The 72,089-nt window shown below is 45.8% G+C and overlaps 2 pseudogenes; both read left to right on the forward strand.

The window, feature by feature from the left end:
- The first annotated feature begins 4,399 nt into the window (after nt 1-4,399).
- LOC127924033 (trace amine-associated receptor 13c-like) lies at nt 4,400-6,063 on the forward strand (annotated as a pseudogene).
- Nucleotides 6,064-38,282: 32,219 nt separating this feature from the next.
- Nucleotides 38,283-60,028, forward strand: LOC127906117 (trace amine-associated receptor 13c-like; annotated as a pseudogene).
- The last annotated feature ends 12,061 nt before the right edge of the window (nt 60,029-72,089 follow it).

Genomic DNA, 72,089 nt, shown 5'->3' on the forward strand with positions numbered 1-72,089 from the left:
AAAACAATAGTGGTCCTAAAACGGAACCTTGAGGAACACCGAAATGTACAGATACTTGTTAGATATTACTGCATTGTTGGAACTATAAGCACAAGCATTTCACTCCACTCGCATTAACATCTGCTAACCATGTGTATGTGACCAATACAATTTCATTTGAAATTTGATTTGATTTGATTTCAGTAGTAATGAAGGAATACAAATCCACCAGTGAAAAACTGTCCAGCTGTTGTTGTTATTATTTAGCCCATATTCCTAGAACGCAATGACTACATCAAGATTGTGACTCTACAAACTTGCTGGATGCATTTGCAGATTGTTTTGGGGCTGCTGTCACCACCCACCTCAGCCCACACTGCCACAAGAAGCCATCATGCACCTGAGTAAGATGAGTTGACTACACACCTATCTCATCTATGAGACCACCAGCCCTGCTCCAGGCCTCCTCAGTGGTCAGGGTGACCACACCCTACCAGTTGGGAGCTGATGAGGGAATATGAGAACCTATGTCATGAGCAGCAAGAGATCAGAGGGCGTACTCAAGCTACATCTCACTGTTTTATTATTAGTTTGTGTTTGTGTGGTTGACAACATTAGCTAAATATTTGCAATTCAACACTTCCTCACGTCTTTGCAAATAGTGTTTGTGAATTAAATGTTAGATATATTTCCTTAAACATCCTGTATTGTGTGCATATTCTTTTACCCTTGTCATGCCTTCTCCTGCTCACTCCGTGATCGGCATCGCTGGTCTACTACTCACCTGGCCTGGCAACCCACATTACGCACACCTGGCATCCATCATTCCACACACCTGCTACCCATCTTTACGCACACCTGGACTTAATCACCACCCTGACTACTTTATATAGCAATCAGTGGCCTCAGTTATCAGGCAGTATTGGTTTTGTTCATGTTCAGTACGCTTCTCCTGTTTTGTTTATCTGCTTTTTAAAATAACGTACCTTCTCGACCTGCTTCCTGACTCCAAGCAAATACGTTAAAGAATACTGCATCAGAAAATATGTAAGCTGCAGAAGATAACAGCATCTTCCACATGTTCAAGGAACAGGGTGATCTATCTCCACCAACACCACCAGCTGGCAGTACTGGGTCACGACCTTGAAGGAGGTCCTGCGTTCTCCAGTGCCTCGACACCACCATCTGGCTCTCTTTAACCGTGATGGAGGGCCTCACGTTCTCAGCCGCCTTGACACCACCAGCTGGCTCTACTGGGTACGACCTTGAAGGAGGTCCTCCGTGTTCTCCAGTGCCTCGACACCACCATCTGGCTCTCTGGATACGACCGTGATGGAGGGCCTATGCTTCTCAGCCGCCTTGACACCACCAGCTGGCTCTACTGGGTACGGCCATGAAGGAGGTCCTCCTAGAACAAGCATCTCTGTTTTGTCCGAGTTTTTAAAGCCATCCACTTCCTTAGAAAAATGTCCAGCGAGGCAATTTTGGGGCGGTCTCCACCGCCTCGACACCACCAGCAATGTTCTCCAATCCTCTGTAGGGCCTCCTACCATGGGTCGTTGCAGTGAGCCAGTCCCCCAGCCGTCCATGCAGGTCATCGAAGCCCGACTGTCCCTTCCGGAGAAGTATGACGGCACTACATCATAATGCCGTGGATTCCGGGGCTCCTCTATTTCACCTATCATACAGGGAGCCCCTACCACCAAGTGTTCCAAGGTTGCTATGTTTTCCTGCTGACCGGAGTTCATTGGAATGGGCTAAAATGGAACCATCTGGGAGAAAGGAAAGGAGGAGCTGGGTTCGTTTGAGAGGTTCATGGCTCTGTTCAGGGTGGTCCTCCAGAGGGCAGAGATGGAGGTGAGAGAGTTTTCCAACTCCAGCATGGTGCCCAGATCACTGCGGATTAGGCCCTCATCTTTGAAAGTGATTGGCAGCCTCCAGAGGATGGGATGAGCCGGCACTCCGCACTCTATTCCCAGTGGACTGCACGAAGAGGTCCAGACGGTGTTGGCCCCCACAGCCCGGTCCATCTGGTGCCTCCTCCAAGCACCAGGCCTCCTGTAGGTCTCCCCAGCCTGGTGGGTCTTGTGGCAGCCCCACACACCAGGCTGTCTCTCTTTCTCCTCCCTCCAAGTTCTCACGCCTGTCCGGAGCCCTCCTGTCCAGAGCTGCCAGAGCTGCCCTTTCTGTCCGGAGCTGCCAGAGCCCCCTCCTGTCCGGAGCTGTCCGGAGCCACCCTCCTGTCCGGAGCTGCCAGAGACGCCCGTCTGTCCGGAGCTGCCAGAACCGCCTGTCTGTAGCTGCCAGAGCCGCCCTTTCTGTCCGGAGCTGCCAGAGCCCCCCTCTGTCCGGAGCAGCCAGAGCCGCCTGTCTGTCCGGAGCTTATAATGTTATCTGTATGTCCTTAAGCTCCAGAGCCGCCCGTCTGTCCGGAGCTGCCAGAGCCGCCCGTCATTCCGGAGCTGCCAGAACCCCCGCCTGTCCGGAGCTGCCAGAGCCCCCGCCTGTCCGGAGCTGCCAGAGCCTCCCGCCTGTCCGGAGCTGCCAGAGCCCCCGCCTGTCCCGCGCTGCCAGAGCCCCCGCCTGTCCGGCGCTGCCAGAGCCGCCCGTCTGTCCGGAGCTGCCAGAGCCGTTTTTTCTGTCCGGAGCTGCCAGAGCCCCCTCTGTCCGGAAAAGCCAGAGCCGCCTGTCTGTCCGGAGCTGCCATAGCCGTCTGTATGTCAGGGAGCTGCCAGAGCCGCCCGTCTGTCCGGAGCTGCCAGAGCCGCCCGTCATTCCGGAGCTGCCAGAACCCCCGCCTGTCCGGAGCTGCCAGAGCCCCCGCCTGTCCGGAGCTGCCAGAGCCTCCCGCCTGTCCGGAGCTGCCAGAGCCCCCGCCTGTCCCTACAGTGCCAGAGCCCCCCGCCTGTCCGGCGCTGCCAGAGCCGCCCGTCTGTCCGGAGCTGCCAGAGCGCCCGTCTGTCCGGAGCTGCCAGAGCCGCCCGTCTGTCCGGAGCTGCCAAAGCCGCCCGTCAGTCCGGAGCTGCCAGAGCCGCCCGTCAGTCCGGAGCTGCCAGAGCCGCCCGTCAGTCCGGAGCTGCCAGAGCCCTCCTGTCCGGAGCTGCCAGAGCCCCCTCCTGTCCGGAGCTGCCAGAGCCCCCCTCCCTGTCCGGCCCTGCCAGAGCATTTCCGCCTGTCTGGCCCTGCCAGATGGGCCCCTGTCCGGCCCTGCCAGAGCCGCCTGTCTGTCCGGAGCTGCCAGAGCTGCCCATCAGTCCTGAGCTGCCAGAGCCCCCTCCTGTGGTGCTGCCAGAGCCTCCCGGCTGTCCGGCGCTGCCAGAGTCTCCCTCCTATTCAGTGCCCGCTGTAAGGGTCCACAGTCCGGGGTCGGCGGCGAGGGTCGCACCTCCAGAAGCGCCTCGTAAGTGGGCCATGAGTAAGGTGGAGTGGGGTCTATGTCCCGCACCAGAGCCGCCACCGCGGTGAAATGCCCACCCAGACCCTCCCCTATAGGTTCTGGTTTTGCGGCCGGAGTCCGCACCTTTGGGGTGGTGGGGGGTACTGTCACTTCCTGACCTTAGTTCCTTTTTTATCTCTATTTTGGTTTGGTCAGGGCGTGAGTTTGTGTGGGCATTCTATGTTTTGTTCTATGTTTTGTAGTTGTGTGTTTGGCCTGGTATGGTTCCCAATCAGAGGCAGCTGTCTATCGTTGTCTCTGATTGAGAACCATACTTAGGTTTCCTGTTCCCACCTGTGTTTGTGGGTAGTTGTTTTATGTTGTTTCACCTGAGGACTGTTTCGATTTTCGTTGTTTCACTTTTGTTATTCTTTTATTCAGTGTTCAGTTGTAATACATTTAACTTGGACATGTACCACGCTGCAGTTTGGTCTGAACTTTCCTACTCCTCATCAGATGAAGAAGATCGTAAGAACTGCTGCTCAAATTATTTGTTACTCTTATTTTTTACTTATATATTTTTCACTTAACATTTATTTTTTATTAAAACAGCATTGTTGGTTAAAGGCTTGTAAGTAAGCATTTCACTCTAAGGTACTCACCTGATCGGCGCTTGTGAGAAATACATTTGAATTGATTTGGAGAAAATGTACCTTTTCTCTCATCTCCAACTATCAGTAAGGCTGAAGGACAGGCTAGCTGGGCACAGCAACATCCAATCCTGTCATACATTACATCATGCTTTCATTAATTATTTGTTTATCCAACCGTTTGTTCATTTGTGTGTGTGTGTGTGTGTGTGTGTGTGTGTGTGTGTGTGTGTGTGTGTGTGTGTGTGTGTGTGTGTGTGTGTGTGTGTGTGTTTGTGTGTGTGTGTGTGTGTGTGTGTGTGTGCAGAGAGATCCTGGGGAGGGGAGTGGCTGTCAGTAACTTAGGGATAAATATAGAGGCAGAGCTCAAAGTTTGTCAGAAGGGGGACCTGACAGGGTCACACACAGGACCAAGCAGGAGCAGGACCTCAGCATTTTCACCTTTTATTACAAATGGAGAAACATGAAGATATTCAATACTGTTTTCAAGACGGAAACTCTTCTTGCAGAAAGGCTTTGCTATCGACATCTATCTACATAACACTGTACATCTTCTTCTCATTGATTTCAGCAGTTACAGTATTTTTGAACGTACTGGTGATCATCTCCATCTCTCACTTCAAGCAGCTCCACACTCCAACAAACCTGCTCATTCTCTCTCTGGCTGTGTCAGATCTCCTGGTGGGACTGATTGTGATACCAGTACTGACTGTAGCAATAATGGAATCATGCTGGGGTTTTGGGGAATATTTCTGTGAGTTTAATATCTACATAGATTTTTGTGTACTTCTTTATCTCTGGGCAATTTGGTCTTGATATCTATTGACCGCTATGTTGCTGTGTGTGATCCCTTATTGTACCACTCTAAAATAACAACAACAAGAATGATGTGTTGTATATCCTTTACCTGGTGGTGTTGTATCATATACGATGCTGCTATTATAAAAACTTTGTAAATGTACAGGTACCCAGTAGGTGTTTGAAAGAATGTTTTATTTATGAAGGAATAACCTGGGTTAATATCATTGACCTTGTACTTACAATGGTTGTCCCGTGTTCTATTATTATATCACTTTATATGAAAATCTTTGTGGTGGCCAGATCACAGGCCAGAAAGGTATTTTCAAAAGAGGCTGTCAGTGTGTCTGGTGTTAAAACTGTACAGGCAAATAAGTCTGAGAGAAAAGCAGCAAAAACTCTAGCTATTGTTGTTGTCAACTATTTCATTTGTTGGATTCCATCTCTATTTGTTTTCTCTTTTTTTCTATTTTATTTCAAAATGTCTTATCATATTTCATCAGTTTTCTGCCACTTGTTAATTCCTTAATTAATCCAATAATTTATGCTTTCTTTTATCCATGGTTCAAAGTGACAGCTAAACGTATTTTAAATCTGAAATGAAGGTGTTCATAGTTCCTATAATTGTATTCCCTCGGTAGGCCAACATAGGTTTGATATAGTTTTGTAATACAATTGTTGTAATTATTTATTTATTGATACAATACACTGACATTACTTTTCTCAGTGTTGTCATCATAGATACATGTGGTGTAGATACAGAATGATTTGTCTGAATTGGAATGGAATGACTTGGAGGAGGGATAAAGACATAAGCTTGTTTTATAAAATACATTGTAGTCATTGTGGATTGTATACTACAAATACCTAAGGCTGTGGTTGTTCCTTGTTATTTAATGATACATAGTATGTAAGTATTCTAAAAGTACATTCCCAAGACAACATGAGTCATTCTATATGTTGTTTAACATCTCCCTCTAGTGGCTCGATTGTGACACAACATCTTCATCCTGTGTTGTTAAGTTGAAATGTACTATACTGCTTATCAGATAACGTCCAAGTCTATCTCAGTGGTGTATTGTATAAGTAGTTGATTTTAAAATATACAAAAATGCAATTAAGTGTAACACTTTATAGTAACATTCAGTAATGAACCATTTGTAAGGCATTTAGAGTTTGCTCACCATTTAATATTAAGGCCACATTTGTAAAATGTTACTTATCTTGGTATTCTCACATTTATAAATAACTTCTACAGTATATATATGAATTATTCAACACAACAGCCCAGGAAACTGTAGCAGACACTTCAACCTCAACATACTGGGTATTAACACTTCCAAAACTCTCACTACTTCACTGCTGAAAGGTCAGGGTCACACCAGAGCAGCTCTCTCAGAAGCTGTTGAGTGTGAATGAATATGGAGATTGGGTAACACACTAAATCATTTATAATGTATAATAATATATATTCATAAGATGTTTAATAAATGTCTATGAACCATTTAATAATCATTAGTAAGTCGTGAGAGTTTTGGTCTCTCTGCAAGTCGTGTTGCAGTCCCTAATCTAAAGTGAGGACTATTCATACTTTCTAATCATTTATAAATGTTTTGAACAGTGACCAGTTTAATTTATCACATAAAGATGGACATGCTACTGGTAGACATTCCAGCAGTCCTGGATGCTCCTTAAGTTCTCAAAAGGACCTAGAACATATCAATGGTTAAACAATAAGCACACAACACAAAGGATGTTAAAGGAAATGTATTGAACATTTTATTCCAAAACAGTCACACTGTTGTAGTGTGCTGAAGGATGGTAACATTATTGTCTGTTGGCAGTGACTACCAAAACCAAAGTGTGGAAATACCCTAAAATAAAAAGTGACATTATATCATGTCGCATCAATTGAAACATTTCATCTCAAATCCAAAATGAGGGACTGAAGAGCAAAGTTTAAAAAAAAGTTTTATTTCAGAGTTTTACACCCATTGGGCACACATTGTAAGGAATTTACATTCTGCTCACTTTTTAATATTACGCCCCATTTTGTGTAATGTTATTCATCTAGGTATTCTCACATTTATAAATAACTACTACAGTTACACATGAATTATTCAGCACAATAGTGCAGGAGACCACAGCAGACACTTCAATGTCAACATACTGGTGTATGAACAGTACCACTACTCTCACTACATCACTGCTGCCAGGTCAAGGGTCACACCAGAGCAGCTCTCTCAGATGCTGTTTACTCTGAAGGAATATAAAGAGTGGGTATCACACTAAATAATTCATATTTGATTCGTAAATTGTTTATTCATTTGTCATTAATCCAATATTTATTTTAGTTAACTGGTAATTCACATAATTATAAACAACTTTTATAGTATATGATTCATAAGATCATTTCAAAGATGTTTAATTAATGTATTTTTACCATTTAATACTCATTAGTAAAGTTGTTTTTCCCCTAATCTAAAGTGAAGACTATTCTTTATAAATGTTTTGAACAGTGACCAGTGTTATTTATCATATAAAGACGGACCTGCTATTGGTAGATATTCCAGCAGTACCTGATGCTCCTTAAGTTCTCAAAATGACCTGGAACATATCAATGGTTAAACAATAAGAACACAACACAGAGGATGTTAAAGGAAAAATATTGAACATTTTATTAGTAGTAGTGTGCTGAAGGAAGTAATCTGTTTGTCTGAAAATGATAGCATCCTTGTTTCAGTCACTCAGTAGAAATCAAATAAAATGTGTGGGACATGGACGCCGACATATGGCAGATCCTGCGTATGGAAACAGCACCTGCACATTGCCCGGAGGACTGCGACAACGTGTCCACGGGTGTGCGGGACCGGCTCCTTACCTGGGCGCACACAGTGCCTGTGTTGTTGTGTCATCCTGGGATAGGCCATACCATCGCCTGCGTAACTGAGAAGTACTGGTGGCCCACCTTGGCTAGAGACGTCTCTTCCTGCTCCATCTGTCCCCAGTGTAAGACGCCCAGAAACCTCCCTTATGGAAGGTGCCTTCCCTGCCGGTTCCACATTGAAACTGGTCTCACCGCTTGGTGGACTTTGTCACTGACCTTCGCCCTCCCAGGGGAACACCACTGTTCTCATCATTATGGACCGGTTTTCCAAAGCTTGTCGCCTCCTTCCACTGCCTTGGTTTCCGTCGGCCATGCAAACCGCGGAGGATCTTTTTACTCAAGGTCTTCTGGCAGTACTGGATCCCATAGTGCATTGTGTCAGACCATGGCCCTCAGTTCACCTCACACGTATGGAAGGCGTTCATGGAACACCTGGGGGTCACAGTCAGTCTCACCTCCGGGTACCGTCCTCAAGCAAATGGGCAGGTGGAGAGGGTCAAGGAAGTGGGCATGTTGCTGAGATCTTACTGTCAGGACTGGCTGGGGGAGTGGGCATATTTTCTACCTTGAGCTGAGTACATTGGGGTATCAGCCGGCCCTGGCACCTTGGTATCCGAGGCAGACCGAGGCCCCTGCAGTGGACGAGTGGTTTTGACATGCTGAGGAAATCTGGAACGCTGCACACACTCATCTCCAGCGGGCCGTATGTTGGCACAAGGAACAGACCGACTGCCATCGCAGTGAGGCGCCTGTCTCGCCTGGCGACCGGGTCTGGCTCTCTACCGGTACTGCTGCTCATTCTGTTCACCAGCTCTGGAGGTCTACATCACCAGCTTTCTAGGCTTCACTGAAATGGATCATTACCACCAACCCTGGACTGTCTTGTCTCATTACACACACCTGGTTCCCCTTGATAAGTAGGTGTAAATATGTGCCCTCTGTTCCACATTGTCCTTGTCAATTATTATTCCATTTCTGTTGCTCTGTTGTATTGGCTTGTGTCAGTGTCAGTGTGCACTTGTTATTACGGGTCTAGTCTTGTGTATTGCTATTACTGGTCTTGTCCCGTGTATTTATTAGAGATTTACACCTCACTCTTTGTTTGGGTTACAGCACTGTGTTTTATATACAGTTTATGTCAGAAGTTAACATACTCATAGGTTGGAGTCATTAAAACTCGGTTTTCAACCACTCCACAAATGTCTTCTTAAAACAAACTATAGTTTTGGCAAGTTGGTTTGGACATCTACTTTTTGCATGATACAAGAAGTTATTCCAACTATTGTTTACAGACAGTTTATTTCACTTATAATTCACTGTATCACAATTCCAGTGGGTCAGAAGTTTACATACACTAAGTTGACTGTGCCTTTAAACAGCTTGGGAAATTCCAGAAAATGATGTCATGGCTTTAGAAGCTTCAAAATGATGTCAATTAGCCTGAAGCAATTGGAGGTGTACCTGTGGATGTATTCCAAGGCCTACCTTCAAACTCAGTGCCTCTTTGCTTGACATCATGGGAAAATCTAAAGTAATCGGCCAATACCTCAGATTTTTTTTTTTTTACCTCCACAAGTCTGGTTCATCCAGACTTGGAGCAATTTCCAAACGCCTGAAGGTACCATGTTCATCTGTACAAACAATAGTATGCAAGTATAAACACCATGGGACCACGCAGCCATCATACCGCTCAGGAAGGAGATTCGTTCTGTCTCCTAGAGATTAACGTTCTTTTTTGTGCAAAAAGTGCAAACCAATCCCAGAACAACAGCAATTGACAATTTCTTACTTTTCATCTATTTTCTGCCACTTGTTAATTCCTCAATAAATGACTAATCCTATTTTAACTCTGAACTTCCTATAATTTTATTCCCTAGTTTCACAAACATAGGAGTGACATAGTTATGTTATACAATTGTTGTAACTGCTTCTTTCATGTAACAATACGAGACATTACTTATCTCAGTGTTGTCATCATAGATACATGTTGTGTTGATACAGAATGATTTGGATGGATTGGATTTGAGTGACTTTGAGAAGGCATACATTTGTGGTTGTTCCGTGTTATTCAATGATAAATAGCAAGTATTCTAAAAGTACATTCCGAGGACATCATGAGTCGTACTATATGTTGTTTAACATCTCCCTCCAGTGGCTCAATTGTGACACAACGTCTTCATCAAGTGTTTTTATTTATTTTTTATTTCACCTTTATTTAACCAGGTAGGCTAGTTGAGAACAGGTTCTCATTTGCAACTGCGACCTGGCCAAGATAAAGCATAGCAGTGTGAACAGACAACACAGAGTTACACATGGAGTAAACAATTAACAAGTCAATAACACAGAGAAAAAGGGGAGTCTATATACAATGTGTGCAAAAGGCATGAGGAGGTAGGCAAATAATTACAATATTGCAGATTAACACTGGAGTGATAAATGATCAGATGATCATGTACAGGTAGAGATATTGGTGTGCAAAAGTGCAGAAAAGTAAATAAATAAAAACTGTGGGAATGAGGTAGGTGAAAATGGGTGTGCTATTTACCAATAGATTATGTACAGCTGCAGCGATCGGTTAGCTGCTCAGCTAGCTGATGTTTGAAGTTGGTGAGGGAGATAAAAGTCTCCAACTTCAGCGATTTTTGCAATTCGTTCCAGTCACAGGCAGCAGAGTACTGGAACGAAAGGCGGCCGAATGAGGTGTTGGCTTTAGGGATGATCAGTGAGATACACCTGCTGGAGCGCGTGCTACGGATGGGTGTTGCCATCGTGACCAGTGAGCTGAGATAAGGAGGAGCTTTGCCTAGCATGGCCTTGTAGATGACCTGAAGCCAGTGGGTCTGGCGACGAATATGTAGCGAGGGCCAGCCGACTAGAGCATACAAGTCGCAGTGGTGGGTAGTATAAGGTGCTTTAGTGACAAAACGGATGGCACTGTGATAAACTGCATCCAGTTTGCTGAGTAGAGTGTTGGAGGCAATTTTGTAGATGACGTCGCCGAAGTCGAGGATCGCTAGGATAGTCAGTTTTACTAGGGTAAGCTTGGCAGCGTGAGTGAAGGAGGCTTTGTTGCGGAATAGAAAGCCGATTCTTGATTTGATTTTCGATTGGAGATGTTTGATATGGGTCTGGAAGGAGAGTTTGCAGTCTAGCCAGACACCTAGGTACTTATAGGTGTCCACATATTCAAGGTCGGAACCATCCAGTGTGGTGATGCTAGTCGGGCATGCGGGTGCAGGCAGCGATCGGTTGAAAAGCATGCATTTGGTTTTACTAGCGTTTAAGAGCAGTTGGAGGCCACGGAAGGAGTGTTGTATGGCATTGAAGCTCGATTGGAGGTTAGATAGCACAGTGTCCAATGACGGGCTGAAAGTGTATACAATGGTGTCGTCTGCGTAGAGGTGGATCAGGGAATCACCCGCAGCAAGAGCAACATCATTGATATATACAGAGAAAAGAGTCGGCCCGAGAATTGAACCCTGTGGCACCCCCATAGAGACTGCCAGAGGACCGGACAACATGCCCTCCGATTTGACACACTGAACTCTGTCTGCAAAGTAATTGGTGAACCAGGCAAGGCAGTCATCCGAAAAACCGAGGCTACTGAGTCTGCCGATAAGAATATGGTGATTGACAGAGTCGAAAGCCTTGGCAAGGTCGATGAAGACGGCTGCACAGTACTGTCTTTTATCGATGGCGGTTATGATGTCGTTTTAGTACCTTGAGTGTGGCTGAGGTGCACCCGTGACCGGCTCGGAAACCAGATTGCATAGCGGAGAAGGTACGGTGGGATTCGAGATGGTCAGTGACCTGTTTGTTGACTTGGCTTTCGAAGACCTTAGATAGGCAGGGCAGGATGGATATAGGTCTGTAACAGTTTGGGTCCAGGGTGTCTCCCCCTTTGAAGAGGGGGATGACTGCGGCAGCTTTCCAGTCCTTGGGGATCTCAGACGATATGAAAGAGAGGTTGAACAGGCTGGTAATAGGGGTTGCGACAATGGCGGCGGATAGTTTCAGAAATAGAGGGTCCAGATTGTCAAGCCCAGCTGATTTATACGGGTCCAGGTTTTGCAGCTCTTTCAGAACATCTGCTATCTGGATTTGGGTAAAGGAGAACCTGGAGAGGCTTGGGCGAGGAGCTCCGGGGGGCCGGAGCTGTTGGCCGAGGTAGGAGTAGCCAGGAGGAAGGCATGGCCAGCCGTTGAGAAATGCTTGTTGAAGTTTTCGATAATCATGGATTTGTCGGTGGTGACCGTGTTCCCTAGCCTCAGTGCAGTGGGCAGCTGGGAGGAGGTGCTCTTGTTCTCCATGGACTTCACAGTGTCCCAGAACTTTTTGGAGTTGGAGCTACAGGATGCAAACTTCTGCCTGAAGAAGCTGGCCTTAGCTTTCCTGACTGACTGCGTGTATTGGTTCCTGACTTCCCTGAACAGTTGCATATCGTGGGGACTGTTCGATGCTATTGCAGTCCGCCACATGACTGTACAGGAGTGTACAGTCATGGCCAAAAGTTTTGAGAATGACACAAATATTAATTTTCACAAAGTTTGCTGCCTCAGTTTGTACGATGGCAATGTGCCAATACTCCAGAATGTTATGAAGAGGGATCAGATGAATTGCAATTAATTGCAAAGTCCCTCTTTGCCATGAGAATGAACTGAATCCCCCCAAAAAAATTCCACTGCATTTCAGCCCTGCCACAAAAGGACCAGCTGACATCATGTCAGTTATTCTCTCGTTAACACAGGTGTGAGTGTTGATGAGGACACGGCTGGAGATCACTCTGCCATGCTGATTGAGTTCGAATAACAGACTGGAAGCTTCAAAAGGAGGGTGGCTCACTCGAGACACGCTATCGGAGTCGGTACAGCCAGCTGGTTTCTTCACACATTGCGCCGACAGAAACAAGCATCTTTCTGGTAAGAAGAGGGGCGGGGGGGTATGCCTTATGATTAACGAGACGTGGTCTGATCATAACAACATAAAGGAATGCATAAAGGAACTCAAGTCCTTCTGTTCACCTGACTTAGAATTCCTCACAATCAAATGTCTACCGCATTATCTACCAAGAGACATCTCTTCGATTATAATCACAGCCGCATATATTCCTCCCCAAGCAGACACATCGATGGCCCTGAACAAACTTTATTTGACTCAATGTAAACTGGAAACCACATATCCTGAGGCTGCATTCATTGTAGCTAGGGGTTTTTAACAAGGCTAATCTGAAAACAAGACTCCCTAAATTCTATCAGCATATTGATTGTGCAACCAGGGCTGGTAAAACCCTGGATCATTGTTATTCTAACTTCCGCGACGATTATAAGGCCCTCCCTCGCCCTCCTTTCGGAATAGCTGACCACGACTCCATTTTGTTGCTCTCTGCCTATAGATAGAGACTAAAACAGGAAGCTCCCGCGCTCAGGTCTGTTCAATGCTGGTCCGACCAATCTGATTCCACGCTTCAAGATTGCTTCATTCACGTGGATTGGGATATATTCCGCGTTGCGTCAAACAACAACATTGACGAATACGCTGATTCGGTGAGTGAGTTTATTAGCAAGTGCATCGGCGATGTCGTACACACAGCAACCGTTGAAACATTCCCAAACCAGAAAGCGTGGATTGATGGCAGCATGTGCGCATAACTGAAAGTGAAAACCACTGCTTTTAACCAGGGTAAGGTGACCGGAAACATGACCGAATACAAACAGTGTAGCTCTTCCCTCCGCAAGACAATCAAACAAGCTAAGCCTCAGTATAGAGACAATGTAGAGTTGCAATTCAACGGCTCAGACACAATTTTATTTATTTATTTTACCTTTATTTAACCAGGCAAGTCAGTTAAGAACAGATTCTTATTTTCAATGACGGCCTGGGAACAGTGGGTTAACTGCCTGTTCAGGGGCAGAACGACAGATTTGTACCTTGTCAGCTCGGGGTTTGAACTCACAACCTTCAGGTTACTAGTCCAATGTTCTAACCACTAGGCTACGCTGCCGCCAAGAGGTATGTGGCAGGGTCTACAGTCAATCACGGATAACAAAAAGAAAACGAGCCCCGTCGCGGACCAGGATGTCTTGCTCCCAGACAGACTAAACAACTTCTTTGCTCGCGTTGAGGACAATACAGTGCCACTGACACGGCCAGCTAACAAAACCTGTGGCCTCTCCTTCACTGCATCTGACGTGAGTAAAACTTTTAAACGTGTTATCTCTCGCAAGGCTGCAGGCCAAGATGGCATCCCCAGCCGCATCCTCAGAGCATGCGCAGACCAGCTGGCTGGTGTGTTTACGAACATATTCAATCAATCCTTATCCCAGTCTGCTGTTCCCACATGCTTCAAGAGGGCCACAATTGTTCCTGTTCCCAAGAAAGCTAAGGTAACTGAGCTAAATGACTACCGCCCCGTAGCACTCACTTCCGTCATCATGAAGCGCTTTGAGAGACTAGTCAAGAACCATATCACCTCAACCCTACCTGACACCCTGCTTGCCACACTGCACACTGCCCTAAACCATCTTGACAAGAATAATACATATGTAAGAATGCTGTTCATCGACTACAGCTCAGCATTTAACACCATAGTACCCTCCAAACTCGAGACCCTTGGTCTCAACCCCGCCCGGTGCAACTGGGTCCTGGACTTCCTGACGGGCCGCTCCCAGGTGGTGAGGGTAGGTAACAACATCTCCACCCCACTGATCGTCAACATTAGGTAGCGTTTTGATCCCTCTCCTGTATTCCCTGTTCACCCACGACTGCGTAGCCATGCACGCGTCAAACTCAATCATCAAGTCTGCAGACGACACCACATTGGTAGGCTGGATTACCGACAACGACGAGACAGCCTACAGGGAGGAGGTGAGGGCCCTCGGAGTGTGGTGTCAGGAAAATAACCTCACACTCAACGTCAACAAAACAAAGGAGATGATCGTGGACTTCAGGAAACAGCAGAGGGAGCACCCCTATCCATATTGACGGGACAGTAGTGGAGAGGGTAGTAAGTTTTAAGTTACTCGGCGTACACATCACAGACAAACTGAATTGGTCCACCCACACAGACAGCGTGGTGAAGAAGGCGCAGCAGCGCCTTTTCAACCTCAGGAGGCTGAAGAAATTCAGCTTGTCACCAAGAGCACTCACAAACTTTTACAGATGCACAATCGAGAGCATCCTGTTGGGCTGTATCACCGCCTGGTACGGCAACTGTAAGGCTCTCCAGAGGGTAGTGAGGTCTGCACAACGCATCCCCGGGGCAAAATACCTGCCCTTGAGGACACCTACACCACCCAATGTAACAGGAATGCCATAAAGATCATCAAGGACAACAACCACCCGAGCCACTGCCTGTTCACTCCGCTATCATCCAGAAGGCGAGGTCAGTACAGGTGCATCAAAGCTGGGACCGAGAGACTGAAAAACAGCTTCTATCTCAAGGCCAACAGAATGTTAAACAGCCACCACTAACATTGAGTGGCTGCTGCAAACATACTGACTCAACTCCAGCCACTTTAAAAATGCATGTTAAAAATGTATCACTAGCCACTTTAAACAATGCCACTTAATATAATGTTTACATACCATACATTACTCATCTCATATGTACTCTATATACTGTACTCTATACCACCGCATCCACACTTCGGTCCGCAGGTAGTATAACTTTTCATTACATTTCATTATATTTCATTATAGTACAACGGTTTGATTTGTCTAATCTTAGCAATTTCTTCTTAGCTAGCTACATAGCCGTCTTTGTATCAAAGATAATTGCGTAATTATCGTATTTCGTCATCCTAACGTAGTCTACACTGCTATCTGCCCAGCAGCTAGCCAGCTAGCAAACGTCCACCGTCTACCGAATAGCAGCACTGTAGAAACTATTACACTCAACTGAACGACTTGATTAGTGTAGTGTTAGCTAGCTACATAGTTGTCTTTGCTGTCTTCGTATCCAAGATAATTGTGTAGCTTAGAGTGTGTAGTCTTAGAGTGATTATCTTAATTTACCGAGGTTAGCTAGCCAGCTAATTGTCGTCCTTAACGTAGGAGACACTGCTAGCTAGCCAACAGCTAGCCAACGTCTACCGAATAGAACTCAACAACCCGGTCGCATTCCGCTTCGCTCCACAGGTAGTATCACATTTTCATTTCATTTCATTACAGCACAACGGTTTGATTTGTTTGATCGTAGCTAGCTACATAGCTAGCTACATAGCCGTCTTTGTATCAAAGATAATTGTGTAGTCTAGAGCGATTTTCTAGGTTAGCTAGCCAGCTATTGTCGTTCTTTTAACGCAACGTAACGTAATCAACACTGCTAGCTAGCCAGCTAGCCCCCGAATAGCAGCACTGTAGAAACTATTACACTCAACGGAACGACTTGATTAGTGTAGTGTCAACAACGCAGCCACTGCCAGCTAGCCTACAAAGTCAACAACGCAGCCACTGCCAGCTAGCCTACTTCAGCAGTACTGTATCATTTTAATCATTTTAGTCAATAAGATTCTTGCTACGTAAGCTTAACTTTCTGAACATTCGAGACGTGTAGTCCACTTGTCATTCCAATCTCCTTGCATTAGCGTAGCCTCTTCTGTAGCCTGTCAACTATGTGTCTGTCTATCCCTGTTCTCTCCTCTCTGCACAGACCATACAAACGCTCCACACCGCGTGGCCGCGGCCACCCTAATCTGGTGGTCCCAGCGCGCACGACCCACGTGGAGTTCCAGGTCTCCGGTAGCCTCTGGAACTGCCGATCTGCAGCCAACGAGGCAGAGTTCATCTCAGCCTATGCCTCCCTCCAGTCCCTCGACTTCTTGGCACTGACGGAAACATGGATCACCACAGATAACACTGCTACTCCTACTGCTCTCTCCTCGTCCGCCCACGTGTTCTCGCACACCCTGAGAGCTTCTGGTCAGCGGGGTGGTGGCACCGGGATCCTCATCTCTCCCAAGTGGTCATTCTCTCTTTCTCCCCTTACCCATCTGTCTATCGCCTCCTTTGAATTCCATGCTGTCACAGTTACCAGCCCCAAAAGCTTAACATCCTTATCATTTATCGCCCTCCAGGTTCCCTCGGAGAGTTCATCAATGAGCTTTATGCCTTGATAAGCTCTTTTCCTGAGGACGGCTCACCTCTCACAGTTCTGGGCGACTTTAACCTCCCCACGTCTACCTTTGACTCATTCCTCTCTGCCTCCTTCTTTCCACTCCTCTCCTCTTTTGACCTCACCCTCTCACCTTCCCCCCCCCTACTCACAAGGCAGGCAATACGCTCGACCTCATCTTTACTAGATGCAGTTCTTCCACTAACCTCATTGCAACTCCCCTCCAAGTCTCCGACCACTACCTTGTATCCTTTTCCCTCTCGCTCTCATCCAACACTTCCCACACTGCCCCTACTCGGATGGTATCGCGCCGTCCCAACCTTCGCTCTCTCTCCCCGCTACTCTCTCCTCTTCCATCCTATCATCTCTTCCCTCTGCTCAAACCTTCTCCAACCTATCTCCTGATTCTGCCTCCTCAACCCTCCCTCCTCCCTTTCTGCATCCTTTGACTCTCTATGTCCCCTATCCTCCAGGCCGGCTCGGTCCTCCCCTCCCGCTCCGTGGCTCGACGACTCATTGCGAGCTCACAGAACAGGGCTCCGGGCAGCCGAGCGGAAATGGAGGAAAACTCGCCTCCCTGCGGACCTGGCATCCTTTCACACCCTCCTCTCTACATTTTCCTCCTCTGTCTCTGCTGCTAAAGCCACTTTCTACCACTCTAAATTCCAAGCATCTGCCTCTAACCCTAGGAATCTCTTTGCCACCTTCTCCTCCCTCCTGAATACCCCCCTCCTCCCTCTCTGCAGATGACTTCGTCAACCATTTTGAAAAGAAGGTCGACGACATCCGATCCTCGTTTGCTAAGTCAAACGACACCGCTGGTTCTGCTCACACTGCCCTACCCTGTGCTCTGACCTCTTTCTCCCCTCTCTCTCCAGATGAAATCTTGCGTCTTGTGACGGCCGGCCGCCCAACAACCTGCCCGCTTGACCCTATCCCCTCCTCTCTTCTCCAGACCATTTCCGGAGACCTTCTCCCTTACCTCAACTCGCTCATCAACTCATCTCTGACCGCTGGCTACGTCCCTTCCGTCTTCAAGAGAGCGAGAGTTGCACCCCTTCTGAAAAAACCTACACTCGATCCCTCCGATGTCAACAACTACAGACCAGTATCCCTTCTTTCTTTTCTCTCCAAAACTCTTGAACGTGCCATCCTTGGCCAGCTCTCCCGCTATCTCTCTCAGAATGACCTTCTTGATCCAAATCAGTCAGGTTTCAAGACTAGTCATTCAACTGAGACTGCTCTTCTCTGTATCACGGAGGCGCTCCGCACTGCTAAAGCTAACTCTCTCTCCTCTGCTCTCATCCTTCTAGACCTATCGGCTGCCTTCGATACTGTGAACCATCAGATCCTCCTCTCCACCCTCTCCGAGTTGGGCATCTCCGGCGCGGCCCACGCTTGGATTGCGTCCTACCTGATAGGTCACTCCTACCAGGTGGCGTGGCGAGAATCTGTCTCCTCACCACGCGCTCTCACCACTGGTGTCCCCCAGGGCTCTGTTCTAGGCCCTCTCCTATTCTCGCTATACACCAAGTCACTTGGCTCTGTCATAACCTCACATGGTCTCTCCTATCATTGCTATGCAGACGACACACAATTAATCTTCTCCTTTCCCCTTCTGATGACCAGGTGGCGAATCGCATCTCTGCATGTCTGGCAGACATATCAGTGTGGATGACGGATCACCACCTCAAGCTGAACCTCGGCAAGACGGAGCTGCTCTTCCTCCCGGGGAAGGACTGCCCGTTCCATGATCTCGCCATCACGGTTGACAACTCCATTGTGTCCTCCTCCCAGAGCGCTAAGAACCTTGGCGTGATCCTGGACAACACCCTGTCGTTCTCAACTAACATCAAGGCGGTGGCCCGTTCCTGTAGGTTCATGCTCTACAACATCCGCAGAGTACGACCCTGCCTCACCCTGGAAGCGGCGCAGGTCCTAATCCAGGCACTTGTCATCTCCCGTCTGGATTACTGCAACTCGCTGTTGGCTGGGCTCCCTGCCTGTGCCATTAAACCCCTACAACTCATCCAGAACGCCGCAGCCCGTCTGGTGTTCAACCTTCCCAAGTTCTCTCACGTCACCCCGCTCCTCCGCTCTCTCCACTGGCTTCCAGTTGAAGCTCGCATACGCTACAAGACCATGGTGCTTGCCTACGGAGCTGTGAGGGGAACGGCACCTCAGTACCTCCAGGCTCTGATCAGGCCCTACACCCAAACAAGGGCACTGCGTTCATCCACCTCTGGCCTGCTCGCCTCCCTACCACTGAGGAAGTACAGTTCCCGCTCAGCCCAGTCAAAACTGTTCGCTGCTCTGGCCCCCCAATGGTGGAACAAACTCCCTCACGACGCCAGGACAGCGGAGTCAATCACCACCTTCCGGAGACACCTGAAACCCCACCTCTTTAAGGAATACCTAGGATAGGATAAAGTAATCCTTCTCACCCCCCCCCCTTAAAAGATTTAGATGCACTATTGTAAAGTGGCTGTTCCACTGGATGTCATAAGGTGTATGCACCAATTTGTAAGTCGCTCTGGATAAGAGCGTCTGCTAAATGACTTAAATGTAAATGTAAATGTAAATCTACTGCATCTTGCCATCTTTATGTAATAGCTGTATCACTAGCCACTTTTATATGTTTACATACCCTACATTACTCATCTCATATGTATATACTGTACTTGATACCATCTACTGCATATTGCCATCTTTATGTAATACATGTATCACTAGCCACTTTAAAGAATGCCACTTTTATATGCTTACATACCCTACATTAGTCATCTCATATGTATATACTGTACTCGATACCATCTACTGCATCTTGACTATGCCGTTCTGTAGGGCTTCACAGGGCTTCACAGGCATAGATGTTGCTGCCAGTAATATTGCACCCAAATCAACCATTTATCAGATCATCAAGAACTTCAAGGAGAGCGGTTCAATTGTTGTGAAGAAGGCTTCAGGGCGCCCACGAAAGTCCAGCATGCGCCAAGAACGTCTCATAAAGTTGATTCAGCTGCGGGATCGGGGCACCACCAGTACATAGCTTGCTAAGGATTGGCAGCAGGCAGGTGTGTGTATCTGCATGCACAGTGAGGCAAATACTTTTGGGGATGGCCTGGTATCAAGAAGGGCAGCAAAGAAGCCACTTCTCTCCAGGAAAAACATCAGGGACAGACTGATATTCTGCAAACGGTACAGGGATTGGACTGCTGAGGACTGGGATAAAGTTATGTTCTCTGATAAATCCCCTTTCTGATTGTGTGGGGCATCCAGAAAAAGTCCGGAGAAGACAAGGTGAGCGCTACCATCAGTCCTGTGTCATGCCAACATTAAACCATCCTGAGACCATTCATGTGTGGGGTTGCTTCTCAGCCAAGGGAGTGGGCTCACTCACAATTTTGCCTAAGAACACAGCCATGAATAAAGAATGGTACCAACACATCCTCTGAGAGCAACTTCTCCCAACCATCCAGGAACAGTTTGGTGACGAACAAGGCCTTTTCCAGCATGATGGAGCACCTTGCCATGAGTTAAAATGATAACAAAGGGAACAAAACATCAATATTTTGGGTCCATGGCCAGGAAAATCCCCAGATCTTAATCCCATTGAGAACTTGTGGTCAATCCTCAAGAGGCGGGTGGACAAACAAAACCCCACAAATTCTGACAAACTCCAAGCATTGATTATACAAGAATGTGTTGCTATCAGTCAGGATGTGGCCCAGAAGTTAATTGACAGCATGCCAGGGCGGATTGCAGAGGTCTTGAAAAATAAGGGTCAACACTGCACATATTGACTCTTTGCATCAACTGTGGTGTTGTTTCCTCAGAAGAAAATGTGACTGAGAAATGTGATTTCCAGTTCAGTTGTATCAATCAATGATCTCAAAAGCACCTCAAGTTATTAGGGACAGTTCACAATTTACTTTGAATTTTTCACAACCCTCCATTTGTTCTTTTAAAAATGTATTCAAAATAATGTGTACGACCACAAATGACAATAACTGTAGTGACCCTAAAAATGTGGATATCGACTAAGCACCAGCTCACTCTCCCTGTCTGTTTCATGAGGCCTACACTTTGATCAGAGCTGGCCACAGACAATGATCAGCTAGGGGGATATCAGATTTCCAACATGTGTCCAATTTCAGAATGTATGCAAAGCGTTTTCCACCAACAGGTTTCTCTGCCAATGCACCCCACAACCAAAAAACAAATTATACGAACTTCAGGTTTTTCAATTTCATGACAATCGTGACAAATAAAAAGACTATGCTCTTGCTCCACAAATGCTCTTGACTGGTGTAATCTGGGTCATCCCTAACATCAGACATTTGAATCAGATTGGCCACCAGTCTGAGGTAGGGTTTGATGTTGGCCCAGAAGTGATCAGCCAGGATTTGGCTATGGCACCAGCACTGTCGACCACTGACATCACTGTCAGCATAGATCGTTTGGGGCAGAGAGCTGTCGCTTATCCCCATGAGGAGCAAGTTGGGAGTGACTGAGTCCAGTCAGGCAGGAGGATGATGAAGGGGACTGGTACTGCTGCCCCATGGAGTACCAAGGGCAGTTGAAGGAAGGAGGAAGGTTTTGCCATCTGTCGTAACACTATGATGATCTGACCCCCTGTCACTGGAGGATAAGTTGGAGTTGGCTTGTAAACTCTGTATATGACCCTCAAGGTTGGTTCCTCTTCTCTCTGGACAGGTCGATGTTTGTAGCCAAGGGTGTCTGGCTAACAGCTCAGGCCCAGAGTTGGTTCTTGTGGATGGTGGTCTGGGAGAGCCATAGCTCACTGCTCTTTGACCTCCCTTCTGGAGGACGGTGTCCCAGAGGTAATATTACTGGCCCATTCAACCCCCGACCAAGAGGCAGCTTTGCAGCCTGTCCACCAGGGACTTTGCTTCGGCGCCCATGGGTAGAATTTGGAGACCTTTGTCAACATAGAAGGTGTGCTCGACTGACTCCTGAACATCCGTGTTGCCATCATGGTGGGTTCCGAGAATGTTTCTGAGTGCATAGATGGCACAGCAGGGACTACACATCGTTACGAAGGATAAGACCTGCCCTTCATAGGTGCTCGGCACTGTTCCAAATTAACCTGAGGAGTGACTTGTCGGAGGGGAGAAGGTGCACATGTTGATGAACGCCTTTGATATCGCTGCCAAAAGCCACTGTGTGGTGTTTAAACCAGATGAGCATGCAGAGCAGTAAAGGGTCATGGGTTGGTCCTTGTAGTAGGCATTTATTCAAGATCTGACCGTTGTGAAGGACACACTCTCTCCTTCAGGGGATATGGTGAATGACAAAAACTCTGCTTTCTTGGAGTACATTGTGATGTGTAATGCGAAGGCTAGTACCTCTGGTTCACCCTCGAACCCAAGGCAATAGGCGTTCTGAGCCGTCATCAAGAACGGCATGTTTCCGTTGGCTCCTCAGCATGATGTAGGATGACTGACCAACTCTAGTGGTGAGTGGGTTGGGCGGTCAAGGTATCTCGGCTTTGTTGGTTCTGATCATAAGGACGCTCCTGTGCTCCTGCGGTAGGACCCCGTGTAGCCCTATGAGCTGTAACTCCTTGCCGGCGTCAAAATAACTTGTCAACCATTTCACCACAAACTGAACACAGCACATCTTAAAACCAGTTAGAGATAGGGGGCAGTATTTCCACTTTGGATGGATTGCGTGCCCATAGTGAACTGCATCAAAATCTGTCCTAAATTGCTAATATATGCATATTATTATTAATATTGGATAGAAAACACTCTGAAGTTTCTAAAACCGTTTGAATTATGTCTGTGAGTATAACAGAACTCACAGTGCAGGCAATCTTCCAAACAAGTTTTGAAATCCTGAAAGTTGGGGCAACTTTGACGTCATCGCCCCCTCCCTTCCCAACAAGTTATGGATCTGGAAACACCTCCTACGTCTTCTACTAGATGTCCTCGTTCAGTAGAAAGTGTAATGGAGCATTTGCTGTGAACTTTGACCTAATGGGAAGGAAAGTAGTCGGTGTCGCAAAATAATGCCATTTTGTTGTGGCGCGTTTGTCTTTGATTGCTACGGCTGTTCCAATCAGCCCCAGATGAAAACGAATGATCCGGTTGGAATGCTATTGGATTTATATGTTTATAACATCCTGAAGATTGATTCTGCACTTAGTTTGACCAGTTTCTTCGACCTGTAATATGTCTTTTGGAAGTTTTGGAAGTTTTCATGCAACGTTATCCTGGACCAGAAGTCATTTTTTTGGCCATGTGAGCTGAAAGTGATAGCAAATGCTGCTACCTGGACACTAGAATTGAACATTATGAAACAAAACGATGTATTGTTGAACTAGGACTCCTTGCACTACATTCTGATGGAACATCATCAAAGGTAAGGGAATATTTATGTTGTAATTTTGTATTTCTGTTGACTCCAACATAGCGGAGAAATTTTGTTACGTCTGAGCGCCGTCTCAGATTATTGCAATGTTAGGCTTTTTCCGTAACGTAAAAAAAAAAATGTGACACAGCGGTTGCATTAAGAACCAATGTATCTTTAATTATATGTAGAACATGTATCTTTAGTCAAAGTTTATGATGAGTATTTCTGTTATCTGGCGTAGCTTTCTGTAATTCCTCCGGATATTTTGGAGGATTTTCTGAACATGGCGTCAATGTAAACCGAGATGCATATTATCGAACAAAACATAAATGTACTGTGTAACATGTCATATGACTGTCATCTGATGAAGATTTTCAAGAGGTTAGTGATTGATTTTTTTTTATCCTGCTTTTGTGATTTTTATCTTTTGCTGGAAAAAATGGCTACGTTTTTTCTTTGGTTTGGTGGTGGTCTAACATAAATATATTTAGGTAGATGAACAAGGTGTTTATCTTTCATTTGACGTATTGGACTTGTTAATGTGTGGAGGTTAAATATTTCTAAAGAATATTTTTGCATTCACTGCCCCACCTTTTCAGCTGAACAGGGGGGTGGAGTTCCTGTAGGGGAACTCCTCGCCTTAACAAGTTCAACTTCTTTAGGATAGGGGGCAGTATTTATCACATCCAGATGAAAAGCGTGCCCAGAGTAAACTGCCTGCTTACTCAGGCCCAGAAGCTAGGATATGCATATTATTAGTAGATTTGGATAGAAAACACTCTGAAGGTTTTAAAACTGTTTGAATGATGTCTGTGAGTATAGCGGAACTCATATGGCAGGAAACCTGAGAACGATTCAACCAGGAAGTGGGAAATCTGAGGTTTGTAGTTTTTCAAGTGATTGCCTATCAAATATACAGTGTAAATGCTATATTGCACGTCCGAATCCTTCCACTAGATGTCAACAGTCATTAGAACGTTGTTTCAGACTTCTACTATGAAAGGGGAGTGAATAAGAGCTGTTTGAACCAGTGGTCTGGCTGAAAGCCATGAGTTGTTAATCGCGGGCGGCCGTGAGCGCGAGCTCCGTTCCCTTTCCTTTCTAAAGACAAAGGAATTGTCCGGTTGGAATTTCATTGAAGATTTATGATAAAAACATCCTAAAGATTGATTATATACATCATTTGACATGTTTCTACATGTTTCTACGAACTGTAATGGAACTTTTTTGACTTTTCATCTTTTCGTCTTGACCCTATCCTTGTGCATTTGGAATAGTGAACTGAACGCGCAATCAAAAAGGAGGTATTTGGATATAAATATGGACTTTATCGAACAACACAAACATTTATTGTGGAACTGGGATTCCTGGGAGTGCATTCGGATGAAGATCGTCAAAGGTAAGTGACTATTTATAATGCTATTTCTGACTTTTGTTGACTCCACAACATGGCGGGTATCTGTATGCCTTGTTTTGGTGGCTAAGCGCTGTACTCAGGTAATCGCATGGTGTGCTTTTGCCGTAAAGCTTTTTTGAAATCATCACATCACTGCTCCAGAGGAGATCTGCATGAAGGAATGGGCCAAAATACCAGCAACAGTGTGTGAAAACCTTGTGAAGACTTACAGAAAACGTATGACCTCTGTCATTGCCAACAAAGGGTACATAAAAAAGTATTGAGATAAACTTTTGTTATTGACCAAATACTTATATTCCACCTTAATTTGCAAATAAATTCATACAAAATCCTACAATGTAATTTTCTGTATTTTCTTTTCTCATTTTGTTTGTCGTAGTTGAAGTGTACCTATGATGAAAATTACAGGCCTCTCTCATCTTTTTAAGTTGGAGAACTTGCACAATTGATGGCTGACAAACTACTTTTTTGCCCCACTGTAACTGAAAATGTGCATAGCACCACCTACTGTGTCTGAACAGGCATAAAGCTAAGATAGGTAGGATAAATTCCACCAGCAGTTATGGAATGTCTGCTGACCTGGATGGAATTATGAAATTCTTATTTAGCACTTAGCAAGTCCCACCGATCTGACTACTTAAAAATTGTGAAAGCCCTCAATGTTACTACCCATGCTATAACAGGCTTTGGGCCAAGAGGGCCCTCTATCCAATCGATGATCATCTAAGACAGCTGAGTTCCAGAAAACATAGGGGGCAGCTATTCTGAAGTTGCCCCTACCTGCATTTCCAGCTGTGTATTCAGATGTAGAAGAGATACAGTAGTTTGAGATCAGCTGGAAACAAATGGTTCTATATGGTACCAAATAAGTGGCCATAGCGGTTCCCTTTTTGGTGCTATATGGAACCATTTTTGAAGGCTCTACCCTTTATTGAATCCTGTTCTCAACCGGCTGGTAGAACATTGTCGTGTCTTTGGCTATGCCGGATTAATTGATATGACATGCTATTCTATAAAATAATTTCTCCGCAATTAATATCACCTGATTGAGCAAATCATGTAAATGTAATTAAATAGTGAGTTGGGCACCACAAAATAATATTTGTAGAGCTGTTATCTTCCGAATAAACTCTTAAAGACCTAGTAATATTTTACATCAATAGCAGTCGACATTAATCTTCATCTTACTTCAGTCTCATAATCTGAAAGTTGTAAATTCTTGGTTATCTGCAAGAACCCTGGCTAAAAAGATAAATCAGCAATAAAAAATTGGGTTTAGTTATTTATTTACTAAATTCCTAACTAATCACACAGAATTCACATACACAAAGAATTAATTATACCTGGATAATTCTTTACGTCATAGGAAAACGTCCCTAACGGGCGGAACAGTTATGACAGCTTGTTACACAAAGGAAAAGGGGCTGGGTTTGAGAGAGCAGGAAGGCAGGAACAAAGGCAAAGCTGTGCTATCGTATATACAGTATCTTATGCATTATAAATTACCGCACATTTGGAAAAGGAAAATGCATTAAATATTTACTCTGAGCTGCGTTTCAGTAGGTTGGTGGTAGATGGAAGACCGTGTTGCCAAACCGAGTCCTTTGCCCTTTGAAGAATGTCTCTGGTGGTCACTTGAATAAGTTGTAGTAACGTCGTTGTGTGGCAGATGGGATACTCTGTCTGTTCCTTCCGAACCTGCGTTTGCAGCTGCGGTCGCTAACTCAACGGCTAGGAGGTATCACTTCTGTAGTGAATAAGAGTTCAAAGTTCATACCATTCGCAACCAAAGCTCATGCTGATGTTGGCTTGGTTCTGTAGTTTTATCTGAACCATTCTGACATAGGATCGTCATCCTCATATCCCAGGAACAGATAGTTATGTTGTCGTCAAGGGCTTATATAGGCAGGGAGAGGAGGGTGTTTGAAAAGTTGTATAGCCCTTGACCCTTCACAGGGGAGGGCCACTGATTGAGCATCCCTATCTTATGAAAATCCAAATCTCACATTTTAGAAGCTAAAATCACATTTCATCCCATCACAAATAAATTTCATATTCAAACATTTAAATTGAACAACAATTCCATGTGAATCTGATAAATCTGATGTGTAGACTTTCCACTGTAGAGTTTATGTCATCTTATCATTGATGAGAATGTCTCATATGACAACCAAACTGACATCATATTCATTAACTACCACTGCATATGTTCAATTGTTCGGATTACCAGAATATAGTTTTATTTCCCCCACATTCTGACGTTCCCAGAATCTCTTTGTTAACCAAGGGTTTTGCAAATGTAACCTTAGTAGTGTAGAGAGAGGAAAAAGGGGGAAGAGGTATTTATGACTGTCATAAACCTATCCCCCAGGCCAACTTCATGACAACATGCTCAGCCAATGGATTTAGAAGTGGATATGAAACAAACCTTAAACCTGATTGGTCAACTCCCCAGCCCTCCAGCATCAATGAACATAATTTGTATAGTTTTTGGTTGCTGCAGTTCAGTGTTGTGAGACTCTAACTGTGCACATTCAAAGGGCTGTAAGAAAACGCTAAAGCAGTCACCAGACACAGACACAAGGCAGGAATTCAATTGGTGAGAAATTAATATAGCACCATTCCTGTTAATATAGCTGCTATCCGTGTGACTATCGGCTTTCGTCGATTCCGGAGCAAACATCAATTATTCCGGAGCTCGCCAGCTGATGAGTTCCATCAATCACTCCTGGGCTACAATCACCTATCCGGACCCGTTTTACTGCCTACGCGGAGCCCACCGGGCCTTCACAACTGGACTGCCGATGTTATCTACCGGAAGAGAGTTATCCAGCTGGCTCCTCCGTCGCGACGGTACCTGAACGCCCATCTGCGGCCCGCTAACCGTTAGCTGTCTTATCGTCTTATCGGCTGCTATCTGAATAGACAATCGGACAATTTATTTATTTATTTATTTTTATTATTACTTTTTTTTCCCTTGGGCCTCTATAACAATATCTATTGTTTTTTTGTTGTTGTGTGATTTGGATTAATCCCCTCTACCACACGGAACCCCACTAATCTACTGACGGAACGCAAGAGGTGGCTAATAACAGACCTCCATCCTATGCTAGCTTGCTACCGATGGCCTGGCTACCTGTCTAAATCGCCGTGACCCCTACCAACTTCTCTACTCACTGGACCCTTTTTGATCACTCGACTAAGCATGCCTCTCCTTAATGTCAATATGCCTTGTCCATTGCTGTTCTGGTTAGTGTTTATTGGCTTATTTCACTGTAGAGCCTCTAGTCCTGCTCACTATACCTTATCCAACCTATTAGTTCCACCACCCACACATGTAATGACAACTCCTGGTTTCAATTATGTTTCTAGAGACAATATCTCTCTCTTCATCACACAATACCTAGGTTTACCTCCACTGTATTCACATCCTACCATACCTTTGTCTGTACATTATACCTTGATGCTATTTTATCGCCCCCAGAAACCTCCTTTTACTCTCTGTTCCAGACGTTCTAGATGACCAATTCTTATTGTTTTTAGCCGTACCCTTATTCTACTCCTCCTCTGTTCCTCTGGCGATGTAGAGGTGAATCCAGGCATTGCAGTGCCTAGCTCCACTCCTATTCCCCAGGCGCTCTCTTTTGATGACTTCTGTAACCCTAATAGCCTTGGTTTCATGCATGTTAACATTGGAAGCCTCCTCCCTATGTTTACTCTATTCACTGCTTTAGCACACTCTGCCAACCCGGATGTTCTAGCTGTGTCTGAATCCTGGCTTAGGAAGACCACCAAAAACTCTGAAATTTTAATCCCAAACGACAACATTTTCAGACAAGATAGAACTGCCAAAGGGGGCAGTGTTGCAATTTACTGCAAAGATAGCCTGCAGAGTTCTGTCCTACTATCCAGGTCTGTACCCAAACAACTTGATATTCTACTTTTAAAAATCCACCTCTCTAAAAACAAGTCTCTCACCGTTGCAGCCTGCTATAGAACACCCTCTGCCCACAGCTGTGCTCTGGACACCATATGTGAACTGATTCCCCCATCTATCTTCAGAGCTCGTGCTCCAGCAGGTATATCTCTCTCGTCACCCCCAAAACCAATTCTTTCTTTGGCCGCCTCTCCTTCCAGTTCTCTGCTGCAAATGACTGGAACGAACTACAAAAATCTCTGAAACTGGAAACACTTATCTCCCTCACTAGCTTTAAGCACCAACTGTCAGAGCAGCTCAGATATTTCTATATTTAATTTGCAATACATTTGTAAAAAATGTTTAAAAACATGTTTTCACTTTCTAGTTATGTGGTGTTGTGTGTAGATGGATGAAAAAACAACATTTTTTAATACATTTTGAATTCAGGCTGTAACACAACAACATGTATAATAAGTCAAGGGGTGTGAATACTTTCTGAAGGCACCACATTCAGGGTGTCTCCTGTAATGAAAAGGCGTTGGTATTATTTATACAGATGGTCTCCTCTCAGTTTGGCAGAGGCACACTTTCACCAAACACATAGAGTTCAGATTCACATTTACTTAATAGAACAGACAAACTTGTCTTTCATATAGAATGATTAATCACAGATTGTGAAGTATACCACCATCCTATGGCCACAGCACATACTGAACGCAATCCCTACCAACTGGGCACAGACATCAATTCAATGTCTACTCCATGTTGGTTAAAAATACAACAACATTGATTCAACCAGCATTGGCCCAGTGGGCATTATAACATGTCACCTTTTATTTGAGGGTATTTTCATGCATACGTTTTACCGATTAGGAACAAAAGTATTTGGACACCTTTACTTGTTGCGTATTAAAGGTAGTAACCTTTTAAATGTAATGTTCAGTTAAATGATGTATGTAGATATTGTTTCCATTACCCTGTCAACAGTCTATGAACTTCTCTAATGAGTGACTGTTATCCACACTTTGGTTTTGGTAGTTACTGCCAACAAACAAGAATGTTACCATTTTCAGACAAACACGTTACTTCCTTCAGCACACTACTACAACAGTGTGACTGTTTTGGAATAAATTGTTCAATATTTTTCCTTTAACATCCTCTGTGTTGTGTGCTTATTGTTTAACCATTGATATGTTCCAGGTCATTTTGAGAACTTTAGGAGCATCAGGTACTGCTGGAATGTCTACCAGTAGCATGTCCATCTTTATGTGATAAATTAAACTGGTCACTGTTCAAAACATTTATTAAGAATTAAGAAAGTATGAATAGTCCTCACTTTAGATTAGCGACTGAATGATCAGTAAATATTTTATAATATAATTCATTAAACATCTTATGAATTATCTTATGTATCATTATTACAGACTATAAAAGTTCTTAATAAATGCGCTGTTGTGCTTAATCATTAATGCCTATTCTAGTTATTTAATGCCTATTCTAGTTATGTAATGAGTAATGATTAATATATTGTGAACAAACTGTAAATTCCTTACAAATGTTTTTTTACTTAACATTAACGTGTTACCCTTAATTGCATATTCTTGCATTTTACCCTCAACGACTTACACGAAACACCAGTGTGATATACCTGGACGCTATGTGATATCATGCAGTATTGTACATTTCAACTTCACTGCACTTGATGAAGACGCTGTGTCACAATTGAGCCACTAGAGGGAGATGTTAAACATGTAATAATAAATGGTGAGAAAACTGTAAATTCCTAACAAATGGTTTATTACTGAACATTTTAAAGTGTTACCCATAATTGCATATTCTTAAGTTTGACCATCAACTACTTCCACAATACACCATTGAGATATACGTGGATGTTATCTGATATCATGCATATTTTACATTCACATTTTACTGCAATTGTTGAAGGCATTGTGTCCCAATTGAGCCACTAGAGGGAGATGTTAAACCTACAAAATGACTCATGACGTTCTCAAAATGTACTTTTAGAATAGTTACATACTGTTTATCATTAAATAACATGGAACAACACCAGACATTGGTATTTGGAATATACAATCCACAATGAAGAATGGAGAATGGACCGATGGGAGAGGAGTGGTCTTATGGGCTTATGATGGAGCGGCGGCGGGTTGCCAGGGGTTTCTGCTTCAGCTGGAGCTATACCTGGCCACCATCAGACCCACTCCCACAGGAGCAGAGAGGGTGAGTGTCCTCATCTCCTGCCTCACGGGTTGTGCTCTGGAGTGGGCGAACGCAGTCTGGAATGGCCCAGACTCAGTGCGGGAGCACAACACAGAGTTTTCCTGCCGCTTCGGTGCCGTGTTTGATCACCCTCTAGAAGGCCGAGCGGTGGGAGAACGACTATTTCATCTCAGGCAGGAGAGGAGGAGCGCCCAGGATTACGCGCTGGAGTTCCGGACCTTGGCAGCCGGATCTGGGTGGAACGACAGGGCCCTTATGGACCACTACAGGTGTAGTTTCCGAGAGGACGTCTGCCGGGAGTTAGCGTGACGGGACACCACTCTGTCACTGGATCAGCTGATTGACATGTCCATTCAACTGGATAATCTGCTGGCCGGCAGCGGGCATTCAGAGAGGGTTCTGTGCGTTCCAGCACCCAGCCCCTCCGCTCCCATTCCAATGGAGTTGGGAGGGGCTGCGCCGAGGGGTACCGGAGGAGGAGGCCTTCCCTGCACCAACTGTGGTCGGAGAGGACACACGTCTGATCGGTGCTGGGGGTCCGTCTGGGAGTAGAGATGGCAGGCGGAACGCTTCTCGGTCACCCCAGGTGAGTCAGCATCAAACTCACCCAGAACCCCTTGTTGGCCACATGTTTGTCTTAACCTTTATCCTTCACTTTTTCCCCTCTTCCCAGCATAGGGCGCTAGTCGATTCAGGCGCAGCTGGGAACTTTATGGATCGCGGACTCGCCCTTAAGTTAGGGGTTCCGCTGGTGCCGATAGATTCTCCTTTCCCTGTGCACTCCCTAGATAGCCGGCCATTAGAAGGGTCAGGGATGGTCAGGGAGACCACGGTCCCACTGGACATGGTGACGCAGGGGAATCATAGGGAGCGTATCAGTTTCTTTATTATTGATTCGCCTGCGTTTCCAGTGGTGCGGGGGACTCCTGGCTGGCCCGGCACAATCCTAAAATTTCGTGGAGACAGGGGTTCTCCAGGGGTGGTCAGAGGAGTGTTCTGGAAGGTGTTTGGTAGTTTCCATCGGTGCCACGTCGGTGGAGAGTCCAGACCAGGGTTCCACGGTGTGCATTCCCCCAGTATGCCAATTTGGCAATCGCTTTCAGTAATGTTAAAGCGACTAAATTACCACCTTATCGACCAGGAAGGGATTGTAAGATAGATCTCCAGGTAGACGCTGCGCTTCCCAAGAGTCACGTGTACCCGCTGTCCCAGGAGGAGACGTTGGCAATGGAGACATATGTCACGGAGTCGCTGGGACAGGGGTACATTCGGCCCTCCAATTCACCCGTCTCCTCGAGTTTCTTTTTTGTGAGGAAAAAGGGGGAGGTTTGCGTCCGTGTATCGATTATAGAGGTCTAAACGCCATCACAGTGGGGTATAGTTAACTCTACCTCTCATCGCTACGGTGGTGGAATCGTTCCACGGAGCTCAGTTCTTCACAAAACTGGATCTCAGGAGCGCGTATAGTCTGGTGCGTATTCGGAAGGGAGACGAGTGGAAAACCGCATTTAGTACTACATCCGGCCACTATGAGTACCTCGTCATGCCGTATGGGTTAAAAAATGCTCCAGCCATTTTTCAATATTTTGTAGACGAGATTCTCAGGGACCTGTGCAGGCAGGGAGTGGTTGTTTATATCGATGACATTCTGATCTACTCGGCCACTCACACCGCGCAAGGTGCTTGGTAGACTGCTGGAGCATGACCTATATGTCAAGGCTGAGAAATGCGTGTTCTCTAAACGAGCCGTCTCTTTTCTGGGATATCGCATTTCCAACTCGGGGGGTAGTGATGGAGGGTGACTGCATTAGGGCCGTGCGTAATTGGCCGACTCTGACCACGGTAAAGGAGGTGCAGCGTTTTTTGTGTTTTGCCAACTACTACCGGAGGTTTATCCGGTAGGGTCTTGGCCAGATAGCGGCTCCCATTACCTTACTGCTGAAGGGGGGCCCGGTGCGGTTGCAGTGGTCAGCAGAGGCGGACGGAGCATTCAACAAGTTGAAGGCGCTGTTCACTGATGCGCCCATGTTGGAGCATCCGGACCCCTCTCTAGCATTCATAGTGGAGGTGGATGCGTCCGAGGCTGGGGTGGGTGCCGTGCTATCACAGCGCTCGGGTACGCCACCAAAACTCCGCCCCTGCGCTTTCTTCTCAAGGAAGCTCAGCCCAGCGGAGCGTAACTATGATGTGGGGGACCGGGAGTTGCTAGCGGTGGTTAGAGCTCTGAAGGTGTGGAGACACTGGCTTGAGGGGGCTAAGCACCCTTTTCTCATCTGGACTGACCACCAGAATCTGGAGTATATTCGGGCAGCTAGGAGACTTAACCCACGTCAGGCAAGGTGGGCCATGTTCTTCACCCGTTTCCGGTTTACTTTGTCTTATAGACCGGGCTCCCAGAACGTGAAGGCTGACTCACTGTCCCGCCTTTACGACACGGAGGATGGGTCCACCGAACCTACTCCCATCCTTCCCGCCTCAAAGCTGGTAGCCCCAGTGGTATGGGAGGTGGACTCGGACATCGAGCGGGCGTTACGGGCTGAACCCGCGCCTCCTCAGTGTCCAGCGGGGCGAAGGTACGTGCCGCTTGGTGTTCGGGACAAACTGATTCGGTGGGCTCACGTCCTACCCTCCTCGGGTCACCCTGGGGTGACGAGGACAGTGGGGAGCCTTCAGGGGAGGTATTGGTGGCCTACGTTGGCTAAGGACGTTAAGGGTTATGTCTCCTCCTGTTCAGTGTGCGCTCAGAGTAAGGCTCCTAGGCACCTTCCTAGAGGGAAGCTACAACCCCTCCCCGTTCCACAGCGGCCATGGTCACATCTGTCCATAGATTTCCTGACCGATCTTCCGCCGTCTCAGGGGAACACCACGGTTCTAGTGATTGTGGATCGGTTCTCTGAGTCCTGCCGTCTCCTCCCGTTGCCCGGTATCCCTACAGCCCTGCAGACTGCATTATTCACCCATGTCTTTCGGCACTACGGGGTGCCGGAGGACATCGTTTCTGATCAGGGCCCCCAATTCACATTTCGGGTATGGAGAGCGTTCATGGAACGCTTGGGGGTCTCTGTCAGCCTGACCTCCAGTTATCACCCGAGAGTAATGGGCAGGTGGAGAGAATGAACCAGGAGGTGGGTAGGTTTCTGCGGTCGTATTGCCAGGATCGGCCAGGCGAGTGGGCACGATACATTCCCTGGGCTGAAATGGCTCAGAACTCACTACACCACTCCTCTACTAACGTGTCCCCTTTTCAGTGTGTGTTGGGGTACCAGCCGGTCCTGGCACCATGGCATCCGAGACAGACCGAGGCTCCTGCGGTGGAGGAATGGGTACAGCGCTCCAAGGAGACCTGGAGGGCCGTCCAGGAATCTCTACGACAAGCAAGTGGACGGCAGAAGAGGAGTGCTGACCGCCACCGCAGTGAGGCCCCGTGTTTGTACCGGGGACAGGGTCTGGCTCTCGACCCGAAACCTACCTCTCCACTTACCCTGCCGGAAGCTGGGTCCGCAGTGTGTAGGGCCCTTTAAAGTCCTGAGGAGAATAAACAAGGTGTCTTATCGATTACAACTCCCTTCCTATTATCGTATTAACCCCTCGTTTCATGTGTCTCTCCTCAGGCCGGTGGTAGCTGGTCCCCTGCAGGACAGTGAGGTGCCGGAGGTCCCCCCTCTGGACATCGAGGGGTCCCCGGCGTACACGATCCGGGCCATGGACTCAAGACGCCGGGTGAGGGGCCTGCAGTACCTCGTGGACTGGGAGGGGTACGGTCCGGAGGAGAGGTGCTGGGTACCGGTGGGGGACATCTTGGATCCATCCATGTTGAGGGATTTCTATCGCCTCCATTCGGATCGCCCTGCACCTCGTCCTCTGGGGCGACCTCGAGGCCGGTGTCGGCGCGCTGCGGGAGCCGCGCGTCAGGGGGGGTACTGTCACGAGTCCGACCGAGGGTGTTTCCCCTTCCCGGGCGGGTGGAGCTCGGCGGTCGTCGTCACCAGCCTATTAGCTGCCACTGATTGTTTTTCCTCCCCCTCCTTGTATGTTTAGTGGTAGCACCTGTTAATGTTAATTAGTTTGTCTTTATTAGACAGCCGGCCCGCCTGGTTGTTGTGCAGGATTATTTCAATGTAACCTTCGGCTCTGTTGTAGAGGTACGTGTTAGTGCCTGGTCGTGATTTTTTCCATTGTATTTTTTGATTCCCTGGTGTTGGGAACGTAACTTTTGTGAGCACCCTGTGTTGCGTTGGTGCTATTAAAAGACGCACAGCATTGAACTCTGTCTCCTGCATTTGACTCCACACCCATGACACCCGGAGCATTACACTCCCAGTCCTTGCCACTGAAAAACATCCCCACAGTATGATTCCTCCACCACCATGCTTCACCACAGGGACGGTGCCAGGTTTCCTCAAAACGTGACACTTGGCGTTCAGAGCAAAGAGTTCAATCTTGGTATCATCAGACCAGAGAATCTTGTTTCTTGTGGTGTAAGAGTACTTAAGGTGCCTTTTGGCAAACTCCAAGGCTGTCATGTGCCTTTTATTGAGGTGTTGCTTCCGTCTGGTCACTCTACAATAAATACCTGATTGTTGGAGTGCTGCAGAGATGGTTGTCCTTCGGGAAGGTTCTCCCATCTCCACAGAGGAACTGGAGCTCTCTCAGAGTGACCATCAAGTTCTTACTCACCTCCCTGATCAAGGCCCTTCTCCCCCTATCGCTCAGTTTGGCCGGGCGGCCAGCTATAGGAAGAGTCTTTGTGGTTTTCCCCAGATCTGTGCCTCAACTCAATCCTGTCTCGGCGCACTACGGACAATTCCTCCGACTTCATGGCTTGGTTTCTGCTCTGACATGCACTGTCAACTGTCAACTCATGTCCAATCAATTGAATATACCACATGTGGACTCCAATCAAGATGTAGAAACATCAAGGATCATCAATGGAAACAGGATGCACCTTAGCTCAATTTCGTGTCTCATACCAAAGGGTCTGAAAACTTATGTAAGTATTTCTGTTTTTATTTTTAATACCTATGCAAATTTACAAAAATTAACGGTTTATGGGGTATTGTGTGTAGAAATTAAAATTATTTAATACATTTTCGAATAAGGCTGTAACGTAACAAAATGTGGAAAAAGTCAAGGGGTATGAATACTTTCCAAATGCAATGTATGTATGAAAATACCCTCAAATGAAAGGTGACATTTCTAAAATGTCGCCTCATATAAAACATTTGAACTCATATCCAAAGTGCTAGACTAAAGAGCTACATATTTTATACATTTCCTGCAGAAAGAAACAGAGGACAGGGATTACTTTCATGTTCAGAGGCCAGAGGAAGGCACTATAATTCACAATCTGTGACAGAGGGATAATTTTATAATTTGAAATATTCTATAATGAACAAAAATATAAAACTTAAGATTAGAGTGTCACGATCGTCATAATGATTGGACCAAGGCACAGCGTGAGTAGAGTTCTCACCAAACAAAACAATAAAACACAAACAAAACTAATAATAGTTCTAACATGCAACTATCCATAGACAAGATCCCACAAATCACAAATTAGGAAATGGCTGCCTAAATATGATCCCCAATCAGAGACAACGATAAACAGCTGTCTCTGATTGGGAACCATACCAGACCAACATAAACCATTAATCACCTAGATCACCCACCTAGTCACTATCACGCCCCAACCAACAGAGAATAAACAGCTCTCTATGGTCAGGGCGTGACATACACAGTTACAGTCATATGGAAATCAGTCAATTGAAACTAATTCATTAGGCCTATGGATTTCACATGATTAGGAATACAAATATATATATGTTGGTCAAAGACATACAAAAGTATAGGGACACCCCTTCAAATGAGTGGATCTGGCTATTTCAGCCACACCCGTTGATGATAGTTGTATGAACTCGATCACACAGCCATGCAATCTCCATAGACAAACAATGGCAGAAGAATGGGCTTACTGAAGAGAGAAGTGACTTTCAACGTTGCACCGTCATAGGATGCCACCTTTCCAACAAGTCATTTCGTCAAATTTCTGCCCTGCTAGAGGTACCCCGTTCAACTGTAAGTGCTGTTAATGTTCAATGGAAACATCTAGGAGCAACAATGTCACAGCAACGAAGTGGTAGGACACACAAGCTCACAGACCTGGGAAGGCAGGAACTCTCTGTCCTCGGCTACAACACTCACTACCGAGTTCCAGACTGCCTCTGGAATCAATGTCAGCAAAATAACTGTTCGTCAGGAGCTTCATGAAAGGGTTTCCATTGCCGTGCAGCAGCACACAGGTCTAAAATCCCCATGCACAATGCCTAGTTTTGGCTCGTGTGGTGTAAAGCACGCCACCATTGGACTTTGGAGCAGTGAAAAATGAATTCTCTGGAGTCACAAATCAGACTTGGCACATGACGGCTTTGGAGATGGCCAAAAGGCACCTTAAGTACTCTTACACCATGAGAAACAAGATTCTCTGGTCTGATGATACCAAGATTGAACTATTGCTCTGAATGCCAAGCTTCACGTTTGGAGGAAACCTGTCGGATACCATGAGAATGCTTCCTGCCCCAATGCGTAGTGGCAACTGTATAGTTTGGTGGAGGAAGGAAAATGATTTGGGGCTGTTTTTCATGGTTTGAGCATGACCCCTTAGATCCAGTGAAGGGAAAACTTAACACGACAGCATACATTGACATTCTAGACTTTGTTTCAACAGTTTGGGGAAATCCATTTCCTGTAACAGCATGAAAATGCTCCCGTGCACAATGTGAGGTCCATTCAGCAATAGGTTTGTCTAGATAGGTGTGGAAGAACCTGACTAGCCTGCACAGAGCCCTGACCTCGACCACATCGAAAACCTTTGGGATGAATTGGAACGCCGACTGCAAGTCAGGCCTAATCGGCAAAATATTGTATGATGTAAAAGGCATCATCAAACTGTATGATGATGTGGCCGGTGAGACTTTGATTCTTGAAAGTCAAATATCTTGAAAAGTTGACATGAGACACTCAAATCATTTTGGGACTATATCAACAGTGGACTAATAAAAAATAAACCAAAGATAATTTGAGTGTAATTTCCCTTTAAGGACATAATTGCTAACATCTAGGTCACTCCACACTATTAGCCACACCCCTGGGTCAGTGATGCAGCACCACCCCGGGCTGCATCACGTAGTGCTCTAAAGAAGTTAACACATCCATCTACACAGACGTCAGCAACGCAGCCAAGGAGTACAGCCTGCAGGTATATGGTACGTAAACAACAACCTCAGAATACTACAACGTGTAGGTGTGTGTGTGTGTGTGTGTGTGTGTGTGTGTGTGTGTGTGTGTGTGTGTGTGTGTGTGTGTGTGTGTGTGTGTGTGTGTGTGTGTGTGTGTGTGTGTGTGTGTGTGTGTGTGTGTGTGTGTGTGTGTGTGTGCAGAGAGACTCTGGGGAGGGGAGTTTCTGTCAGTAACTCAGGGATAAATAGAAAGGCAGAGCTCAGAGTTTCTCAGAAGGCGGACCTGACAGGGTCACACACAGGACCAAGCAGGACCTCAGCATTTTGAATTGAATTACAAATGGAGAAATATGAAGATGTTCAATACTGTTTTCAAGACGGAAACTCTTCTTGCAGAAAGGCTTTGCTATCGACATCTATCTACATAACACTGTACATCTTCTTCTCATTGATTTCAGCAGTTACAGTATTTTTGAACGTACTGGTGATCATCTCCATCTCTCACTTCAAGCAGCTCCACACTCCAACCAACCTGCTCATCCTCTCTCTGGCTGTGTCAGATCTCCTGGTGGGACTGATTGTGATACCAGTAATGACTGTAGCAACAATGGAATCATGCTGGGGTTTTGGGGAATATTTCTGTGTGTTTCAATTCTACATCGCTTTTTATGTACTTCTTTATCTCTGGGTAATTTGGTCCTTATATCTATTGACCGCTATGTTGCTGTGTGTGATCCCTTATTGTACCACTCTAGAATAACAATAAGAAGAATGATGTGTTTTATTTCCATTACCTGGTGGTGTTGTATCATATATGATGCTGTCATTACAAAAAACTTTGTAAATGTGCAGGTACCCAGTAGGTGTTTGAAAGAATGTTTTATTGTTGAAGGAAAAACCTGGGTTAATAACATAATTGACATTGTAATTACAATGGTTGTCCCGTGCTCTATTATTATAACACTTTATTTGAAAATCTTTGTGGTGGCCAGATCACAGGCCAGAAAGCTATTTTCAAAAGAGGCTGTCAGTGTGTCTGGTGTTAAAACGTACAGGCAAATAAGTCTGAGAGAAAAGCAGCAAAAACTCTGTCTATTGTTGTTTTCAACTATCTCATTTGTTGGATTCCATCTCTATTTCCTTTCCTTTTTGTATCTTTTTTAAGTGAAAATGTTTTAACCTTTATCATCAGCTTTCTGCCACTTGTTAATTCCTTAATTAATCCAATAATTTATGCTTTCTTTTATCCTTGGTTCAAAGTGACAGCTAAACTTATTTTAACTCTGAAGTTAAGGTGTTCATAGTTCCTACATTTTATTCCAACATTTGAGTAACATAGATTTGCCATAGTTATGTAATACAATTGTTGTAATTGCTTCTTTCATGTAACAATACACGGACGTGACTTATCTCAGTGTTTTCATCATAGATACCTGTGGTGTTGATACAGAATGATTTGGCTCGATTGAATTGGAATGACTTGGAAAAGGCATAAGAATGCATGAGCTTTTTTATTTTTATAAAAGACATTGTAGACATTTTGGGCTGTATATTCCAAATACCAAAGCCTGTGTTTGTCTCCTCAGGAGGAGGTTAGGAGTCATTCTATATCTTGTTTAACATCACCATCTAGTGGCTGAATTGGGACACAATGCCTTCAACAAGTGTACTGAAGTTGAATTGTTCAATATTGCATAATATCAGATAATGTCCAAGTCCATCTCAATGGTGTATTGTGTAAGTAGTTGAGGGTAAAATGCGAGAATATGCAATTATGTGTAAGACTTTATAATGTTCAGTAATAAACAATTTGTAAGGAATTTACAGTTTTCTCACCATTTATTAATAATTACTCCCACATGTGTTAAATGTTAGTCAGCTAGGTATTCTCACATGTGTAAATAACTACTATATGCATTAATTAATTAAATTAATTAATTAAACGCAGGAGACCACAGCAGACACTTGAACTTCAACATACTGGGTAAGAACAGTACCACTACTCTCACGACATCACTGCTGCCAGGTCAGGGGTCACACCAGAACAGCTCTCTCAGATGCTGTGGAGTCTGAATTGATATAGAGACCGGTAACACTTTATTTTAACACTTTGTAATAAAGAATGTATAATGTATTAGTAAATGCCTTATTCATCACTCATGTATCATTACTCCCACATTTGTTTTAGTAAGCTAGTTATTCACACATTTATGACAACTTTTATGGTATGTAATAAAGATTCAGCAGATCATTCATAATAATTTTAATAAATATCCTTATAAACCATGTACTAATCATTAGTAAAGTAGTTTTGCAGTCTCTAATCTAAAGTGAGGACTATTCATACTTTCTTAATTCTTTATAAATGTTTTGAACAGTGACCAGTTTAATTTATCACATAAAGATGGACATGCTACTGGTAGACATTCCAGCAGTACCTGATGCTCCTAAAGTTCTCAAAATGACCTGGAACATATCAATGGTTAAACAATAAGCACACAACACAGAGGATGTTAAAGGAAATATATTGAACATTTTATTCCAAAACAGTCACACTGTTGTAGTAGTGTGCTGAAGGAAGTAATGTGTTTGTCTGAAAATTATAACATTCTTGTTTGTTGACAGTGACTACCGAAACCAAAGTGTGGATTGCAGTCACTCATTAGAAATCAGATCAAATCAAACTGTATTGATCACATACACGTGTTCAGCAGATGTTACTATGGGTGGAGTGAAATGCATGAACATCTCATAGTGCAGCAATATCTAACAAGTAATATACAACAATTTCACAACAAATACCTTAAACACACAAATCTAAGTAAAGGACTGGAATTAAGAATATATGGAGATATGGATGAGCAATGTCAGTGTGACACAGACTATGAGCAGTTTATAGACTGCTTACAGGGTAAGGGAACCAGTATCTAAATACATATCTTAACTGAGCATTACGTTTCAAGGGTTATTACCTTTAATATACTACAAAATCAAATCAAAATCACATTTTATTGGTCACATACACATATTTAGCAGATGTAATTGCAGGTGTAGTGAAATGATTTTCTTCCTCGCTCCAACAGTACCTTAACAATTCATAACAATACACACAAATCTAAAAGTAAAATAATGAAATTTAGAAATACTGTATATAAATACTTGACAAGGCAATGACTGAGTGGTACTGACAACAAATACAGTTGAATACAGTATATACATTTGCGATGAGTAAAGCAGTGTGTTAACATTATTAAAGTGACTAGTGTTCCATTATTAAAGTGACCAGTGATTCCATGACTATGTACAGACTGTAGGGCAGATTCTCACACAGGGCTAGAGAGAGAGGGTGCCATAAATCTTGACCAACTTTCTATCCAAGTAATTTGTTTCTCTCTCTCTCTCTAAGAGGTTAATTTTTAACTTTATATTTATATTGATGAGTGTTTATATCCCTTTATAGTCATGTTGTAAGTGTAATGCCATTTGCTCTTTATTTATTTACATATACGTATATTTTATAGTTATAACCCTTATCATCACCGCCTGGTATGGCAACTGCTCGCCATCCGACCATAAGAAGCTACAGAGGGTAGTGCATCAGGCCCAGATCAAGCTTCCTGCAATCCAGGACCAACTGTATATACTAGGTCATGTCAGATGAAGCCCCAAAAAATGGTCAAAGACTACAGACACCCAGGTCATAGACTGTTCTCTCTGCTACCACACAGCAAGCAGTACCGGAGCCCCAAGTCAAGTTCAAAAAGATCCTTAACCTGTTACATCTATGGGGGTGCTATTTCATTATTGGATAAAAAAAAACGTGCCCGTTTTAAGCGCAATATTATGTCACAAAAAGATGATCGACTGTGCGTATAATTGACAGCTTTGGAAAGAGGACACTCTGAAGGCAAGCATAACCTGGTGCCTACCCGGTCTCTTCCAGATCCGCCAGTCAGCCAGGATCTGCCAGAACCGTCAGCCAGCCAGGATCTGCCAGATCTAACTACCTGCCTGAGCTTCCTCTCAGTGCTGAGCTTCCTCTCAGTGCTGAGCTTGCCTTCAGTCCTGAGCTTCCCCTCAGTCCCGAGCTTCCCCTCAGTCCCGAGCTTCCCCTCAGTCCCGAGCTACCCCTCAGTCCAGTGGGGTCCTGGGTGAGGACTACTAGGCCATGGTCGGCGGCGAGGTTGGCCTATCTAAGGACGCGAGGAAGAGGGACTAAGACTTTGATAGAGTGGGGTCCACGTCCCGCGCCGGAGCAGCCACTGTGGACAGACGCCCACCCGGACCCTCCCCTATGGGTTTTGGTGTGCGGCCGGGAGTACGCACCTTGGGGGGTTGTGTCACGCCCTGGTCTAAGTATTTTTGTGTTTTCTTCATTTATCTGGTCAGGCCAGGGTGTGGCATGGGTTTTTGTATGTGGTGTGTTTTGTCTTGGGGTTTTTTCATAGGTATTGGGATTGTAGCTTCGTGGGGTGTTCTAGATAAGTCTATGGCTGTCTAAAGTGGTTTTCAATCAGAGGCAGGTGTTTATCATTGTCTCTGATTGGGAACCATATTTAGGCAGCCATATTCTTTGAGTGTTTCGTGGGTGATTGTCCTTATGTCCTTAGTGTCATTTTGTAGTTATGTCTGTCGTGTATTAGTTTGCACCAATATTAGGCTGTTTCGGTTTTCATTACGTTTATTGTTTTTGTAGTGTTTGTATTTTGATTCGTGTTTCTTCAGTTCATTAAACATGGACATTTTGGTCCGACTCTCCTTCACACATAGAAAACCGTAACAGATACAGATAAATAATGACTGTATAAAATAAGTATTTTAAAAAGTTGCGTAATTATATTATTTTATACTCATGCAATTGCTCAGTGAATTTATATTTCTCCCAAAAAGGGTAAAAATTATTGACACCTTTTCAAGATTCTTACAAATAAAGGAGTCAAAAGGTCACTATTTTGTCCCATATTCCTAGCATGCAATGACTACATCAAGCTCGTGATTCTACAACTTTTCTGGCTGCATTTGCAGTTTGTTGTTTTGAGGTTGCAGTTTGTTGTTTCGAGGTTGCTGTCACCACCCAACTCAGCCCACAGCGCCACAAAAAGCCATCATTCACCTGAGGAGGATGATTTGCCTACACACCTCTCTCATCTAAGAGACCAGCCAGCTCTGCTCCAGGCCTCCTCAGTGTTCAGGGAGTGACCACACCCTCACCTGTTGGGAGCTGAAGAATAAATATGAGTTCCTACATCATGAGCAGCAAGAGATGAGGAGGGCGTACTCTAGGCCCTCCCAACTCTACCTACATGTACATATTACCTCAAATAACCTGTACGCCCCCTCTGTATATTGTTTCGCTATTGTTATTTTTTTGCTGCCCTTTAAATACTTGTTACTTTTATTTGTTATTCTTATCTGTATTTTTTAAACTGAATAGTTGATTAGGGGCTCGTAATTAAGCATTTCACTGTAATGTATGCACCTGTTGTATTTGGTTTATGTGACGAATACAATTAGGTTTAAATTCAGAATGTCAAATCAATCTGTGAACCCGAATGTTTTGTCTGTCCCTTGCAGGTAGACTCGTGTCAGGCTGGAGCGGCAGCTGCCACGGCTGTGTGGAGAAACATTTGTTCTTCAAAATGTCCGTCCTGCAGCCAGTGGATCAGCTCAGTTGGAAATGAAGATCCCAAGATCCTCCTGGTCCCATAGGCCCTCAGCATGTCCCTGTATATGGTGCCACGAGGCCAACCACAGACTGATGCTGTCCCAGTAGGTGCGACTGGACCACACTAAAACATTTCCTGTAAAATATACAGTAACTTTCTGGAAGCAATTGGCCAGTAAGTTACTGTAATTTATTTCACGGGACAGTGACTGTAATCAATTTTATGGCAATGAATTTTATTGTACTAAAAATGTTACTGTAGTCTAATTTACAGTATATTACTGGAATTGCCCATGCAGCTACATATTACCCAGTGTTCTTTGCAAGTTTTCATTTTTACATTTTGGTAAAAATCTCTCTTTTCCTTAGTAACGTACAGTCACTGCATTCAACCAAGGTTGATAAAAAAGGACACATATCAGTCATAGCATGTAAAACATTTCTGTAACCATTACTGAAAGTGTAAATAATTGTAATGACAACACTATCTTATGATATACAGTGTATTCGGAAAGTATTCAGACCTCTTGACTTTTTCCACATTTTGTTAATAAGTGCCCCACGGTGGCTGTGGGTTTACAGTATGGGCAGGCATAAGCTACGGGCAACAAACTAATTCCATTTTATCGATGGCAATTTGAATGCACAGAGATACCGTGGCGAGATCCTGGGGCCCATTGTAGTGCCATTCATCACCTCATGCTTCAACACCATAGTACCCTCCAAGCTCGTCATCAAGCTCGAGACCCTGGGTCTCGACCCCGCCCTGTGCAACTGGGTACGGGACTTCCTGACAGGCCGCCCCCAGGTGGTGAGGGTAGGCAACAACATCTCCTCCCCGCTGATCCTCAACACGGGGGCCCCACAAGGGTGCGTTCTGAGCCCTCTCCTGTACTCCCTGTTCACCCACGACTGCGTGGCCACGCACGCCTCCAACTCAATCATCAAGTTTGCGGACGACACAACAGTGGTAGGCTTGATTACCAACAACGACGAGACGGCCTACAGGGAGGAGGTGAGGGCCCTCGGAGTGTGGTGTCAGGAAAATAACCTCACACTCAACGTCAACAAAACTAAGGAGATGATTGTGGACTTCAGGAAACAGCAGAGGGAACACCCCCCTATCCACATCGATGGAACAGTAGTGGAGAGGGTAGCAAGTTTTAAGTTCCTCGGCATACACATCACAGACAAACTGAATTGGTCCACTCACACTGACAGCGTCGTGAAGAAGGCGCAGCAGCACCTCTTCAACCTCAGGAGGCTGAAGAATTTCGGCTTGTCACCAAAAGCACTCACAGACTTCTACAGATGCACAATCGAGAGCATCCTGGCGGGCTGTATCACCGCCTGGTACGGCAACTGCTCTGCCCTCAACCGTAAGGCTCTCCAGAGGGTAGTGAGGTCTGCACAACGCATCACCGGGGCAAACTACCTGCCCTCCAGGACACCTACACCACCCGATGTTACAGGAAGGCCATAAAGATCATCAAGGACATCAACCACCCGAGCCACTGCCTGTTCACCCCGTACATAATGTTTTGTTATGCTATCGATAAACTTACACAAACGCTTGGATTGCTTTCACTGAAAAGCATAATTTCAAAATCTTACAAAAGAGTTGGATTAACAAAAGGCTGAGCTGTGTTTTCTTATATTGAACTTGTGACTTCATGAATATAAATATTTGTAGTAATATTTATTGAATGTAGCGCTATGCTATTCAGAGGTTGGTGATGACACTTATCCCGATATCGGGATTGCAGCCATAACAAGTTAAGGGCATAATTGCTAACCCCCAGGCAACTCCACACTATTAGCCACAACCCAAGGTCAGCGATGCAGCGCCACACGGCCACCCTGGGCTCTAATCTATTTGACACATTGCTGCAAAACTGTGATGAGGTAGCACTGCCTGGTACTTCTAAATCAGTGTCACCTTGGGTCCTAGAGGGTCTTTCCTCTTGGACTATTGGTTAAGATGTTGGTTTTCCACTCAGGATACCACAGTTCAGATCCCACCTGTGACAGAGGTTATGAGGAGGTCATGATTCAGATGTGGGATTCTTGACCGGTGCAGGGGAGACTAGTTTAGAGGTGAAGTTTGTGCTGAGGCTGAGGCCTAATGGAAGTTGTACTCACACAAATGACAATAGAGCTGTGCTTATGTTCACTGCAGGTTCACCCTGAATGTTTATGCTCAACTGGGGCCTTATTGGTCCCTGGGGGAAAGCATTTGTGTGTCTCCAACACCTTTAATTGGTAGAATTCCTTAGAGTTTTGGACCTAATTGTTCCAGAGCCTTGTAATAACATGACCCTCTGGTGTCAAACTTAAAAATGTCAAACTAACATCACTAAAGAGTTACACAGTAGAGACAACATAGTCCCAGTGACATCCGCCACAGAGCACAGGTCAACTTTTGCTGATGCAATATGCTCTCTAAGAATCATTCAGAGGTGAAATATGTAGGTTTTTGTCTGTCATTTAGCAGACACTCTTATCCAGATGAACATACAACAATTAGGGTTAAGTGCCATGCTCGAGGGCACATTGACCTATTTTTCTCCTAGTCGGCTCCGGGATTTGAACCAGCAGCTTGTGTCTTACTGGCCCAACATTTAAACAGCTGGGCTACCTGGCACTGGATATGAGAGTTTGCTTTGATAAATCTTGTATTCATTGTATGTTCATGTTCACAAGGCTTCCTTGCAAATGAGACCCAAGCTTGATGGCGTGTGTATTAAAGTAGTAAGAACATAAGTGAATTTGTCATACTTTTGCCTCCCTAAAATGGGAAGACTTTGTACAAAAAGTGATGTAATTTTGAAATGGTTCAACTGATATGAATATGGGTGAAAATACCCTCAAATTAAAGCTGCCAACAGTCACGGATTTCAAATCCAAACTTTTGAAGTATAGAGTCGAAAGAAGAAAATATGTGTCACGTTGGCATGACAGATCGGGAGACAGATGCAGGAATGCGTAATGGCGTTTTTATTTTACCCAAATTACGGCATGCCGTGTCAGGGCACGGGAACGAAGACCAAATTAACACATAACAAAAACTTCTGTCTCCCGTCCAGCAGAGAGATACAGTATGTAACTAATTTGAACTAAATGCCTTCATGATGAGACCATTTAACCTATACAGAAAACAATTAAAGGTCATGTTAAAACTACTTGTCACTAAACCGGAGAAATTACTTACCATGTAAAAACTGTTGGTCACTAAATCCAGCTTGAAGGACCAGTAATAATACTGTAGGTAATGACCACTAATTACTTCATGTTACTTTGGCAAGTTTCATCTATATGTTCTACTGTTCCGACTCGCTTGGAAAGATAGTACTGTGCAGTATCGAAGAGCCCTTACTGCTGCTCGATCATCCTATTTTTCCAACTTAATTGAGGCAAATAAGAACAATCCAAAATTCCTTTTTGATACTGTCGCAAAGCTAACTGTTACGAGTCCGACGGTTCCCTTTCCCGGGCGGGTGGCGCTCAGGCGGTCGTCGTCACCGGCCTATTAGCTGCCACTGATTGTCTTTCCTCCCCCTCCTTGTATGTTTAGTGGTAGCACCTGTTTATGTTTAATTAGTTTGCCTTTATTAGACAGCCGGCCCGCCTGGTTGTTGTGCGGGATTATTTCAGTGTAACCTTCGGCTCTGTTGTAGAGGTACGTGTTAGTGCCTGGTCGTGATTTTCTCGTTGTACATTTTGATTCCCTGTGTTTGGGAACGTAACTATTGTGAGCACCCTGTGGTGCGTTGGTGCTATTAAAGACGCACAGCATTGAACTCTCTGTCTCCTGCATTTGACTCCACACCCACGACACCCGGAGCATTACACTAACTAAAAACAGCATTCCCCAAGAGAGGATGGCTTTCACTTCAGCAGTGTTAAATTCATGAACTTCTTTGAGGAAAAGATCATGATTAATAGAAAGCAAATTACAGACTCCTCTTTAAATCTGCTTATTCTTTCAAAGCTCAGTTGTCCTGAGTCTGCACAACTCTGCCAGGACCTAGGATCAAGAGAGACGCTCAAGTGTTTTAGTACTATATCTCTTGACACAATGATGAAAATAATCATGGCCTCTAAACCTGTAGCTCAGTTGGTAGAGCATGGCGCTTGTAACGCCAGGGTAGTGGGTTCGATCCCCGGGACCACCCATACGTAGAATGTATGCACACATGACTGTAAGTCGCTTTGGATAAAAGCGTCTGCTAAAATGGCATATATTATATATTATTAAACCTTCAAGCTGCACACTGTACCCTATTCCAACTAAAGAGCTGCTTCCTGTGCTTGGCCCTCCTACGTTGAACATAATAAACGTCTTTCTATCCACCGCATGTGTACCCAACTCACTAAAAGTGGCAGTAATAAAGCCTCTCTTGAAAAAGCCAAACCTTGACCCAGAAAATATAAAACACTCTCAGGATTTGGCCAGGGTTGTTCCGGTTTTTGGTCACTAGATGCCCCCATTGTGCCTTTTGACCTTTTGTTTTCCCTTGATCCCCATTATTATTTGCACCTGTGCCTCGTTTCCCCTGATTGTATTTAAACCCTTTGTTTTCCTCTGTTCTTTGCTCTGTGTTTGTATGTTAGCACCCAGCCCTAGTACTCTGAGAACTCTTGTTGATCCCGGTGGACTCTCTTGTGGAATTCTGTTTTTTTTGTTCTTGTTTGTTTGTTTTTTTGAGTATCTTTTGAGGCTTTTTATGCTTTACCTTCCACCTTGTGGATTTACCTTTTTGTCTTGGAGGATTACCTTTGTTCTTGTAGGATTCCTTTTGAGGTTGTGGAGTTACATGTTTTCCTGAAGAACTTCACTTTTTACTTCATTAAATACACCGTCTCAAGTACTGTTGTGTCTGCCTCATCTTCTGGGTTCTGCCGACTATTCGTGGCTCAGTTGGTTAAGTGACTGTTTCTCACTCCGGAGACCCGGGTTCGTAACCGGGTCCTGACAAAACTATCGGCAATGCAGGTGTAGAAGCACGGTGGCTAGGAAAAACTCCCTAGAAAGGCCAAAACCTTTGGAACCAGGCTATGTGGGGTGGCCAGTCCTCTTCTGGCTGTGCCGGGTGGAGATTATAACAGAACATGGCCAAGATGTTCAGATGTTCATAAATGACCAGCATGGTCGAATAATAACAAGGCAGAACAGTTGAAACTGGAGCAGCAGCACAGTCAGGTGGACCGGGGACAGCAAGGTGTCATCATGTCAGGTAGTCCTGGGGCATGGTCCTAGGGCTCAGGTCCTCCGAGAGAGAGAAAGAAAGAAGGAGAGAATTAGAGAACGCACACTTAGATTCACACAGGACACCGAATAGGACAGGAGAAGTACTCCAGATATAACAAACTGACCCTAGCCCCCCGACACAAACTACTGCAGCATAAATACTGGAGGCTGAGACAGGAGGGGACAGGAGACACTGTGGCCCCATCCGAGGACACCCCGAACAGGAAGGATATAACCCCACCCACTTTGCCAAAGCACAGCCCCACACCACTAGAGGGATATCTTCAACCACCAACTTACCATCCTGAGACAAGGCTGAGTATAGCCCACAAAGATCTCCGCCACGGCACAACCCAAGGGGGGCGCCAACCCAGACAGGATGACCACAACAGTGAATCAACCCACCCAGGTGACGCACCCCCTGCAGGGACGGCATGAGAGAGCCCCAGTAAGCCAGTGACTCAGCCCCTGTAATAGGGTTAGAGGCAGAGAATCCCAGTGGAAAGAGGGGAACCGGCCAGGCAGAGACAGCAAGGGAGGTTCGTTGCTCCAGAGCCTTTCCGTTCACCTTCCCACTCCAGGGCCAGACTACACTCAATCATATGACCCACTGAAGAGATGAGTCTTCAATAAAGACTTAAAGGTTGAGACCGAGTTTGCATCTCTGACATGGGTAGGCAGACCGTTCCATAAAATGGAGCTCTATAGGAGAAAGCCCTGCCTCCAGCTGTTTGCTTAGAAATTCTAGGGACAATTAGGAGGCCTGTGTCTTGTGACCGTAGCGTACGTGTAGGTATGTACGGCAGGACCAAATCAGAGAGGTAGGTAGGAGCAAGCCCATGTAATGCTTTGTAGGTTAGCAGTAAAACCTTGAAATAAGCCCTTGCTTTGACAGGAAGCCAGTGTAGAGAGGCTAGCACTGGAGTAATATGATCAAATTTTTTTAGTTCTAGTCAGGATTCTAGCAGCCGTATTTAGCACTAACTTAAGTTTATTTAGTGCTTTATCCGGGGTAGCCGGAAAGTAGAGCATTGCAGTAGTCTAACCTAGAAGTGACAAAAGCATGGAATCATTTTTCTGCATCATTTTTGGACAGAAAGTTTCTGATTTTTGCAATATTACGTAGATGGAAAAAAGCTGTCCTCGAAATGGTCTTGATATGTTCTTCAAAAGAGAGATCAGGGTCCAGAGTAAAGCAGCAGGTAGTTTTATTGATCAGCAGGTAGTACAAGAGCTTGACATTGATCTAACACCTGTCACCCCTCCCTTAAGGATAACCATCCTGGATGGGCAGCCATTGGGCATGGGCTTCATTATGCACCTGGCACAGCGTCCCCCAGATTGGTGTCTTCCACACTAAACCATTCAACTCACGGAACTCTCATTCCCCAAACAGTCACTCATCCTCGGACACCCCTGGTTTGTGGTCATGACCCTGCCATCTCGTGGCAACAAGGTGAACTACTGTCCTGGTCTTCTACTGGTCTTCTTCTGCAGAGCCACCACCATTGACGAATCTGCCTCAGCAGTGCCAACCGCCATACTATCTGAATATTTCTTCAGCAAAATCAAGGCCTCCACTCTGCCACCACATTGCCCAGGGGACCATCACGACTTTGTCATGCTATAAAAATCCTGCAGGAATGTGAAATTTACTGGGCAGTGATTTCGGTTCATCTCAATGGCTCGTTAGGGTTGATTTCAGAATGTCACTTTGGTGATGGTACCTCACTGTTTAAACATATTGCAACTGGACAAGAGTCACCAGCAAGTCACCGTCCATCAGTCAATTAGATATCATTCTGACACCAAACTGATACAAACTGACACCAAACCCACTTTTTCCAACTCGTTTAGTAGCCAACTATCACATACTTGTGGTCCTTCTGTGGCTCAGTTGGTAGAGCATGGCGCTTGTAACGCCAGGGTAGTGGGTTCGATTCCGGGACCACCCATACGTAGAATGTATGCACACATGACTGTAAGTCGCTTTGGATAAAAGCGTCAGCTAAATGGCATATATTATTATTATTATTATACTTCAGAGCTGGCCCAAAATTCACAACGCCTTCGGTTCAAACCATAAAAAAACATAAAACACGTAGTTATGTTCTAGCTGCGGGCACATTTCTTATGTTACGTATAGGACTAGCTGAGGCGACCCCGAATCCCAAGTTTTGGCTCGATCGGTCATTCGGTGTCCGAGCAAAACCCTAATTGGTGCTGAAAATCCATTTTTTCCATGACTTGCTAAGGGGTCCTTGAATGAGCTATCGGACAGAAACGTTGTGGTCTGTCTATATGGGCGAGACGGTCGCAATGCACCTAGTCTTGCGACTCTGGGACATTTCTAAATGTTGTTATTTTCGTGGTGCAAAAATGAATTGAAATCATTGCAAATGTACGAGGCTGTTTCTCAGTCCGAGAACCTTCTAGAGCCACGTAACTCACCACGCACTATCGACTGGAGGTCTAGAACAGGATTCTAAAGTTTCGGAACTCTAGGTCCGACGGTTCTTTAGCTCGAACAAAGCTAACTATTGGAGGCACTGTCAGTCTCTACGCACCTTCCAAGTTGTGTGTCTGTGTGATTTAGTTTAGCCAGGAGGAAGGCATGGCCAGCCGTTGAGAAATGCTTGTTGAAGTTTTCAATTATCACGGATTTATCAGTGGTGACCGTGTTACCTAGTTCAGTGAAGTAGGCAGCTGGGTGGAGGTGTTCTTGTTCTCCATGGACTTTACAGTGTCCCAGAACTTTTTGGAGTTAGAGCTACAGGATGCAAATTTCTGCTTGAAAAAGCTGGCCTTTGCTTTCCTGCCTGACTGCGTGTATTGGTTCCTGACTTCCCTGAACAGTTGCATATCGCGGGGACTGTGCGATGCTATTGCAGTCCGCCATGTACTGCATGCTGGTCTAAGATGTTGAGGAAGTAACTTTTAAAGAATGACCAGGCATCCTCAACTGACAGGATGAGGTCAATATCCTTCCAGGATACCCGGGCCAGGTCGATTAGAAAGGCCTGCTCGCAGAAGTGTTTTAGGGAGCGTTTGACAGTGATGAGTGGTGGTCGTTTGACCGCAGACCCGTAGCGGATACAGGCGATGAGGCAGTGATTGCTGAGATCCTGATTGAAGACAGCAGAGGTGTATTTGTAGGGCAAGTTGGTCAGGATAATGTCAATTAGGGTGCCCATGTTTACGGATTTAGGGTTGTACCTGGTGGGTTCCTTGATGATTTGTGTGAGATTGATGGGATCTAGCTTAGATTGTAGGACTGCCGGGGTGTTAAGCATATCCCAGTTTAGGTCACCTAACAGAACAAACTCTAAAGCTAGATGGGGGCGATCAATTCACAGATGGTGTCCAGGGCACAGCTGGGAGCTAAGGGGGTCGGTAGCAGGTGGCAACAGTGAGAGACTTATTTCTGGAGAGACTAATTTTTAAAATTAGAAGTTTGAACTGTTTTGGCTTAGACCTGGAAAGTATGACAGAACTTTGCAGGCTATCTCTGCAGTATATTGCAACTCCTCCCCTTTGGCAGTTCTATTTTGAAGGAAAGTGTTATAGTTGGGTATGGAAATCTCATAATTTTTGATGGCCTTCCTCAGCCAGGATTCAGGCATCAGGGCATCAGGGTCGGCAGAGTGTGCTAAAGCAGTGAGTAAAACAATCTTAGGGAGGAGGCTTCTGATGTTGACATGCGTGAAACCAAGGCTTTTTCGATCACAGTCAACAAATGAGGGTGCCTAGGGACATGCAGGGCCTGGGTTTACCTCCACATCACCTGAGGAACAGAGGAGGAGTAGGATGAGGGTGCGGCTAAAGGCTATCCAAACTGGTCGCCTTGAGCGTTGGGGACAAGGAATAAAAGTAGCAGATGTATGGGCGTGGTAGAATATATTCAGGGCAGACAGGGGTATGGTGGGGTGTGGGTACAGCGGAGCTAAGCCCAGGCACTGGGTGATGATAAGAGAGGTTGTATCTCTGGACATGCTGGTTTTAATGGGTGAGGTCAGCGCATGTGTGGGAGGTGGGACAAACGAGGTATCAGAGGTGTGAGGAGTGGAACTAGGGGCTCCATTGTAAACTAAAACTAACCTGAACAACAGTATACAAGGCATATTGATATTTGAGAGAGACATAGAGCAAGGCATAAAGTAATTGCAGGTCTTGATTGTGAGAGCTTGCTAAAACAACAGGTGAGACAACAACAGCTAGTCAGCTATCACAATAACAGCAAGTAAAATGGCGATGACTCGGCAGAGAGGGTCGGATTAACTACACACAGAGCCTGAGTTCGCGGCTGGGGCCGACAGATAAAACATAAATAAACACAATGGAGTACCGTGATTAATGGACAGTCCAGCAGGCATCAGCTATGTAGCCAAGTGATCATCGTGTCCAGGGGCAGCAGTAGATGGAACAGGGACGCTGCCATTATGCTAGCACGCGGGTGACACAGCGTTTAAAGTTAGTAGCCCGGGGTGGTAGGGGGTCTGCTCAGACGGAGGTTGGTTGAAGGCACAACGGATGGAGTATTCGTCGGCAGACCAGTCGTGGTGGTGCAGCGGGGGCAGTGTCGACAGAGAATCCAAGCCAGATGGTGAAAGAGGTATTGTAGAATTTAGTTTGCTAGCAGGGAGATGTGCCTGGCTCACGGCTAACTGGTGCTAGCTTCGTGGCAGTGGCGTTACCCAAGGTCCAGAGTTTACAGCAAGGATCTGGTGGAGTATTGAGCTCTAGCCGTGTATGAGTGGGGTTCAGGTGAACAGCTGAGATGGCCGAGATGTGGTACTCAGGGATAGCTTCGGTACTGGGTGCAAGCTAGCTGTGAAGATCAGAAGTAGTGGTCCAGGGAATACGGCAGGAATCCGGCGTTGTTGTGGAGAGACAGTTCGATACTGGTAGACTGGCGAGTATTATCCAGGCTAAAAACAGGGCTGGCTGTGCAGAAGGTAAAAGCCGCTAGCAGTGGCTAACAATGACTAAAAAGCTTGTAGCTAATTAGCTGGTTAGCTTCTGGAGGTTATTGAATGTATTCTGAAATTAAAAATAATAGCGATTCCATATCACATTGGGTGAGGCAGGTTACCGGAAGGTATAATCGAATTAAAAATGGAAAAGATATTGAAAATAAATATGGGTCCAGTGAGTGGTTGGGCTGGCTGGGGACACGGCGATTCAGACAGTTAGCAGGCCTGTGCTAACAAGCTAACAGTTAGTAGGCCGGGGCTAAACAAGCTAGCAGTTAGTAGACCGGGATAGCAAGCAAGCAGATAGCAGGGGCTAGAAAGTTAGCCTTTGGGGACGTCGCGATGGGGTTAAGTCTGTTTTTGCCTCTTCATGCGCTGACGTTGATAGCACCCTCATAGACGTCATCCTGACCAACTGGCCCTCCAAATACACCGCCGCTGTCTTCAACCAGGATCTCAGCGATCACTGCCTCATTGCCTGTATCCGCTACGGAGCTGCAGTCAAACGACCACCCCTCATCACTGTCAAACGCTCCCTAAAACACTTCTGTGAGCAGGCCTTTCTAATCGACCTGGCCCGGGTATCCTGGAAGGACATTGACCTCATCCCGTCAGTTGAGGATGCCTGGTCATTCTTTAAAAGTAACTTCCTCACCATTTTAGATAAGCGTGCTCCGTTCAAAAAATGCAGAACTAAGAACAGATACAGCCCTTGGTTCACTCCAGACCTGACTGCCCTCGACCAGCACAAAAACATCCTGTGGCAGACTGCAATAGCATCGAATAGTCCCCGCGATATGCAACTGTTCAGGGAAGTCAGGAACCAATACACGCAGTCAGTCAGGAAAGCTAAGGCCAGCTTCTTCAGGCAGAAGTTTGCATCCTGTAGCTCCAACTCCAAAAAGTTCTGGGACACTGTGAAGTCCATGGAGAACAAGAGCACCTCCTCCCAGCTGCCCACTGCACTGAGGCTAGGTAACACGGTCACCACCGATAAATCCATGATTATCGAAAACTTCAACAAGCATTTCTCAACGGCTGGCCATGCCTTCCGCCTGGCTACTCCAACCTCGGCCAACAGCTCCGCCCCCCCCGCAGCTCCTCGCCCAAGCCTCTCCAGGTTCTCCTTTACCCAAATCCAGATAGCAGATGTTCTGAAAGAGCTGCAAAACCTGGACCCGTATAAATCAGCTGGGCTTGACAATCTGGACCCACTATTTCTGAAACTATCCGCCGCCATTGTCGCAACCCCTATTACCAGCCTGTTCAACCTCTCTTTCATATCGTCTGAGATCCCCAAGGATTGAAAGCTGCCGCAGTCATCCCCCTCTTCAAAGGGGGAGACACCCTGGACCCAAACTGTTACAGACCTATATCCATCCTGCCCTGCCTATCTAAGGTCTTTGAAAGCCAAGTCAACAAACAGGTCACTGACCATCTCGAATACCACCGTACCTTCTCCGCTGTGCAATCTGGTTTCCGAGCCAGTCACGGTTGCACCTCAGCCACACTCAAGGTACTAAACGATATCATAACCGCCATCGATAAAAGAGAGTACTGTGCAGCCGTCTTCATCAACCTTGCCAAGGCTTTCGACTCTGTCAATCACCATATTCTTATCGGCAGACTCAGTAGCCTCGGTTTTTCGGATGACTGCCTTGCCTGGTTCACCAATTACTTTGCAGACAGAGTTCAGTGTGTCAAATCGGAGGGCATGCTGTCCGGTCCTCTGGCAGTCTCTATGGGGGTGCCACAGGGTTCAATTCTCGGGCCGACTCTTTTCTCTGTATATATCAATGATGTTGCTCTTGCTGCGGGCGATTCCCTGATCCACCTCTACGCAGACGACACCATTCTATATACTTTCGGCCCGTCATTGGACACTGTGCTATCTAACCTCCAAACGAGCTTCAATGCCATACAACACTCCTTCCGTGGCCTCCAACTGCTCTTAAACGCTAGTAAAACCAAATGCATGCTTTTCAACCGATCGCTGCCTGCACCCGCATGCCCGACTAGCATCACCACCCTGGATGGTTCCGACCTTGAATATGTGGACATCTATAAGTACCTAGGTGTCTGGCTAGACTGCAAACTCTCCTTCCAGACTCATATCAAACATCTCCAATCGAAAATCAAATCAAGAGTCGGCTTTCTATTCCGCAACAAAGCCTCCTTCACTCACGCCGCCAAGCTTACCCTAGTAAAACTGACTATCCTACTGATCCTCGACTTCGGCGACGTCATCTACAAAATTGCTTCCAACACTCTATTCAGCAAACTGGATGCAGTTTATCACAGTGCCATCCGTTTTGTCACTAAAGCACCTTATACCACCCACCACTGCGACTTGTATGCTCTAATCGGCTGGCCCTCGCTACATATTCGTCGCCAGACCCACTGGCTCCAGGTCATCTACAAGTCCATGCTAGGTAAAGCTCCGCCTTATCTCAGTTCACTGGTCACGATGGCAACACCCATCCGTAGCACGCGCTCCAGCAGGTGTATCTCACTGATCATCCCTAAAGCCAACACCTCATTTGGCCGCCTTTCGTTCCAGTACTCTGCTGCCTGTGACTGGAACGAATTGCAAAAATCGCTGAAGTTGGAGACTTTTATCTCCCTCACCAACTTCACCAACTTCAAACATCAGCTATCTGAGCAGCTAACCGATCGCTGCAGCTGTACACAGCTGTAAATAGCCCACCCATTTTCACCTACCTCATCCCCACACTGTTTTTATTTATTTACTTTTCTGCCTCTTTTGCACACCAATATCTCTACCTGTACATGACCATCTGATCATTTATCACTCCAGTGTTAATCTGCAAAATTGTAATTATTTGCCTACCTCCTCATGACTTTTGCACACATTGTATATAGACTCCCCTTTTCTTCTACTGTGTTATTGACTTGTTAATTGTTTACTCCATGTGTAACTCTGTGTTGTCTGTTCACACTGCTATGCTTTATCTTAGCCAGGTCGCAGTTGCAAATGAGAACTTGTTCTCAACTAGCTTACCTGGTTAAATAAAGGTGAAATAAAAAATAAAAAAATAAAATAAAAATAATAGGTTCGTTATGCTCTGGTTAGAGCCACGTTGTTCGAACTGGCGAGAGGTATTCGAGCTGAAGGTTAGCTGATGGCCGCTGGAAATGGTTTGCTGACTGATAGCTGGTAGTTCGCTGGCTAGCTTCAGTTGAGGGATTCCAGATCCGAAGTAAATATCGATATTTTAGAAAAAAAGCAGATCCACGATACATTGGGTGAGGCGGGTTGCAGGAGGGTATTTAGATGTTGAGGTTTAGCAAAATATTTTAAAAGATATGCAAAGAAAAATATGTAAAAATGATAAATACAAGGAACACGACAGGACAAAGACGTCTGACTGCTACGCCCTCTTGGAAATCAAATCAAATCAAATTGATTTATATAGCCCTTCGTACGTCAGCTGATATCTCAAAGTGCTGTACAGAAACCCAGCCTAAAACCCCAAACAGCAAGCAATGTAGGTGGAGAAGAAAGATGTGGCCTTTATCACCGCACAAGGACACTACGAAATCCTGTTCATGACCTATGGCCTTACGAACGCCCCCGCCATCTTCCAATCATTTTATGAACAAGGTTTTCCAGGATATGATCAACCGATTTCTCATTGTATACATTGATGACAACCTGATTTACTCCCACCCCTTGAAGAAACACATACAGCACGTGCAAAAGCCTCTTCAATGGCTCCGTGACCATAACCTTTAGGTGAAGACTGAAAGAGCACCTTCCATGTAAACTTCCACACCTGGACGGGTCAGCATGGATGGATGAGAACAAGGTAAGTAACTGGACCAAACCCACCACCAACTTCCCTAGGGTAGGGGGCAGCATTCGGAATTTTGGATGAAAAGTGTGCCCAAATAAAACTGCCTGCTACTCAGGCCCAGAGCTAGGATATGCATATAATTGGTAGATTTGGATAGAAAACACTATGGTTTCCAAAACTGTTAAAATAATATCTGTGAGTATAACAGAACTGATATGGCAGGCGAAAAAAAAGGAAAATCCATCCAGGAAGTACTATTATTTTGAAAGGCTGTTTTTCCATTGAAAGCCTATCCACCATACAAAGATTTAGGACCCAGTTCACGATCTCTATGGCTTTTTCTACACGGTGCCAGTCTTTAGGCATTGCTTCAAGCTTTTACTCTGAAAAATGAGGGTGATACAGCACTTTCAATGAATGGACAGTGGACATTTCCAGACATGAGACCAGCGCGTGATCGGGAGTGCGCATTTCTTGTTTCTCCTTTTCTATTGACGAAAATTTGTCCGGTTGAAATATTATTGATTATTTATGACAAAAACAACCTGAGGATTGATTTTAAAAATAATTTGACATGTTTCTTTGAACATTTATTGTACTTTTTTGACATTTCGTCTGGATGTTGAGACGGGCTTTGTGCCTTTGGATTACTGAACTAAACGCACAGACAAAACGGAGGTTTTTGGAGATAAAGAGGACATTATCGAACAAAATGAACATTTATTGTCTAACAAGGAGACCTGGGAGTGCCACCATTTGATGATCTTCAAAGGTAAGTGATTAATTTTAATGCTATTTCTGACTTTTGTGCCACCTCTCCTTATTTGGAAAATGGCTGTATGGTTTTCTGTGGCAAGGCGCTGACCTAACATAATCGCATGGTGTGCTTTCACCGTAAAGCCTTTTTGAAATCTGAAAAGCGACTGGATTAACAAGACGTTTATCTTTAATCCTATGTATAAAACTTGTATTTTACAACAATGTTTATGATGAGTTCTTCTGTAATTTGATGTGGCTCTCTGAAATTTCACTGGATGTTTGTTTGAGACAATGATTACTGTACATAACGCGCCAATTTCAACTGAGGTTTTTGGACATAAAGATGAACTTTATCGAACAAAACACACACTTATTGTGTAACATGAAGTCCTGTGAGTGCCATCTGATGAAGATCATCAAAGGTTAGTGATTAATTTAATTGCTATTTCTGACTTTTGTGAGCCCTCTTTTTGGATGGAAAATGCCTATATGTTTTTTTTTTGTGGCTAGGCGCTGACCTAACATAATCGCATGGTGTGCTTTCGCCGTGAGAGTCTTTTGAAATCGGAGACTCTGGTTGGATTTACAAGAAGTTTATCTTTAAAATGGTGTATAATACTTGTAAGTTTGAGGAATTTTAATTATGGGATTTCTGTTGTTTTGAGTTTGGCGCCTTGCAATTTCACTGGCTGTTGTCGAGGTGGGACGCTACCGAACCCCTGGGAGGTTAATTTCATAGGGCATTAGCTTTTGGACTCCTTTGTCTGCATGTTGAACGAGTGGATTACTGAAATCGATGGTGCCAACTTAACAGACTTTTGGGATGTAAAGAAGGATTTATCTAACAAATGACCATTTATGTTGTATAAGGGACCCTTGGGATTGCAAACAAAGGACGATCTTCAAAGGTAAGTGATTTCTTTAATCGCTATTTGTGATTTTGTGAAGCCTGTGCTGGATGAAAAATATGTTGTGGGGCGCCGTCCTCAGACAATCGCATGGTGTGCTTTCGCCGTAAAGCCTTTTTGTAAATCGGACAACACAGTTAGATGAAGAAGGATGTAAGCTTTTAACTGATGTAAGATACTTATACTGATACTTAGATGTTCATTAATGTTTAATATTATTACTATTTATTTTAATGGTGTATCCCTCCAATTTCACCAATTTGTCCCTCTAATGCCTATCCCTAGAACCAGGCTCCTCAACGAGGTATGAGTACGATGGTGAGCCGTACTGGGACATTCCCCATCTTCCGTGCTCGCACCCCTCTCCATGCAACACTGTTGGGGGTGACCGGTCCAAATTGACAGTCTCTGGGGCCGATGAGAGCTTTATGGACGCCACCCTGGTGTCGGAGCTGGGAATCCCCACACAACCCCTCTCCATTCCCACGGACGTCAGAGGGTTGGATGGGTGCTCTATTGGCAGAGTCACCCAGACCACGGATCCCAATAATCTGAGAGTGTCGGGTAATCACAGTGAGTTTATGCAGTTCCTGCCCATCGAATCCCCTCATGCACCTTTGGGGGGGAGGTTCCAGGCTCGAGAGGCACAATCTATTGATTGACTGAGCTATTGGTTCTATCCTGGGTTGGAGCCTGTTTTGCCATGGGCACCTCTCTGCCATTCCAGTGGAGTACCAGGACTTTCGGGAGGTTTTCAGCAAGGCCCGTGCCACAGCTCTTCCTCTGCATCAACCTTCTCCAGGCACTACACCACCTCGGGGTAGCTTTATTCCCTGTCAGACCTGGACATGAAGGCACTCCCTGGCTGCAGGTATATTGAGCACTCGCTGACTGCAGGGGGCATCAGTCCTTCCGCCGGCGCAGGGTTATTTTTGTTGAGGACAAAATCCTGCGTCCATGTATCTACTACCAGGGCCTGATTGACGTCACGGTTAATAAAACGTTACCCTCTTCCACGCATCGCCTCGGCTTTTCGAGCCTCTCCAGGAGGCTACCATCTGCTCAAGTTGGACCTCCGGAACCACGACCCTCTGGGAAGGGGATGAGTGCAAGGCCGCATTTAACACAGCGAGCTGGCACTACGAATACCTGGTGATGCCATTGGACTGACCAACGCTCCTGCTGTGTTCCAGATCCTGGTAAACAACAATCTCCGCAACATGTTGAACCGGTTCGTATTCGTCTACCTTTATGACATCCCCATGTTTTCCCACTTTTCTCAAGAACATGTCCTCCAGCATCTTCTGGAGAACCAGCTGTAAGTCAAGCAGAAAAATGTGAATTCCATCGCTCCACTGTTTTCTTCCTGGGGTACATATTAGCTGCAGGCAAAATCAGGATGGGTCCTGAAAAGGTGAGAGCGGTGGTGGATTGGTTGCAACCCAACTCCAAAGCACAGCTGCAACACTTCCAAGGGTTCGCCAACTTCTTCCTCTTGGGAACCATTGTTCCTGTTCCCAAGAAAGCTAAGGTAACTGAGCTAAACGACTACCGCCCGTAGCACTCACTTCTGTCATCATGAAGTGGTCATTGTATTTTGTGTTTTCGTTATATTATTTGGTCAGGCCAGGGTGTGACATGGGTTTATGTTATATTGTATTTTCGTATTGGGATTTGTAGTATTTGGGATCGCGGCTGAGTAGGGGTGTTGTATAGGCTTGGCTGCCTGAGGCGGTTCTCAATCAGAGTCAGGTGATTCTCGTTGTCTCTGATTGGGAACCGTATTTAGGTAGCCAGGGTTTCATTGTGTATTTCGGGGTGATTGTTCCTGTCTCTGTGTAGTTTCACCAGATAGGCTGTAATTAGGTTTCACGTTCTGTTTGTTGTTTTCGTATTTGTATAGTTATTTCATGTGTCACTTTTTTCATTAAAGTCATGAGTAACCACCACGCTGCATTTCGGTCCGACTCTCTTACTACAAACGAAGAACGCCGTTACAGAATCACCCACCACAGTCGGACCGAGCAGCGTGTTAACAGGCAGCAGCGAAGGGAGGACATTATGGACAGCAGAGGCATGGAGTATACGACGTGGGAAGAAATAGACAGGTGGGCGGCCGACCCAGAGAGATTGCCGGAGCCCGCCTGGGATTCGCTGGAGCAGTGCGAAGAGGGCTATAGGCGAATGGAGTTGAAAAGAAAGACACGGCGGCACAGAGCAAAACCCGAAAGTCACCCCCAAATATTTATTGGGGAGGGCTCAGGGAGAGAGTAGCAGAGTCAGGAGTCAGACCTGAGCCTACTCTCCCTGTTAATCATGAAGAGCAGTTGTTGTGGGAGAGGCTGCACCACTTGGAGAATTGGACATGGGAGGAAGAACTGGACGGAAAAGGACCCTGGGCTCAGCCTGTTGAATATCGCCGCCCCAAGGAGGAACTAGAGGCGGATAAAGCGGAGAGGCGCTGGTATGAGGAGGCAGCACGGCGACGCGGATGGAAGCCCGAAAAGCAGCCCAAAAAAATGTATTGGGGAGGGGCTTAAAGGGAGTATGGCTATGCCAGGTAGGATTCCTGTGCAAACTCCCTGTGCTTACCGGTGGGCTAGAGAGACCGGGCAGACACCGTGTTATGCTATGGAGCGCACAGTGTTTCCAGTGCGGGTGCATAGCCCGGTGCGGTTCATACCAGTCCTTCGTATTGGCCGGGCTAGAGTGGGCATCGAGCCAGGTAAGCTTGGGCAGGCTCGGTGCTCAAGAGCTCCAGTGCGCCTGCACGGTCCGGTCTATCCAGAGCCACCTCCACACACCAGTCCTCCGGTAGCAGCTCCCCGCACCAGGCTTCCTGTGCGTGTCCTCGATCCTGTAGCACCAGTTCCAGCACCACGCACCAGGCCTTCTGTGCGCCTCGCCTGTTCAGCACAGCCAGAGCCTTCCTTCTCCTCTCCTGCGCTGTCGGAGTCTCCCGCCTGTTCAGCGCTATCAGAGCGTTCCTCCTCTACAGCGCTGCCGGAGCCTCCTGCCTGTTCGGAACAGCCTGAGCTGTCAGTCTGCAGGGAGCTGTCAGTCTGCAAGGTGCTGTCAGTCTGCATGAAGCAACCAGAGCTGTCAGTCTGCAAAGAGCTGCCAGTCTACAAGGAGCTGTCAGTCTGCCAGTCTGCAGGGTGCTGTCAGCCTGCATGCAGAGCAGTCAGCTGCATGAAGCAGCCAGAGCTGTCAGTCTGCAAAGAGCTGCCAGTCTGCAAGGAGCTGCCAGTCTGCAGGGTGCTGTCAGCCTGCATGGAGCAGTCAGAAGTGTCAGTCTGTATGAAGCAGCCAGAGCTGTCAGTCTGCATGAAGCAGCCAGAGCTGCCAGTCTGCAAAGAGCTGTCAGTCTGCAAGGAGCTGTCAGCCTGCATAGAGCAGCTAGATTCGCCAGTCAGCCATGATCTTCTAGATCTGCCAGTCAACCAGATTCTTCCAAATCTGCCAGTCTGCATAGAGCAGCTAGATCTGCCAGTCAGCCATGATCTTCTAGATCTGCCAGTCAACCAGATTCTACCAGATCTACCAGTCAACCAGTCTCTTCCAGATCTGCCAGTCAACCAGTCTCTTCCAGATCTGCCGGTCAACCAGTCTCTTCCAGATCTGCCAGTCAACCAGTCTCTTCCAGATCTGCTAGTCAACCAGAATCTTCCAGATCCGCCAGCCAGGATCTACCGGAGCCTACTACCTGCCTGAGCTTCATCGCAGTACTGGGCTTCCTCTCAGTACTGGGCTTCCTCTCAGTACTGGGCTTTCTCTCAGTACTGGGCGTTCTCTCAGTACTGGGCTTCCCCTCAGTTCCGGGCTGCCCCTCAGTCTCGAGCTGCCCCTCAGTCCCGAGCTGCCCCTCAGTCCCGAGCTGCCCCTCAGTCCCGAGCTGCCCCTCAGTCCCGAGCTGCCCCTCAGTCCCGAGCTGCCCCTCAGTCCCGAGCTGCCCCTCAGTCCCGAGCTGCCTCAGTCCCGAGCTGCCCCTCAGTCCCGAGCTGTCCCTCAGTCCCGAGCTGCCCCTCAGTCACGAGCTGCTCCTCAGTTCAGTGGGGTTCTGGGTGAGGACTATTAGGCCATGGTCGGCGGCGAGGGTGGATTATCCCAGGACGCGAAGGGGAGGAACTAGGACATTAATGGAGTGGGGTCCACGTCCCGAGCCGGAACCGCCACCATGGACAGACGCCCACCCGGACCCTCCCTATGGTTTTGAGGTGCGTCCGGGAGTCCGCACCTTAGGGGGGGGGGGTTCTGTCACGCCTTGGTCATTGTATTTTGTGTTTTCGTTATATATTTGGTCAGGCCAGGGTGTGACATGGGTTTATGTTATATTGTATTTTCGTATTGGGGTTTGTAGTATTTGGGATTGCGGCTGAGTAGGGGTGTTGTATAGGCTTGGCTGCCTGAGGCGGTTCTCAATCAGAGTCAGGTGATTCTCGTTGTCTCTGATTGGGAACCATATTTAGGTAGTCAGGGTTTCATTGTGTATTTCATGGGTGATTGTTCCTGTCTCTGTGTAGTTTCACCAGATAGGCTGTAATTAGGTTTCATGTTCTGTTTGTTGTTTTCGTATTTGTATAGTTATTTCATGTGTCACTTTTTTCATTAAAGTCATGAGTAACCACCACGCTGCATTTCGGTCCGACTCTCTTACTACAAACGAAGAACGCCGTTACACTGCCCAAATAGGACCACAGACGATGCAATCTCAACCACACTGCACACTGCCCTAACCCATCTGGACAAGAGGAATACCTATGTGAGAATGCTGTTCATCGACTACAGCTCGGCATTCAACACCATAGTACCCTCCAAGCTCGTCATCAAGCTCGAGACCCTGGGTCTCGACCCCGCCCTGTGCAACTGGGTACTGGACTTCCTGACGGGCCGCCACCAGGTGGTGAGGGTAGGCAACATCATCTCCACCCCCTGATCCTCTGGGCCCAGTTGGTACTCCCTGAGCATGGCGCTTCAATCATCAACGACATAACAGGGTGAGTGGGTTACGAGGTGAGGGCCCCGGAGTGTGGTGTCAGGACCTCCACTACGTCAACAAAATGTATGCACACATGACTGTAAGTCGCTTTGGATCACAGACAAGCGTCCACCCACACAGACAGCTAAATGGCATATATTATTATTACTTATTATTCGAGAGCATCCTGGTGGGCTGTATCACCGCCTGCTACGGCAACTGCTCCGCCCACAACCGTAAGGCTCTCCAGAGGGTAGTGAGGTCTGCACAACGTATCACCGGGGGCAAACTACCTGCCCTCCAGGACACCTACACCACCCGATGTTACAGGAAGGCCATAAAGATCATCAAGGACAACACCCACCCGAGCCACTCCCTGTTCACCCCGCTACCATCAAGAAGGCGAGGTCATTACAGGTGCATCAAAGCTGGGACCGAGAGACTGAAAAACAGCTTCTATCTCAAGGCCATCAGACTGTTAAACAGCAACCACTAACATTGAGTGGCTGCTGCCAACACACTGACTCAACTCCAGCCACTTCAATAATGGGAATTGATGGGAAAGGACGTAAAATATATCACTAGCCACTTTAAACAATTCTACCTAATATAATGTATACATATCCTACATTATTCATCTCATATGTATACGTATATACTGTACTCTATCATCTACTGCATCCTTATGTAATACATGTATCACTCGCCACTTTAATTATGCCACTTTGTTTACATACTCATCTCATATGTATATACTGTACTCGATAACATCAACTGTATCTTGCCTATGCTGCTCTGCACCATCACTCATTCATATCTTTATGTACATATTCTTTATCCCCTTACACTGTGCATAAGAAATTCGTTTTGGAATTGTTAGTTAGATTACTTGTTGGTTATTACTGCTTGTTTATGTACTACTTTATCTCTGGGCAATTTGGTCTTGATATCTATTGACCGCTATGTTGCTGTGTGTGATCCCTTATTGTACCACTCTAAAATAACAACAACAAGAATGATGTGTTGTATATCTGTTACCTGGTGTTGTTGTATCATATACCGTGCTGCTAATATACATTTTTTTGTAAATGTACAGGTACCAAGTAGGTGTTTGAAAGAATGTTTTACTGTTGAAGGGTTAATCTGGGTTAATATCACTGACCTTGTAATTGCAATGGTTGTCCCGTGCTCTATTATTATAACACTTTATATGAAAATCTTTGTGGTGGCCAGATCACAGGCCAGAAAGGTATTTTCAAAAGAGGCTGCCAGGGTGTCTGGTGTTAAAACAGAACAGAGAAATAAGTCTGAGACAAAAGCAGCAAAAACTCTAGCTATTGTTGTTTTCAACTATTTAATTTGTTGGATTCCATCTCTCTTTGTTTTCTTTTTTTTCTATTTTAAGTGATCATTTTTATCATATGTCATCAATTTCCTGACATTTCTCAATTCCTTAATATATCCAATCATTTATGCTTTCCTTTATCCATAGTTCAAAGTGACAGCAAAACGTATTTTATCTCTGAATTTCAGGCGTTCATAGTTCACATGTTTCTATCCCTGAGTTTGACAAACATAGTTTTGATATAGTTTTGTTATACAATTGTTGTATTTCTTTCCTGTAACAAATCACTGACATGACTTATTTCAGTGTTTTCTTCATAGATACATGTGGTGTTGATATAGAATGATTTGGCTGGATTGAATTGGAATGACTTGGAGAAGGTATAAGAAGGCATAAGCTTGTTTAATAAATTACATTGTAGTCATTTTTGGTTGTATACTCAATACCAAAGTCTGTTGTTCCATGTTATTAATGATAAATAGTATTTAAGTATTCTAGAAGTACATTCCGAGGACATCATGAGTCATTGTGTATGTTTCACCCTCTAGTGGCTCAATTGGGACTCAATGCCTTCAAGTGCAGTAAATAATAGCCATTTGGCTCTTACAGTCATGTGTGACTCAATGGGTGGTCCCGGGGATCAAACCCACTACCCCTTCAAGCGCCATGCTCTACCAACAGTACAGAAGGACCAAAGTTGACATGTACAATACTGCATGATATCAGATAACGTCAAAGTCTATCTCTATCTCAATGGTGTATTGTGTAAGTAGTTGATGGTCAAATTTAAAAACATGCAATTAAGGCTAACACCATAACTACAATATGCATTAATGATTAAGCACAACAGCGCAGGAGACCACAGCAGCCACCACCACCACTCTCACTACATCACAGCCCTCAGCCTGCAACCAGTTGCTTATACTAGCACTAGGCTATATGTTCCCTGCTTGGCTAGGTTTGCAGCTTCCCACTATTCCTGGCTTGCAGTCCTCAGATTTAGTTGTGGGTTCAAAGTGCCCTGCCCTGCTTGGCCCTCAGCTCCCTGATCTGGGGTAACCACCATTCCCTGACCCTTGGGACCTGCTGTCTCTAGTTCTGGCGGGCCTCCCATCTCCTGCCTTGGATGACTCTCAGCCCTTCCCACATGGGACACCACCTGACCTTTTCTCTGGGGCCCAGCTGCCCAATGCCTCCAGATCTCTAATGATCCCTATGGTTCCTAACATGCTCTACCATGCATTTCAGTGTTTTCAGCAGTGGTGAAAGATTTACCAACCTCAGCCGCAGCCAGTGAGCTACCAAAAACGGTTGTGTCTGGCATGCCACAATTCTCCACCGCAGTAGAAGAACCACCTGCTTCAGCCGTGGCCAGCCTTCGGTGTTGTACACAGCTTCTAAGGATGGGGCCCAGCTACCCTGCAACAGCAGAGCTAGAGTGCCCTCCCTCACCCGCGTGTCCTTCCATGGGGAGGCCCCAGGACTGTCTCTGCGTATTTATTTTTTTAATTTTTATTTCACCTTTATTTAACCAGGTAGGCTAGTTGAGAACAAGTTCTCATTTGCAACTGCGACCTGGCCAAGATAAAGCATAGCAGTGTGAACAGACAACACAGAGTTACACATGGAGTAAACAATTTAGCAAGTCAATAACACAGTAGAAAAAAATGGGCAGTCTATATACAATGTGTGCAAAAGGCATGAGGAGGTAGGCGAATAATACAATTTTGCAGATTAACACTGGTGATAAATGCAGAAAAGTAAATAAATAAAAACAGTATAAAAACAGTATGGGAATGAGGTAGGTGAAAAAGGGTGAGCTATTTACCAATAGACTATGTACAGCTGCAGCGATCGGTTAGCTGCTCGGATAGCTGATGTTTGAAGTTGGTGAGGAGATAAAGTCTCCAACTTCAGCGTTTTTGCCAATTCGTTCCAGTCACAGGCAGCAGAGTACTGGAACGAAGGCGGCCAAATGAGGTGTTGGCTTTAGGGATGATCAGTGAGATACACCTGCTGGAGCGCGTGCTACGGATGGGTGTTGCCATCGTGACCAGTGAACTGAGATAAGGCGGAGCTTTACCTAGCATGGACTTGTAGATGACCTGGAGCCAGTGGGTCTGGCGACGAATATGTAGTGAGGGCCAGCCGACTAGAGCAGTCGCAGTGGTGGGTGGAGGTGCTTTAGTGACAAAACGGATGGCACTGTGATAGACTGCATCCAGTTTGCTGAGTAGAGTGTTGGAAGCCATTTTGTAGATGACATCGCCACAGTCGAGGATCGGTAGGATAGTCAGTTTTACTAGGGTAAGCTTCAGCGTGAGTGAAGGAGGCTTTGTTGCAGCCGACTCTGGATTTGATTTTGATTGGAGATGTTTGATGTGAGTCTGGAAGGAGAGTTTGCAGTCTAGCCAGACACCTAGGTACTTATAGATGTCCACATATTCAAGGTTGGAACCATCCAGGGTGGTGATGCTAGTCGGGCATGCGGGTGCAGGCAGCGCGGTTGAAAAGCATGCATTTGGTTTTACTCGCGTTTAGGAGCAGTTGGAGGCCACGGAAGGAGTGCTGTATGGCATTGAAGCTCGTTTGGAGGTTGGATAGCACAGTGTCCAATGACGGGCCGAAAGTATATAGAATGGTGTCGTCTGCGTAGGGGTGGATCAGGGAATCGCCAACAGCAAGAGCATCATTGATATATACAGAGAAAAGAGTCGGCCCGAGAATTGAACCCTGTGGCACCCCATAGAGACTGCCAGAGGACCGGACAGCATGCCCTCCGATTTGACACACTGAACTCTGTCTGCAAAGTAATTGGTGAACCAGGCAAGGCAGTCATCCGAAAAACCGAGGCTGTTGAGTCCCATTTGGTGATTGACAGAGTCGAAAGCCTTCGAGGTCTGAAGACGGCTGCACAGTACTGTCTTTTATCGATGGCGGTTATGATATCATTTAGTACCTTGAGTGTGGCTGAGGTGCACCCGTGACCGGCTCGGAAACCAGATTGCACAGCGGAGAAGGTACGGTGGGATTCGAGATGGTCAGTGACCTGTTTGTTGACTTGGCTTTCAAAGACCTTAGATAGGCAGGGCAGGATGGGGTCTATAGCAGTTTGGGTCCAGGGTGTCTCCCCCTTTGAAGAGGGGGATGACTGCGGCAGCTTTCCAATCCTTGGGGATCTCAGACGATATGAAAGAGAGGTTGAACAGGCTGGTAATAGTATCTCTGTACCTCCCTCGTGGGGCAGCACCAAAGCCATGCCTTTTCTGCAGGGTAGGATTTGGCACGCTAACAATAAGCTTCCGATGAGGCTTGTGGCTTTTTCAGAGACTTTAAATAATGTGGCCCCCATTAGAGACTTTGCCATTTAGGTTCGAGGACTTTTTGTGGATGTTAATATTTCCATAAGAAATATTGGGGCGGCTGTAAAAAAAAGCTGTCCTGCTCCTCTCTCCTCTCTACCTAACTTCCCCTCACAGTCCCTTCAGTTTTGCAGCTCAGCCTACCTAAGGTATCCCTCACCAACCATAGCCCTTCCATTATCAACCATAAAGATTGCGCATCGCATCTCGACACTGCACCCGCCCACTCAGTTCATTGTGTTATCATCGTCCGAAGGGAGAAGATGCACATTTTAGAGGACTTTTACTGTCGAAAAATATACGAATATCTGTATTTTGAGCGTGCATTGTCCAGATGCACATTTCCAAGTGATCTAGGATTTAGGTAATGGAGCTGGAGTATAGAAGCAGAGTTGACATTTAATTAGGAACGGACATGCAACAGGACAGGAACAGCGTCAGAACTGAGAAACACAAAGACAGATGACAAACAATGCAGCAGCGGAACAGAGCTGGGAAACTGACAAATATAGGGAGGTAATAACAACAGGTGATAGAGTGAGTCCTTGTGAGTTCAGTATTGCTGAAGCGCGTGACGAGGGAAGACAGGTGTGCATAAATGATGGTGGCAGGAGTGCGTAATGCAGGGCAACCTCGCGTCCTCGGCGCCAGGGGAAGGAGCGGGAGCAGGCATGACAGTGCCCCTATCCGGCATCCCACCTAGGCGAGCCGGCCGAGACATGGGTGCTGGACAAGCCGGCTGGGGTGAAACTCCCCACGAACCGGCAGGTGCATACGTGCCTGGCGAACCGGCTGAGTCATAGAAGCCTGATGATCTGGCTGAGGCATGAACGCCTGTCAATCCTGCTGCGGAGTAGAAGCCCAATGATCTGACGGACATGACATGGGATGGGAATCTGCCAAGCCGACCTAGGCAAGGAAACCTCTCGAGCCAGCTAGGACGTGGAAGCCCGAAGAGCTGGCTAAGGCACCCTGGTTCTATCGGCGGTGGAATTAAAGTCTGACATCACCAACAAAACAAGAAAACTCCTGGGCCGGCTGGGTGGACAAAACCTGACGATCCGGTTGATACCAGTGGGATGGGCGCACTCTGAGCCAACGGTGGCAAGAACCTCTCAAGCCAGCTTTGGCGTGGAGGCCCGACAAGCTGGTTAGGCACCCCGGTTCCATCAACCCAGGACCAACGTCACCACCAGACCGGGCCATGGTACTCATGATTTTTGTGTGTTGGATCTGCATTCTGTAAGTGCGGCTGGAGAATAGAAGCAGGTACAGGGAGTTGATATTTAATTAGGAACGGACAAATTGGGTAAAGAAACCAATATCTAAATGCAAATGCTGACATTTCATTGAAAAAATTACTACCTTTAGAAAGCCCAGCCAAACAAAGCAAAGTTTGAAAGTAGTATGCTGTTAAAGACTGAATCACTCAAGATATTTAAAAGGTTAGGATATGCCTTTATCATCTCTACCTGAAAAGAAAATACCTCTGTATTTCAATCACATCTCACTTCACTGAGCATCAACAGTGGGAACCCACAAGGGTGCGTTCTCAACCCCCTCCGTACTCCTGTTCTCCCACGACTGCATGGCCATACACACCTCAACTCAATCATCAAGTTTGCAGACGACACAACAGTAGTGGGCTTGATTAACAACAACGACGAGGCAGCCTACAGGGAGGCGGGTGCTCGGAAGTGTGGTATCAGGAAAACAACCTCTCACTCACGTCAACATAACAACGGAGATAATCGTGGACTTCAGGAGCAACCCAGAGGAACACCTCCTATCACATCGAAGGGTCAATAGTGGAAGGTGGAAAGTTTGTATTTCCTCGGCGTACACATCACAGACAAATTGAAGTGGTCCACCCACACAGACAGTGTGGTGAAGAAGGCGCAACAGCGCTCCTTCAACCTCAGGGGGCTGAAGAAATTTGTCTTGTCACTCAAAACCATGACAAACTTTTACAGTATCACAGCCTGGTACGGCAACTGCTCCGCACACAACCGTAAGACTCTGCAGAGGTTAGTGAGGTCTGCACAATGCATCACCGGGAGCAAACTAGCTGCCCTCCATGACACCTAAAGCACCCGATGTAACAGGAAGGCCAAAAAGTTCATCAAGGAAAACAACCACCCGAGCCACTGCCTGTTCACACCACTACCATACAGAAGTCGAGGTCAGAGCAGGCTCATCAGAGCTCATCAGAGCTAGGACCGAGAGACTGAAAAACAGCTTCTATCTCAAGGCCATCAGACTGCTAAACAGCATTCACTAACTCAGAGAGGCTGCTGCCTACATTGAGACCTAATCACTGTACCTAATCACTGGCCCTAATCACTGGCCACTAATAAATGGATCACTTATCCTTTCACTGGTGAAATAATTCACTTTAATAATGCTTACATATCTTACATTACTCATATCATATGTACGTACTGCATTGTATACCATCTATTGCATGTTGCTTATGCTTATCGCTCACATATATATATTTATATGTACATATTCTCATTCACCCCTTCAATTTGTGGGTCCAAATGCGGCAAGGGTCCTTCACAGTTTATTTGAGGCGACTGTACAACCATTACGATTAATTGTCAGATTCAACAAAAGATCTCTTTTGTTTCTTGGGACCTAGAACAAGCATCTCTGTTTGTCCAAGTTTAAGTAGAACGTTTGCAGCCATCCACTTCCTTATGTCTGAAACACATGCTTCTAGCAGGGCTGAATTTTGAGCTTCACCATGTTTCATTAGAAATGTACAGCTGTGTGTCATCCGCATAGCATTGAAAGTTAACATGTTTTCGAAAGACATCCCCAAGAGTTAAAATATATAGTGAAAACAATAGTGGTCCTAAAACGGAACCTTGAGGAACACCGAAATGAGTTGCCTCCACACCTCTCTCATCTAAGAGACCACCAGCCCTGCTCCACGCCTCCTCAGTGGTCAGGGAGTGACCACACCCTCACCAGTTGGGAGCTGATGAGGGAATATGAGTACCTATGTCACGAGCAGCAAGAGATCAGGAGGG

This window comes from Oncorhynchus keta, unplaced genomic scaffold (genome assembly GCF_023373465.1).
Source record: "Oncorhynchus keta strain PuntledgeMale-10-30-2019 unplaced genomic scaffold, Oket_V2 Un_contig_3546_pilon_pilon, whole genome shotgun sequence".
Taxonomy (NCBI): Eukaryota; Metazoa; Chordata; class Actinopteri; order Salmoniformes; family Salmonidae; genus Oncorhynchus; species Oncorhynchus keta.